The sequence below is a fragment of the Phyllobates terribilis genome, unplaced genomic scaffold (assembly GCF_046119375.1).
Source record: "Phyllobates terribilis strain yellow unplaced genomic scaffold, ASM4611937v1 Scaffold_5__5_contigs__length_657084704, whole genome shotgun sequence".
Classification (NCBI taxonomy): domain Eukaryota; kingdom Metazoa; phylum Chordata; class Amphibia; order Anura; family Dendrobatidae; genus Phyllobates; species Phyllobates terribilis.
The window spans coordinates 45,624,207-45,696,295 of NW_027362765.1; the positions used below are offsets into that span (position 1 = coordinate 45,624,207).

At 48.5% G+C, this 72,089-nt stretch overlaps 1 protein-coding gene and 1 long non-coding RNA gene across 2 annotated transcripts; both read right to left on the reverse strand.

The window, feature by feature from the left end:
• Nucleotides 1-544: 544 nt before the first annotated feature.
• LOC141271898 (uncharacterized) lies at nt 545-2,375 on the reverse strand. The gene is made up of 3 exons (XR_012321943.1): nt 1,864-2,375; nt 1,592-1,775; nt 545-1,305 (listed from the first exon to the last, which is right to left on the reverse strand). It is a non-coding gene; the product is annotated as an uncharacterized lncRNA (long non-coding RNA).
• An 8,577-nt stretch (nt 2,376-10,952) lies between these two features.
• On the reverse strand, nt 10,953-42,173 carry LOC141271894 (uncharacterized). The gene is made up of 6 exons (XM_073682112.1): nt 42,115-42,173; nt 30,770-30,919; nt 30,468-30,647; nt 30,261-30,384; nt 30,070-30,177; nt 10,953-11,277 (listed from the first exon to the last, which is right to left on the reverse strand). The coding sequence occupies exons 2-6, from the start codon at nt 30,863-30,865 to the stop codon at nt 11,150-11,152; spliced, it is 636 nt and encodes a 211-aa protein (XP_073538213.1). The 5' UTR covers nt 30,866-30,919; nt 42,115-42,173; the 3' UTR covers nt 10,953-11,149.
• Nucleotides 42,174-72,089: the final 29,916 nt, after the last annotated feature.

A 72,089-nucleotide genomic window follows, 5' to 3' on the forward strand; every position in this document is an offset into this window, starting at 1 on the left:
AAAGCCCGCACAGAGTTTGCTCAAAAACACATGAAGGACTCCCAGACTATGAGAAATAAGATTCTCTGGTCTGATGAGACAAAGAGAGAACTTTTTGGTGATAATTTTAAGTGGTAATAACAAAGGAGTGGCTTCAGAACAACTCTGTGACCATTCTTGACTGGCCCAGCCAGAGCCCTGACCTAAACCCAATTGAGCATCTCTGGAGAGACCAGAAAATGGCTGTCCACCAACGTTCACCATCCAACCTGACGGAACTGGAGAGGATCTGCAAGGAAGAATAGCAGAGGATCCCCAAATCCAGGTGTGAAAAACGTGTTGCATCATTCCCAAGAAGACTCATGGCTGTACTAGCTCAAAAGGGTGCTTCTACTCAATACTGAGAAAAGGGTCTGAATACTTATGACCATGTGATATTTCAGTTTTTCCTTTTTAATAAATTTGCAAAAATTTCTACATTTCTGATTTTTTTCAGTCAAGATGGGGTGCAGAGTGTACTTTAATGAGAAAAAAATGAATTTTTTAGAATTTACCAAATGGCTGCAATGATACAAAGAGTGAAAAAATTAAAGGGGTCTGAATACTTTCCGTACCCACTGTAGAGTACATGGATAGGCATACATAATACTGTTTCATATCATCGATAGTATCTTATAACAATGCTATCAAGCATGAGTAGAGAGAACTTGTTTTCACCGGATAACCCCCTTATCGCCCATCGTATCCGGCAGAATGCAGCACTTTTATCTCATGTAGAATTGAGCAGCAGTGCACATGCTCAGTCTGAGCTCCATTATCACCCTATGGGGGTCTCAAGCGATGCTGTTTTTTCCCGGCAGACACACAGATTGCGTAGAGCAATGGTCAGACAGCCAACCTACTGCTTAATTTTGTAACAGGGATAAAAATTCCCCATTTTCCCAGTACGTGTGGTGAAAACAAGTTAAGGCCCATAAACACCCAATCCCTACAATCCTATGGTTGACATCTCTCTCATGACTATATACAGGAGTGCTTAGCCAAACATTCTTGTGTTCTCTATTAGAGAGCAGGTGTCGAGCTCCACTGGTGGCAGCTTATCTTCAGCAAGAACAAGAGGATCAATTACTGAAATTCCAACACTTCGGATACTTCTCTCCTCTTACAACAATTATCGAGGAAGAGGCGGGAAGCCCCAATACACATTAGATCGCTGGCTGATCCGGATGACTTTAGGTTTATGTGTATGGAAGCCTTAGTATGATCCGTATAAGGGCTCATTTAGACGTTTCAGCCTCTCATACGGCCTTAATCATTATGTCGCTACTGTAAGGGAGAAAGGATACAAGATGTCAAAGAAGGTAACAAAGTTCATTACATACAACAGTAATAATCCAGGGTGTACCTAGGGAAAGCATGATTGAAGGAGGAGTAGGGGAAGGGGTCTATAGGGCAAGGGAATAGAGGAAGAGGGGCAGGGGGAGAGGGGAGGAGGGAAAGGGGTCACAGAGCGTTATATATATATATAAAGTATATGTACATATTTCATGTCCATTTATTTACATAGATATCATAGTACCAAAAAGCAGAATAGTACCAGGGATTGTCTTACTTGTTATGTGGTTCGAGGGCATGCTAGTGCTTAATATATGGATCAAGGAAAAGAAGTTCCAGGTACATGGCTGTGATTAAGTATGTTGTGCATGTTGTATCCGGGTATACTGGTGTTACCAGGAGTTTTATATATACGGCGGTTACTTTCAACAGGTTCCCAGTAGATGTGGGGTCACAGGAATCTACAAAATATAGTGCAGTTGGTTATGGTTACGGTTACATATTAAGACAAGCTGTTAGCATGGGGACACTGACCTGACACGACTATACCTTTCATTGGATGCCTGCATCAGGTGTGGTATCACTGTGGCGTTCCTTGGTGTAGTGGGCCAAACGGTGGTGGTCTTGAGGGATAAAGCAGCGCTCCCGCGCCTTGCTGTAGCCGTCAGTGGTGGGAGTGTGCAAGGGCTGTGTTTTAAATGTCAGCCGGCGGCGCCAGACCAGAAGTACATCACAGGTGGGGGGTGTCACCGAATGTAATGTTCCGCTGGCGCCGTACTGTGGGCAGCGCTGACTGGGGATGTGGGCAAACTGCAAAATAAAAACAAAAACTCAGAGGTCCAGAAAGAGAAATTTACATGTTGCCGGTTTTAAAAAACACAACGCAGATTATTGCACAGTGTATGGAAAAGCCCAGTGTGTATGAGTATTCTATAAATGTCATCCATTTTGCTGGAATTGTAAGACGATGCGTTTTTACAGTCGAGGATGTAAAGTTTTAACGTTGATTTCGACCACAGGACTCCAATAAAACCAGTGTGTACTCGCCTCTTACAGCAGCGCCATTCCAGCTAGGTCAGCACCACTGTCTCCAGAGAGTGACGTGACATTGCTGTGTAATGTGCTGCTGCCACCACTGAGCAGCCGCTATTTGCCTGCAGCTTATCAGTATTCCATAAGGGCAGACATCCGCTTGGGCTGGGAGAGAAAGATGAATATGCGCTGAGCATTATTTTGTATAACAGAAGTAAATGGGAAAGTCAGCTCACCATGTTTAGATGCACATTGCTTCACCTGACAAGCACCGCACAGAGCCGTCCCAATCTGTGATGTAGAAATCAGAAATGCAAGAAAAAAAGGCAGTTTCCTCCAGCGACAGATCCGTTAAAAAATAGAAAAATCATCTTTATTGATCCAATAGTAAAAGTAAAAAAATAGTAAATACACCGGTCACCATAAGATATCTATAGTACACACCGACGCGTTTCAGCTGAGCCTTTTAGAGATCATTTAATCTTCAACTTGCTTAACTGTTCACAAGAACAATCATTTTGACCAACAGTGCCCAAACTTTTACAAGCAACTGAATAAGCCAAAATCAAGAGTGGGTGAAGAATACAGAAGTGGAGCATGTGTTTCTATTATGCTTCTCCTCTGATTGTTCCTCTCTGATGTAAAATACTGGATGTGTTAATGTAACCAAAATCTGTCTCCAGTACAAACATATTTTCACATTATTAAGGGTGGAGATAACGCTGCTAATATATGACAGTCGAAAGAGGATGAAGATGGAGATGCTAGAGGCAGGTACAGTCAGGCTGCTGCAAGTTCATCTGAAAGTGGAGAAAGAGGCTCTGCTATAAGATGTCACCTCTGCTCTGGACTGTAAATCAAGAAGTGGAAGTCACTGCCAGTGGGGAGTAGGTAGGAATTGCAGAGGACTGTGCATTAATGCCTCCACCAGGGCCTTTGTGAGCCTAATTTGCATATGAATAAACTATGAATTTCTGAGCCACAGGGCACCAGATACGAGATTGGTTTGGAAAGCTTTCCAAGCTGGCAATGCACTGGCATAAGTAGGTCCTGTTACAAGGTTTTATTGGTGAGGTGGCTGAACCTAATAAAAATTTTACTAGTTCATCTTGAAATGTAACCTTCGCCTATGCATCTTACTCCCCCACCTTCTGTTTACTTTCCAGTGTTTATCCTTGGTTCTTAGTCTATAGCTCGACTGTTGTCAATTCCTAGGACTTACTTGGACAAGTTCCTCCACCTGTTGGACTATACACAATGCATTTGCTTATATCCTACGGAGTCCTTTTTGAAGGCAAAAAGGCAAAGTAACAATGTTTCTGTTTGTTTTCACTCTCTCCCCTATAGTTCTTAACTTTCTACTAACCTCACTAATCCCTACACCTAGCAAGGAACTCTTCATCTCTACTTCCATCCTCCCCATTCATCTCACCGCCTCCTCAGAACTATTCCTCAATATTCACTCTTGTGTCTCCAAACACAGACAGCCACCTAATGGCCTCTCCTTCTCCCACCTGCTCCTTCTGACTGCTGGCGATATCTCTCCAAATCCTGGCCCTCCTCAGCACATCCCCACAGTCACTTCCACCTCTTATCTACGATCTGTTACAAACTTTTGCAACCTTTCTAACCTTATACCCATCCATCCAGCCCCCACTTCCCCAGTCCCACTAACAGGAGCTCTATGGAACGCTTGCTCCGTCTGCAACAAACTTTCCTACATCCATGATCTTTTCATTACTAACAAATTATCCTCACCGAAACCCGGCTCACCCCCTCTGACACGGCCTCCCCAGCTGCACTTTTGTATGGTGGATTCCATCTTTCTCACACACCCCGCTCCAATGGCAAGCATGGTGGAGGAGTAGGTTTTCTCCTGTCAGGTAACTGCTCCTTCACCCATATCCCACTGCCACCCTCCATTACTCTCCCCTCTTTTGAGGTGCACTGTGTGCGCCTCTACTCCCCCTCCAACTGGCCATCATTTACCGCCCCCCAGGACCAGCCACCACCTTCTTTGACCACTTCACCACCTGGCTGCTTCATTTCCTTTCCGCTGACATCCCCACTATCATCATGGCTGACTTCAACATCCCCATTGACACTTCCCACTCATCTGTCTCCAAACTTCTATCTCTCACTTCCTCTTTCAGCCTTGCTCAATGGTCTTCTGCCCCCACTCACAAAGATGGTAACACACTGGACCTCATCTTCGCCCGCCTCTGTTCCCTATCTAACCTCTCTAGCTCACCTATCCCTCTTTCTGACCACAATCTACTTACATTCTCTTCCCTCTCCTCTCCAGGTGCACAAGCCCCACTCCAAAAACTCCTAGCAGAAATCTCAAACACCTTGACCTACACTCACTCTCTGAATCCCTTCTCCCTCTCACAGGCAAAAGTTCATTACACGATGCAGATGCTGCTGCCACTTTATATAACACCACAACAGCTGCAGCTCTCAATTCGGTCGCCCCCCCTCAGACATATCACAGCTCACCTACTCAATAGGTAACCTTGGCACACCAACCTGTCTAAAGAACTGAAAAGGGCCTCCAGGGTTGCTGAGTGGAAATGGAAAATGTCCCACTCCAACGAGCATTTCATCGCATTAAAACAGTCCCTCACTTCTTTCAAGTCCATACTTACTGCAGCAAAACAAACCTACTTCTCATCCCTCATATCCTCCCTGTCTCAACCCTAAACAGCTATTCAACACTTTCAATTCTCTCCTCCGTCCTCCAGCACCTCCTGCCTCTCATCTCAGCCGAAGTCTTTGCCTCATTCTTCAAGCTGAAGATTGACACCATCAGACAAAGCTTTTGCCTAAAGTCCCCACAGCCCCTCCTCATAACTACTCATCTGTCCTCCTCCAAAACCAGCTTCTCCCCCACTACGGACAATAAAGTTTCCTCTTTACTCTCCAAATCACACCTCACCACCTGCTAACTTGACCCAATCCCATCCCACCTCATCCCTAACCTCACCAGTCTTCATCCCAACCCTAACCCATCTTTTCAACCTGTTACTAACAACTGGTGTCTTGCCCTCATGCTTCAAACATGCCTCGATCACACCCATCCTCTCTGTCTAGATATCGCCCCATATCACTTCTCCCCTACGCCTCAAAACTACTGGAACAACACGTCCTACCTCTCCTTCTGTTCCCTCTTTGACCACTTACAATCTGGCTTCCGACCACACCACTCCACTGAAACTGCCCTGACTAAAGTCACCAATGACCTACTAACTACCGAATCCAAGCGACACTACTCTGTCCTCCTCCTCGTGGACCTGTCATCTGCCTTTGACACAGTGGACCATTCCCTCTTTCTACAGACACTCATCTCTTGGCATCAAAGACTTGGCACTATCTTGGATCTCCTCATATTTAACAGACAGGACATTCAGTGTCTCCCACTCACACATCACCTCCTCACCTCAACCCTATCTCTTGGTGTCCCCCAAGTTTCAGTCCTAGGACCCCTGTTGTTCTCCAGCTACACTTTCGGCCTGGGACAGCTCATAGAGTCCCATGGCTTTCAGTATAACCTCTATGCTGATGACACACAGATCTACCTCTCTGGATCCGATATCTCCTCCCTACTGACCAGAATCCCACAATGCCTGTCTGCTATTTCATCCTTCTCTGACAGATTTCTAAAACTTAACATGGATAAAACGGAATTCATCATCTTTCCACCATCTCACTCAACCCCACCAACTGAGCTATCCATCAAAGTCAATGGCTGCCCACTCTCCATAGTCCCGCAAGCTCGCTGCCTCGGGGGAACCCTGGGCTCTAATCTCTCCTTCAAACCAACTATCCAAGCCCTTTCCACTTCCTACCGACTCCAACTCAAAAATATCTCCCGGATCCGCACATTCCTCAACCACGAATCTGAAAAACACTGGTGCACACCCTCATCATCGCCAACCTCGACTACTGCAACCTCCTGCTCTGTGGCCTCCCTTCTACCACTCTAGCTCCCCTCCAATATATCCTAAACTCTGCTGCCAAACTAATCCACCTGTCCCTTCACTGGCTCCCCATTGCCCAGAGACTCCAGTTCAAACCCCTAACCATCACATACAAAGCCATCCACAACCTGTCTCTTCCATATATCTGTGACCTAGCCTCCTGGTACATACCTACATGCAACCTTCCATCCTCACAAGATCTCCTTCTCTACTCCTCTCTTATCTCCTCTTCCCACAATCGCATGCAAGATTTCTCCCGTGCATCTTCCCTACTCAGGAACTCTCTACCCCAACACATCAGACTCTCGTTTACCGTGGAAACCTTCAAAAGGAAATTGAAGACCCACCTCTTCTGACAAGCCTACAACCTGCAGTAACCCTTGCTCCACCATAGCTGCACGACCAGCTCTACCCCCACCTACTGTATCCTCACCCATCCCCTTTAGATTGTGAGCCCTCTGGGCAGGGTCCTCGCTCGTTCTGTACCAGTCGACAACTTGTATTGTTCAAAATTTATTGTAATTGTTTGTGCTATGTTTATCTCTTTCACATGTAAAGCGCCATGGAATAAATGACGCTATTATAATAAATAATAATAATGTACCTATTTGTTTACTTTGTTTTTATCGTGTTCAAATTCTCTAGCTTTTGCTGAATAAACTTTAAATTAAAAAAAAAAAAAATGTTACTAGTTAAGCAGTTGCTGAGCATACTAGATAATTTGACTTCCACTTAAAGGAGTTGTCCCGTCAAACCAATTAGTCTGCAGTCACTCTGTGTGACTGCAGACTTTTGAATCCTCCCAATGCACGCACTGGGTGCCACAGGGATTCGCTGGTTTCAGACAGGGGAACGGAGGGTATCTATAAGTTATACATATTCCTGGCCAGTGGGCGCGGCCTCGCTCTTTATAAACTTGTATGGAGTGAGGCCACGTCCCTTAGTCAGCCATGACCACTGGCCATCAGCGTCACTTGTCAGGGCAAGGCCTAGGCTCAATATAAGTGTATGGAGTGAGACCACGCCCACTGGCTGCGGGTATGTAAAACTAATACATACCCTCGGTTTCCCAGTCTGAAAGTCAACATTTAAAGGGGTATTCCAGGGAGATAAAGAACTCTCATGGACAAATCATCATAAACTATTGAGCGGACATCCATAGTGCTGTTTCTAATCCTGACAGTATCTCCTATCTCCTGTTACGTGACAGATCAAGGGCCATGGTCTGCTCCTGGCTTCTAGCAACGTAACACAAAGCATCACAGAAAAAGAAATAGCCTCACCAATACTAGGTCAGATTACCAATACACTAGCAGGATGCAACAGAACCCATAATAAAGGCAGGAGCGGCACAGGTGCAAAATACTGATGGGGCAACCACTCCCAAACCTACCAATTCATGGAGGCGGTGGTTGCCTAGTAATTACTACAGGACTGTACAAGAAAGTGATTTATTCTAAAAGAAATGCTAGAGCCAAAAATGAGAGAATTCAGTCATCATGGCTGGATATTCGGGCCTGGCTTCTAGGGTGTTTGTTCTAGACGGGGTCTTTGTCCCTGGAGCTTCTCTACCCAGTATAATGAGACTCACTGATCTTGTTGATATACAGAGCATTTGAGTAAAATAGAAACTGCTTAAATACGAGGACCTTGTCTAATCTATATGTAAGAATATGAAGAACAATGGAGATAGCGCTATTCTTCTATATAAAATATGTGATGTTGCAGTAGCCCTATAATTTCCATACATGAGATCTCTGAATAGCTAATCTTACCCCAGCATTACAAATTTAGATGAGAGGTGAGGAGAGGGAGACATTTTATTTTAATAGGAATGGATAACACCAGATGTTCCAACAAAGAAGGAATGGATCGTACATGTAAATAATAATTTGAACATATTTATTATTGTAGTATTCAAAAGTTATAGAATTTGTTCACACACGGAGATTGGAGATTGAAAGAGACTGATGAATGGCAGATTGCTGAGATTGAGAGTTAGGAAGTGTTACGCTCACGCCCGGACTGACTGGCGTGAGCGTGGTTAATGATCCCACTGGACCATGAACCGAGGAGTGCCTGGAGGGGCGTGACTAAGTATCAACCCGGTCCGTCCAAGGTCGCACGGCGGCTCAGTCGACTCCGTGAACTAGGGAGGAACCGAGCAGAGGGACCAGGTGCTACTCCAGGTCAGACCCCGGTCACAGCTGTTGACCCACACCGGGGAATGCAGGAACAGGCAGGTTAGACTGGCATATAAACAGGTGGGTACTGGCAGGCACGGCTGGTATGCAGACAGGTGGGTATTGGCAGGCACGGCTGGTATGCAGACAGGTGGGCACTGGCAGGCACGGCTGGCATGCAGACAGGTGAGCACTGGCAGGCACGGCTGGCATGCAGACAGGCGGGTACTGGCAGGTAGGAACGCAGGCAGGATAGGGAGCAGTACTGACTGGAATACAGGAACGGAGCCGCAGGTGCGGTAGACCAGCAGAGCAGAGCAAAACCCGCAGGTGAGGTAGACAAGCAGAGCAAAAGCAAAACCCGCAGGTGCGGTAGACAAGCAGAGCAGAGCAAAATCCGCAGGTGCGGTAGACAAGCAGAGCAAAGCAAAACCCGCAGGTGCGATAGACAAGCAGAGCAGAGCAAAATCCGCAGGTGCGGTAGACAAGCAGAGCAGAGAAAAACTGCAGGTGCGGTAGACAAGCAGAGCAGAGCAAAACCAGCAGGTGCGGTAAACAAGCAGAGCAGAGCAAAACCCGCAGGTGCGTTGAACAAGCATAGCAGAGCGAAACCGCAAGTGGGGTGAACAAGCAGAGCAGAGCGAAACCGCAGGTGCGGTGAACAAGCAGAGCAGAGCGAAACCGCAGGTGCGGTGAACAAGCAGAGCAGAGCGAAACCGCAGGTGCGGTGAACAAGCAGAGCAGAGCGAAACCGCAGGTGCGGTGAACAAGCAGAGCAGAGCGAAACCGCAGGTGCGGTGAACAAGCAGAGCGAAACCGCAGGTGCGGTGAACAAGCAGAGCAGAGCAAAAAGCCGGTGCGGTGAACAAGCAGGGCAGAGCAAAATCGACGGTGCGGTGAACAAGCAGAGCGAAACCGCCGATGCGGTGGACAAGCAGAGCAGAGCAAAACCGCAGGTGCGGTGAACAAGCAGAACCAGATACACACAAGGTACTTACAATGAAGTAGCGAGTGTACACAAAACTCACAAACAGAAGTTCAGAGACAACGAGTTGGAGTTAGGTGCAAGTTCAGACACTGCAGGAAAAGGGAAGGTTCGGACATAGAGACAAACAGGTAACGGGCTAGGACACAGTTCAGACAGGAACTGAACCAGGAACAAGATACAGGAACGAGCCTGGGAACTCAGCCCCCAGGGTGGCGGAGACAGACTAGAAGTCACAGATACAGGTAACAGGCCTGGGTATACAGCCCCCAGGGGCGAAACAGACAAGATACAGGACAGGACCTGGCATCTCAGTTGCAAGGAACACACTGAAGAAAAGTGTTGCTCAGGCCCCTCCTACTGGGTGGAGGGGGTTTAATTATCCAGTGACTCACAGCAATAGGCTGGGGACGCATTAGGACTGTGCGCACAGTAACTATAAGAATCAGGCAGTAACCGCGCCGCAGCCCTAAGCAATCAGACAAAAGACACAGCAGGTACTGGAGCAAAGTGTGCAGCCTGGACTGATAGGTAAGATAGCGGTCTTGCATGGTGGGAGGTGGTAAGCCATGCCAGCACACCGCCAGGGATGTTACAGGAAGAAGATGGAGGAGGAACTATTGGGTATTTTTTGGCGGTTCAAGGGGAGGTGTTGCAATACTCTTGTCCAATAGTGAATAGATGAAATATGTAAGTGTGAAATATTCAAAGGAATATTGCATTTAATTTGATTTTTAGATAACAGATGTATATTAATAACTTGATATGCTTTAATTAAAATATAGGTTCTAACTTACTTTCTCGGTTATTTCTTTGTCGTTACTTTAACTCTCTGGCATGTGTTTTCTGGCACGGTTTCTCAAAAATGTATGGTTTATACCTGTGTGAGTTTTACTTTGTGATCAATAAAATACGATTTTCAAGTAAAACATTTCCCACCTTCTAGGTATGATAATGGCTTTTCTCTTTGTGAGATATTTGATGTCTAGTAAGACTTTTTTTGTTGGTAAAATATTTCTCACATTCTAAACATGAATACGGCTTTTCTCCTGTGTGAGTTCTCTGATGTTTAACAAGATCTGTTTTCTGTGCAAAACATTTCTCACATTCTGAACATGAAAATAGCTTCTCCCCTGTGTGAGTTCTCTGATGTATAACAAAATTTGATTTATTTGCAAAACATTTCCCACATTCTGAACATGAAAACTGCTTTTCCCCTGTGTGTGCTCTCTGATGTGTAACACATTGTGATTTCTTTGCAAAACATTTCCCACATTCTGAAAATGAAAATGGCTTTTCCCCTGTATGAGTTCTCTGATGTATAACAAGCTGTGATTTATCTGCAAAACATTTCTCACATTCTGAACATGAAAATGGCTTCTCCCCTGTGTGAACTCTTTTTTGTCTAACAAGCTCTAATTTCGGTTTAAAATATTTCCCACACTGTGAAGAAGAAAATCTTTTCTCCTCTATGTGATTTTTTGGATGTGTAACAAAAGATGTTTTGAGGGAAAAACTTTTTTCACATTCTACAGTTGAAAATGGCTTGTTTGCTGTAAGAGCAGTTCGATTTTTAATGCCTCTTTTGTGAGTTTTTTTTTCTTCTTAATAGTCTGTGATGAATCAGAAGATGGGACCTATTTAAAAGTATCAGATTATAAATCTTTGCTGTGAAAAGATGACTGTATTTCTGAATTAGTGGCAAAGACGTCAGTAATATCTTGAGTGATATCAAGGTCATCTGATTTAACAATTGAAGCCTCTGATCTCTTGGTGCAGTCACCTGCCAAGAATAAACATTATGTTTGAATAAATTATGCTGAATTATATATTTATAACATTTTTAAAATATCTAAAGAAATTGCAAGTTATGTACCAAAATGAAATAATTTACTAAGACAAAAACAGTTAATTTAACAGTAGACTTTGAAAAGCACCACGGCTTCCATGAAACACTCCAGCAAAATCTGTGCTCCAAAGTCAAATATTCCTCTTGCTTCCCTCGCCTGGTGAAGAGAATCTGGATTTTTGGTCCAAGCAGCTATCCGTACTAGTCTGACAGGGTGACGTCACAAATGCTTTGACTCTCTGCGAGTCTCTGCCAGCTTTCATTCCGAGGAGGATCTACTTCAAGAGCGTGTGCCACCAGCTGGGGCACCACCCAAACACTTTGAAGCTACACGCTGAATTTACACATCCGGACCTCAGACTAGCAGCATGAAGCACATCTCTCATATTCACCGCTCTGCAAGCGAAATTAACTCTTTGTGAGGTACAATTAAACAAGTCTGTGCTAATTACCACTCTTGCATGTACCCACCTTTTATAACATCTACCTCGTGTCCTCTGAGGATCCATTACTGACTCACTAACTCTATGCACATTAAGGGAAACTGCTTCATATTTATTAATATTTATGCAAATTGGCACAACTAGATATAATTAGTGTTGAGCGAGCATGCTCGACACTGCTCGGTACTCGCCCGAGCATCTCACTACTCGGCATGTTCGGCAAGCACCGAGCATTTCCGGGTTACTCGGGCAGGAGCTTGGGTCTCCGCCCTGCACGTTTGGCGCTCTTTACAGAGCCAATGAACATGCAGGGATTGCCAGCCAGTCACTGTAATGCCGCAGCCATGTTGTTTGTGGGCATTACAGTGATTGGCTGGCCACACAGCGTCACCTCGAGTATTTAAAACCGGGTGCCGCCATCTTGGACACAGTCGCTCCGGATCAGACAGTGTAGGGAGAGTGCTGCTGAGTTAGGGAGAGATTTATACAGCAAAATAGGTAGTTTAGGGTCTCTAAAGCCTGCCAAATCAAACAAACAGTCCCTCTCAGGACTAATATCCATCCCAGATATCAGGCAGGCTGTATAGGAGACGCAGTGGTTATACCAACAAACACTGCATTACAGTCCTGTGTGCTCCTGCTGGTCAAAATGCTAGACTTATCCCCTGGTCTCAGGGGCCAAGAAAAATCCTTTTTTTTTCATCTAAATCCTGTATTTTTTTTCCCCCTCAGTCAGACTGTACAAATACGCGTCTTATTAACCTTTTGGTATTCCCCCCCCCCAAAAAAAAATAATTGAGTGTGTCTGTGACTGTTCAGACACCAATATATCTGTTTAAAATATTCTGGTGTAGGCCAGCTAACTAGAAGTTTGGTTTCGTAGTTCCACGGTTCAAATCTCTGTATTATGCAGCTTTTGGCCTTTTTTACATAAAAAACAGTAATAGTGTCTCCCTGACTGTTCAGACACAAATATATCTGTTTAAAATATTCTGGTGTAGGCCAGATAACTAGAAGTTTGGTTTTGCAGTTCCATGGTTCAAATCTCAGTATTATCCAGCTTTTGGCCTTTTTTACATAAAAAAACAGTAATAGTGTCTCACTGACTGTTCAGACACAAATATATCTGTTTAAAATATTCTGGTGTAGGCCATATAACTAGAAGTTTGGTTTTGCAGTTGCACAGTTCAAATCTCTGTATTATCCAGCTTTTGGCCTTTTTTACATAAAAAAAACAGTAATAGTGTCTCCCTGACTGTTCAGACACAAATATATCTGTTTAAAATATTCTGGTGTAGGCCAGATAACTAGAAGTTTGGTTTTGCAGTTCCATGGTTCAAATCTCAGTATTTTCCAGCTTTTGGCCTTTTTTACATAAAAAAAACAGTAATAGTGTCTCCCTGACTGTTCAGACACAAATATATCTGTTTAAAAGATTCTGGTGTAGGCCAGAGAAACCTAACTGTGGTTTTCCTCTTCCACGGTTCTAATCTCCTTTTTATTACCCTTTTTCCATTGATAGTGCGAGTGTAAGCTATTTTACTTCATTTACAATGGGCAAGGCGCGTGGCAAGGGACGTGGAACTGGACGTTCTGGTGATGGTGCGTGTAGAGGACAGGGCCGTGGCCAAGGTGAAAATGTGCCACAACCAACAGCCACATCTTCTCGCTCCCACTTCTTGACCGAATTACTAGGAAAGCACACTACAACACCAGTATTACGAACTGATCAGTGTGAACAGGTTATTAATTGGATAGCAGATAATACTTCCAGTTACCTGGGCACCACCACCTCCGGTCTGTCTTCCACACGGTCAAGTTTTAGTAGCCGTGAGTCTCGACCGCATACTCCTCCCCACCCTGATGCTCCTTCCTCCCACCATGCCAAGTGTCATCAGACAGCAAGTGATCCCACAGTTGGACACTCTGAAGAGCTGTTCACTGTTCCATTTCCATATTTGTGCCCCTCGCCTGCTCCGCTTGAAGTGGTGGAAGAGGAGATCCCATGTAGCGCTGCCCAAATATTTGAACAGCCACGGCCAGAGGAAGTAGACACTGGCAATTTGTCACAAGAGGAGGATGATGACGAGACACAATTGCCACGAAGTGAGGAGGAGGATCGTGGTGTGCAAGTGGAAGAGGAGGAGGTGGTGGATGATCTAGTAACTGACCCAATGTGGCAGGAGGACATACAGAGCGAGGCCAGCAGCACTCAGGGGGAGGGAGGCAGAGCACCCCAACAGGCAGGAAGAAGCAGTGTGGTGGCCGCACACAGAAGGCGGGCAACAGTTCCCCGTAACACCAACACGAGGGACGTTGCCAGTACAACCAGTAGGTCTTCCAGAGTCTGGAATTTTATTTAAAGACTCTGCTGATAACCCCAAAAAGGCCATTTGTACCACCTGCCATGCCAGCATCAGCAGGGGTGACAAAACTGCCAGCCTGACCACCACCAGCATGATCAGGCACATGTCAGCAAAGCACCCGACTTTGTGGTGCAAACCCCAGGGTCCAAGACCAGTGTCAGCGGGTGTCACCACTGCTTCTTCCGCTGTTGTGCTTGTAAGAGAACCCCCTGTTGTGCGTGCAAGGCAATCCCCTGTCCATACTGCATGCAAAGTTGCCCCCTCCTCTCAGTCTTCACTTGTTATGGCAGTTTCTCAAGAAACAGCATCAACGTCTACGTCCCACCGCAGTGTTCAATTATCCATATCCCAGAGCTTTGAACGAAAGCGCAAATTCACAGCCAATGCCCCACAGGCCACAGTCCTAAATTCGCACATTTCACGACTGCTTGCGTTGGAAATGCTGCCTTTTAGGCTAGTGGAGACGGAATCCTTCCGCAACCTTATGGCGGTGGCCGTCCCTCGGTACTCGGTCCCCAGCCGACACTATTTTGCCCAGTGTGCCATCCCCGCACTACACAAGCACGTGTCCCAAAACATCTGCCATGCCCTCAACAACGCAGTTACTGGGAGAGTCTACCTGACAACGGACACGTGCACAAGTGCTTGTGGCCAGGGACGGTACATCTCCCTGACGGCACACTGGGTAAACATAGTGGAAGCCGGGACCCAGTAGGACCTTGGGAAGGAATACATCCTCCCCACACCGAGGATTGCGGGCTCTATGTCAGTCAGAGTTGCCCACACAGTGTACAGCTCCTGCGCATCATCCTCCTCCTCCTCATGTTCAGCCTCCATCTCAGATATCACCACATCAGTTACAAGCTAGAAGCACTGCAGTACTGCCTCAGCCAAGCGACAACAGGCTGTGCTGAAACTCATAAGCTTAAGTGATAAACCTCACACTGCTTGTGAGTTGTGGACCGCTGTGAAAGAGCAGGCAGATCTGTGTCTGAGACCGCTGTAGATCCAGGCATGGTCGTGTGTGACAATGGCCGTAACCTGGTGGCGGCTCTGAGGCGAGGCGAGATCACACACGTACCATGCCTGGCTCATGTGCTTAACCTCGTGTTTCAGAGGTTTCTGAAATCGTACCCAGAGTTGCCAGATCTGCTCGTCAAAGTACGCCGCCTGTCAGCTCATTTTCGGAAGTTGGCTACAGCTTCCACCGCCCTTGCTGTGTTGCAGCAGCATTTGCAGCTTCTGGCACACTGACTGGTGTGTGATGTCCCCACACGTTGGAACTCTACCCTCCACATGTTGCAACTCTACCCTCCACATGTTGCAAAGGATTTGTGAGCAAAAGAGAGCAGTTGTGGAGTACCAGCTGCAACAAGGCCGTCGATATACAGGTCAGACTCCACACATAAGACCTCAGGAGTGGACCTGGATATCTGACATATGTACCATCCTGACAAACTTTGAGGAGTCCACCAAGATGGTGAGTGGCGATGACGCCATCATTAGCGTCAGCATCCCACTTGTCTGTCTTTTGCAACGCTCTCTGCAGAGAATTAAAGAGGAGGCATTGCAGCCATAGTATGATGAGATGGATCAAGAAGCCGTAATGGGCGATTACACACAGCCCAGCCTCATCTCATCCCAACGTGCAATGGGGGACAATGAGGCGCTGTAGACGGTAGTACCTGTACAACTATCATACCGTCGGTTCAGCGTGGGTGGCCTGAGGACAGCGGGGAGGAGGAGGAGGAGCAGAGCATGGTCAGTCGTCATCTTGGTGAGGACACAGAAGTCTTGCCCGTTACCAGTCTGGCACGCATGGCTGACTTTATGTTACGCTGCCTTAACCGTGAACCTCGCGTTGTCAAAATGTTGGGTGACAGTCATTACTGGTTGGTGACACTTTTAGACCCCCGCTACAAGGAGAACTTTCACTCTCTTATTCCTGAGGTGGAGAGGTCTACAAAAATGTGGCAGTACCAGAAGGCCCTTGCTGCAGAACTGTTAAAAAAATTCCCATCTGATCACGCTAGCGGCAGAGGTCACAGTTCGTTGACCAACCAAGGCGTACAGGCGAGAGAGACGCAACTCCAATCCAGCAGAGGCAGGGGAACACTGTCAACATTCTGGGACAGTTTTCTGAGACCAGCCCAGCTTACAGGCCCTGAGGCGCGGGGTACTCTCACAAGGAGTGAAAAGTTTCAAAAGATGGTGAGGGAGTACCTTGCCGACCGTACCAGCATCCTCCATGATTCCTCTGTGCCTTTTAATTATTGGGTATCCAAGCTGGACACTTGGAATGAACTCGCTCTGTACGCCTTGGAGGTCCTGGCCTGCCCTGCCGGTAGCGTGTTATCGGAGCGTGTTTTTAGTGCCGTTGGGGGAATTATAACTGATAAGCGCACTCGCCTGTCAACTGACAATGCTGACAAGGTGACCCTTATCAAAATGAAGAAGGGCCAGACTTCTCACCACCAAATGACAGCAGAGTAAAATAAAGTCAAATCCACTGCGTTATTTCGGGAGGTGTATTCCCAAGCACCGCTTCACACCCACACATGGGTATACGCTTCCTCATTTTGGCTGTATTTTGCTCTTCTCCTTATCCTCAGCCTCCACCACCACTATGCCACCAAGGAGACCGTGGTCCTTGTTGCCAGCATTGCAAGTTCCTCCGTCCTGCTTGGATGGCATAGGCAAAGACTATGGGAGACCCACTCCCCAATAATGGGAATAATGTTTTGAATATGCTGTACTGCATGGTTCTTGTTTGCCAGCATTGCAAGTTCCTACGTCCTAATTTTTGGCAGCTTTTGCTTGGAAGGCATAGGCAAAGACTATGGGAGACCCACTCCCCAATAATGGGAATAATGTTTTTAATATGCTGTACTGCATGGCTCTTGTAAGGGGCATGAAAACTGTCTTGTTAAGCTACTCTGAACTCCACCTCTCTTCCAAGGGGCATTAAAACCGTCTTGTTAAACCACTCTGACCTCCACGTCTCTGCCAAGGGGCATTAAAACCGTCTTAAGTTACTGTGACCTCCATGTCTCTTCCAAGGGGCATTAAAACAGTCTTGTTAAACCACTCTGACCTTCACGTCTCTTCCAAGGGGCATTAAAACCGTCTTTTTAAGTTACTGTGACCTCCTTGTCTCTTCCAAGGGGCATTAAAACAGTCTTGTTAAGTTACTGTGACCTCCACCGCTCTTCCTAGGGGCATTAGAACCGTCTTGTTAAGCTACTGTGACCTCCACCACTCTTCCAAGGTGCATTGATATTGTCTTTTTATTCCACTGTGACCTCCACCACTCTTCCAAGGGGCATTAAAACCGTCTTGTTAAACCACTCTGAACTCCACAGCTCTTCCAACGGGCATGAAATTTTGTTTTTAATTAACTCAAACCTCCACGACTCTTCCAACGGGCATTGCATTTCCTCCTAATTTTAGTCAGCTTTTGCTTTTCAATGCATAGGCGAACACTAAGGGAGACCCACTCCCCAATAAAGGGTAGAAGGTTTTTAGTACGCTGCAATCCACGTCTGTTTCAAGAGGCATTGCAGTTCCTCATAATTTTTGGAAAGCCTTCCATTCACTGCTTAGGCCAACAGTGTACAGGAGATCCAGTTGCTATAAATGGAAAAAACGGTTTAGTTAAGGCCCTCTGACCTCCATGTCACTTCCAAGGGGCATTGGAGTGCCTCGAAATTTTTGGTAGGCATTGCACTCACTGTATGCCCTATAACTGTGAAGCCGAACAGCTCCTTTTGGTACAGAAACATATCCTACAAGACATGTGTGGTTGACTGGCCTGATATTGATGTGAATGGTCCCTGTTCCTCCTGCTCTTTCTCCTTTGCCACCACCTCATCCATCATTCATCACCTGAAGCTTTGTTTTAACAGGAGTCATAGAACTGGGATAGTAGCCGGAAAACATCCAGCAATCCTCGGAGGAGGTAGGATATGCGCCAAAACGCTGACCACCTCAGGCCTAGCCGCTACTACATACATGCGCTTGCATTCCAAGGAACAAAAAGCTAAGGAGATGGATGGTCTCATGATCATGAATAATTTACTCGTTGTGTAGGAGGCCGACCACTGCTGCTGTCTACCTTCTGAACTTTGTGTTGAAGCCTGATTGTCCCAGGACCCGCAATCCTCTATGTCTGGAGCACGTGTTGCATCCCGGTGTCCAACTGTGTCCCAGCTTCCACAATATTAACCCAGTGTGAAGGCGTCAGTGAGATGGACCATCCCTGGTCACATTCACTTGTCCACGTGTTTGTGGTTAGTCTGTCCTTCAGATAGGGGCGGCTGGGGACCGTTTATCGACACCCGGCCGCCCCCTGGTGACTGGGGACCAAGCGGACACCCGGCCGCCGGGCGGCTGGGGACTGAGCATGGATACCAGGCCGCCGACGCAGCCATGACGTGGTGGCCAGATTCCGCCTCCATATGCCTAAAAGGCCCAATTTCAAGTGCAAGCAAGCAAGCAGTATGGTATTGCAGCCTGGGGGTGGGTGGGAGGCAGGCTGCATACTTGCACTTGCATTGCAAGGAATGGGGGAGGTACAATTGAACACTGCCCTGGGACAAAGACTTGCATGGGGATAGTTGCAAGTCTGCATCTTCTGATGCGACAAGGATCACTTCTAATGGGCACACTTTTAGGCAGTGACCTGGGTGTCAGAGATGCTTCCAGGGGTTTTCCCCATGCTATTCCCATGTCTTTTCAGCACTGTACGCATGTGTCACACAGCACATGGCCAGATAAGATTGTAAAATGTTAAAATGACATTTCCCGGTGAATGCATTTGTCACGGTTGAAAGCAATACAAAAGTGCAAAAACACATAAAAAATGCTACTTGTGAACATAGCCCAAGGTGTGGAGGAGTATTTTTGTTTTTGGTTATTTATTTTACCTTATACACAAGTCTTTACCCTGGAAAGGAAATTCCTTAACATATTTCACAGGAAAACCGTTTCAGTTTCGTTTTTGAACGTTTTCTTGTGAGCCCGTAAAAGTGGCTTAATACAGTACCTCTGACCACGTTGTTGACAGCAGTGACCTGGGGGTCATAAATGCTTCCTGGGGCGATCCCCATGCTGTTCCCTGTAATTTGAACCCTGTCACTATCGTTTTGGGCACTTTTTAGGCTTTCTACAGACTGCCGGGGGGTGCCGCCGAAAAATGCTCAGGTCTCCCATAGACTAACATTGGGCTCGTTGCTCGGGTCGAGCTCAGCCCGAGCTTTGAGCACCCGAGCATTTTAGTGCTCGCTCAACACTAGATTTAACAAATAAATGACTCCTTAATCGCCCGCAGCACTGCTGGTCCTTTTAAGCGCAAATCATATGTATTTATATTTGTTTTTCTTACTGTAGACAAAAAAACTGGGTCATCTCTGGAGTAATTAGAGCAGGCCCGCACAACATAAGGCATGTGGGTGCATCCAGCACACCAAAAGATGCTATGCAAGCCCCGGAGCTGACCGGGAGATGCCGCTCCCATCTTATATTCAAATGTATTTGTATCTTTTAGACGTGAATACATTTGAACTCTGTGGCACTGGGACAGGAGAAGCCCAGCGCTTGTCAGCCCACACCCCAGCATGCTACTGATCTTATCACACTGCTGCTGGAGCTAGGCCTCAGAGGTGATGAGGGTGCACATAGAATAGCACATATAGTAAACAGGATAATATGTAATTAATATATATTATGCTGTGGTACATCAGATATTATATACAGGATAATATGTGATGGTATATATTATACGATCGCTACACACATCAGTCACATATTATACTGAACATAACTTGATGTCTGTGCACATAGTATACCACATACAGTATACAGGAGAATATGTGACTGGCATATGATATACTGTGACTACAGACATCTGATAGTATACTGTATAATAAGATGTATTTTGTAAAACATCTGATGTATCAGAGTATATCATAGACCAATGATGGGCAATTCATTTCTCGAGGGGCCACATGAAAAACCATGACTGTTGTGGAGGGCCAAACCAATTAATTATGCTCAATATTAATATAACCCTTTCACCCCGAAGCCTGTTTTCACCTTCTTGACCAGGCCAATTTTGTTGAATGGTGACCAGTGACACTTTATGAGATAACTCTGGAACGCTTCAACGGATCCCACTGATTCTGTTTTTTCGTGACATATTGTAGTTCATGATAGCGGTAAAATTGATTCGATATGACTTGTGTTTATTTGTACAAAAATAGGAAATTTGGTGAAAATTGTGCAATTTTCAAACTTTTAATTTTTATGCCCTTAAATCAGAGAGATATGTCACACAAAATAGTTAAGAAATAACATTTCCCACATGTCTACTTTACATCAGCACAATTTTGGAGACAATTATTTTTTGTTAGGAAGCTATAAGGGTTAAAAGTTGACCAGAGATTTCTAATTTTGACAACAAAATTTACAAAACCATTGTTTTAGGGACCACATCACATTTGAAATGACTTCGAGGGGTCTATATGACAGGAAATACGCAAAAGTGACACCATTCTAAAAACTGCACCCCTCAAGGTGCTCAAAACCACATTCAAGAAGTTTATTAACCCTTCAGGTGCTTCACAGTAATTAATGGAATGTGTAAGGAAAAAATAAACATTTAACTTTTTTCCAATAAAATTTTACTTTACACCCATTTTGTTTTACTTTCATAAGGGTAACAGGAGAAAATGGACCCCAAAATTTGCTGTGCAATTTCTCCTGAGCACACCGATACCCAATATGTTGAGGAAAACCACTGTTTGGGCGCATGGTAGGGCTTGGAAGGGGAGGAGCGCCATTTGACTTTTTGAATGTAAAATTTGCTGAGATAATTAGTGGACGTCATGTCGCATTTGGAGAGCCCCTGATGTGCCTAAACAGTGGAAAACCCCCACAAGTGACACCATTCTGGAAACTAGACCACCAGGGAACTTATGTAGATGTGTAGTGAGTACTTTGAACCCCCAGGTGCTTCACAGAAGTTTATAATGTTGAGCCATGAAAATAAAAATAAAAAATCACATTTTTCCCACACAAATGTTTTTAGCCACATATTTTGCATTTTCACAAGGATAATAGGAGAAATTGCACCATGCAATTTGTTGTGCAATTTCTCCTGAGTACGCTGATACCTTATATGTGGAGGAAAACTAGTGTCTGGGCGGATGGCAGGGCTTGAAAGTGAAGCAGCATTTGACTTTTTGAATGCAAAATTTGCTGGAATAATTAGCGGACGCCATGTCGCGTGTGGAGAGCCTCTGATGTGCCTAAACAGTGGAAACCCCCTACAAGTGACATTTTGGAAACTAGGCCCCTCGGGCAACTTATCTAGTTGTGTGGTGAGCACCTTGAAACCACAGGTGCTTCACAGCAGTTTATAACGTTGAGCCGTGGAAAAAAAAAAAATTTTTTTCCTGTGAGAATATTTTTTAGCCCATATTTTGCATTTTCACAAGGGTAAAAGGTGAATATGGACCCCATAATTTGTTGTGCAATTTCTCCTGAGTACGCAGATACCCCATATGTGGTCAAAAACTACTTTGAGGCATCACCATCTCACTCAACTCCCCCATCTATCCTATCTATCAAAGTCAATGGCTGTCCACTCTCCCCAGTCACACAAGCTCGCTGCCTCTGGGTAACCCTTGACTCTGATCTCTCCTTTAAACTTCATATCCAAGCCCTTTCCACTTCCTGCCGACTCCAACTCAAAAATATTTCCCGTATCCGCACATTCCTCAACCATGAATCTGCAGAAACACTAGTGCACGCCCTTATCATCTCCCGCCTCAACTACTGCAACCTCCTGCTATGTGGCCTCACTTCTAACACTCTCGCATCCCTTTAATCTATCCTAAACTCTGCTGCCCGACTAATCCTATCACCCTGCTATTCCCCAGCCTTTCCCCTCTATCAATCCCTGAACTGGCTCCCCATTGCCAGGAAACTCAAATTCAAGACCCTAACTTGGCATACAAAGCCATCCACCAATTGTCTCCTCCATACAGTTGTGACCTAGTCTCCCGGTACTTACCTGCATGCAACCTCTGATCCTCATAAGATCTCCTTCTCTACTCCCCTCTTCACACAATCGCATACAAGATTTCTCCTGTGCATTCCCCCTACTCTGGAACTCTCTACCCCAACACATTAGACTCTTGCCTATCGTGGAAACCTTCAAAAGGAACCTGAAGACCTACCTCTTCTGACAAGCCTACAAATCGCAGTAACCCTCACTCCACCATATCACTGCACGACCAGCTGTACCTTCACCTTCTGTATCCCCACCCATCCCTTGTAGATTGTGAGCCCTCGCGAGCAGGGTCCTCTCTCCTGGGGAAGCTAACTGCAGTTTAGGCACACTGTGGGACTCAGAAGGGAGGGTGACATTTGGACTTGGGAGGGGGTCATTCCACGTCAAGTGATCCAAATCTGAATTGTTTTTTACCCGATGTCTTCAGATTTTTTTTGTAAGTGCTACTTTACTGAATCACAAAAAAAAGGTTTTTCATTTTTATCTTCATTGGTTAATTTTTTATAGATTTCTAGTTTTGAAAAAGTCTGAATTTTGAGCTTGTATTATGTTACATTTTTGATCATATCTCGGGTTGGATTTAAGATAAAAAGATGGGAGAGGAACAGGTACAAACTTTAATTTGATATGTCAAAAGATTATGTTTGTTGATATTTTGATTTTGAGGAGTCAAATTCAAAATTTTGATGTGCAATTTTGAAAAAAACAATATGTTGTAAAATTTTCAAGAAAGGCATATGTGTTAGTTGAGTCCTTGGTTACATTTGAACAAGGATTCAAGTTGGGCTCTCCTTGGGATCATATTTTTAAGTGTGATTTTATAAATACAGTTTCATCCTTTTCATATGTTTAATAGTAAAGTAAAAGAAGCAATATTCAATATTTAAATATATGTAAATCAATTTTTTTATTATTATTCCGACACTAGACATGTTCTTTTTCAAGTTTTTAAACAGTATAGTAGTTAAATCATCAAACTTCAAAATACAACCAAATGAACCAGTCTGAACAATTAATAGTAAGTCTTTACACTGAGCATTTATCATCAATGTGTCCCTTCTACTGGGTGAGATAAAGTCTTGTCCACAATCTCTTACTAACAATGGCCGTTTCCTTTTGTGTCAGTATGTATGGCCTGTTATGGGGTTTGGGGCCACCTGAGTTATATCTGATTTTTGGTTAGTTTTAATATGTCTGGTTTTCTTGGATACACAAAGGATGGTGATGGACCAGAGGGTGCAAAAAAGTCACTTCAACTTCTTGATTAGCATAATCTTTGGAGAGTCCATTAGCCATCAGCCATCAGTGCCGATCATATTCACAGGTCACATAACCAGTTATGCCATCCATTGCCAATCTTGTGCCATCCTCAATCACTTCACTGTCATTGATGAATGAAAAAAAATCTTGTTTTATTTCTGTTTCACTCAATGGAATGAAAGTGTGGTATTGCTTAGTCCCTTTAATAGGTTCTGCTTCTGTAGCACCCTGAGGATTCGGCTGCTACAGGGGTATTGCACCTCAACCCAGAGGTGTGGTATTCCACTCCCGGGTAAGGATGGAGTGTGGAACTGAGCTCGGTAGGCTGCATGCACTACATACATCCCATTTCCGAGGAACAGGCCGACGGTACTCCCACTTAGAAATGTGCAGGTACGACCGAGTCTGTTCCTGGCTGGAGTGGGAGGGGGGTGGTACATCCCAAGTAGTGTAGGGGCAGATAGGGGGAGCAGCCTGGGTAAAGATAGGAGCTCATTGGGTGCTGGTCACCTGAGCTCACACATAGAGGGTGTATATAAGGTGGGCACCATCAAAGAACAGGGTCAGTCAGTCTTTGCAGAGAAGTAAGAAGCAGAGGAGCAGAGCAGCCCCAGAGAGAGAGAGAGGAGAAAGCAAGAGAGACCCAGAGGGGGAAACAGAAAAGGAACTCTGAGAACCCAAAGTCCATCAGCGGGTGAAGAGTCGGCATCAGGGTACCGGAACCCAAGCTGGTGGGGGCAAAAACACACCCCAGCCAGAGACCGGAGGCCGTGGGCAGCGTCTGCCACGGCCACCCACCACATCCACCCCGAAGGCATACCACGTGGAGGGTCAGGGAACCCAAGGCCAAGGGTCTCCCAACAGAAGGCCCGAGGGAGCTGGACCTGGGTGGATCACTAGTGGGGACGGCCAGAGAAAGGACAGAAGGAGAGCTCAGGGTCACGCTCCGGACTCGCTTGGGGGTTGGCTGGATCCAGGACCTGGTGGATGCAGCACGGCTCGGGAGGTCACTTGAAGCTGGAGTGACCGGAACATCAGCAGTGAGTAAATACCCTAAACTGCATAACCCGACTCTGTCTTCATTTAACACCTATGCTGCACCACCACAACCCCCATCCTCTGCACCTGACCCCCTGAGGCTATACCCCACCCGTTGGGGGTTATACCACCAAAAGCTGCACCAACACCATCAGCCTCAGCGGACCCTGCTGCAGCGGCGGCCATAGTGACCGCAATACAACGGGTGGCGTAGTCGACATTAAGAACTTAATAACATCTGTAGGACTGCCACATACAACTGAGTTTGACACCCTGGGCACGGACCGGGTCACAGCCACTCGGAAGACTACAACTCCCATCTGATCCGGCTCCGGATATTCCCCCTAAAGAATATGGCCCAGGGGGCGCGTCAACTTTGGCGTAGTCGGCAGGATTACGTGCCCGCAACACCCGGGTACTGCGTGCCTGAAGAAAAGTGCAAGTTTACCTCAAAAAGAAGTCTCCTGCCGGTTCCGGAGGGTCCCCGCCATCGGACCCCATCACCAGTCGATTCCAGCCGGTTGTCCGCCATTAACAGCGTTTTCCCGCCATCTGCAGAGTTTCCCGCCACTGGGAAGCGATTCCCGCCATTTCCAAAGGTTTCCCGCCTTGGAAGAGCGGACGCCATTATGGGCGTGCCAGAGGGTGGCAAGAGGCCACCTCCCATCGTGGGCCAGGACCGAAAATGGCGCCAAAAGTGGAAACCGCCCCCACCAACAGAGACTGTGATGCTAGAGGTGTCTGTCAGCGTGAAAGAACTCCCCCTGGAGCTGACAGTCACCAAGTGGCCCCGGGACCGCCCTCGAGGTGGGAGGAGACGAAAGGAGAGAACAAAGATGGGTGTCGCTTGGAGCAGTCTAGAGCGAGCGCACCCGGAGGCAAGAAGCCTGGAGAAGAGTATCGGAGGAGCTTACCCGGAGATGGCGAGAAAGCAGAGCAGCACCGGCCCGTTGGCCAGGAGCCTGCTAGAAACCGAGGAGGGAGAGCAGAGCAGCACCGGCCCGCTGGCCAGGAGCCTGCTGGAGACGACTGTAGGAGAGCAGAGCAGCACCGACCCGTTGGTCAGGAGCCTGCTGGAAACAACGACCCCACTAGGACTAGTGGAGGTCCTAGCACAGCTCCCCCGAGACCGGGAGTGTGCACAGACCGCTCTGGAGGGCCTCGCAAGGAGGATGGCCCGGGTGCAGCGAGAGACGTTGGCGGAGTGGAGCCGTGAGATGGCCCAGCAGACCGAGACCTGTCAGCGGAGCACGCCACCCGAGACGAGGAGACAGACCGCCTCTGAGGATGGCGCGGGAGGATTGAAGGCCGGAGACGGCGCCGAGAAGGGAGCCGAACGAGTGGAGGCAGGTAAAGGGGACGTCTATACCCCAGACCGGGAAACCGCGTACCTGCCCCAGCTCCCCGTCGCAGAGCCCGAAGTCTATCCTGCCGTGCCCGTCGCTGCAACGTCACCGCCGCAGACTAGGCCTCAAACGGGAGCCGCGACCCCTGTGACGTCACACGCCTCGACCCCGAGCGTGACCAAGCAGGAAGTACCACCAGCCTGGTCGCAAGGCCTAGTACCCCCGGGCGCCGCAATACCAACAGCGCCCCCTACCTCCGCGGAGCCCCCGGCCTGGTCGCAGGGCCAAGTAGCCCAGGGCGCCGCCGTCCTTACGGTGCCCTTCACCTTCCAGATACCCCAGGCCTGGCCGCAAGGCCCGGGCAACCCGGGCGCTAACACCACCGCGCCCATAAGACCAAGAGTGCCGCATCTGGGAGAGGACCTGTACGCCCAGCATACGTGCCCGGATGGGCAGCCATTTATATGGCCACCGGAGTTCCACCATCCCCGACTCCGGAGAGAGAGACCCCTGGATGAACCCCTGATCCCGGCTCCAAAGCCCGTAAAGAGGATCTCGCCCCCGCTAGCGGAAGCACAGTTTGAGTGGGACCCCACCGGAGAAGATCTTATGGGATTCACTCAAGAGACTCGGGCAGCTGCAGCGGAGCGTGCTGAGTGCTGCCGCCAACAGCTCGAGGACTTCGAGAGGGAGCGGAGAGAGAGGCGGGTCCGGGAACAGCAAGCTCAAATAAGGAGCGCGGAGCAGAAGAGCCGGGCCAGGAGAGACCCCCGTGCAGCGCATAGTCCCCGCACCACCGGGACTGTGATAAAGTTTAACCTGCAGCATGGGTGGGGCTTCATCCAAGACCACCACACCCTAGGCGACGTCTTTGTGACCAGAAGAGACGTTGAGTCCCACCTGCCGGAGGGACACAGAGGTCGTGACCTTTACATCGGGGACGAGGTCACCTTCACCCGGCACAAGTGTGCCAAAGGTCCCTACGCCCTCCATGTGCATCGCCTGACGGAGGAAGAGCTGCGGTGTGAGGAGGAAGAACAAGAGGACCCGGACGGGTCTGAAACTAGAGCCAAAGGTAACCAAAAAGCAAGAGCAGGAGGACGCCGTCGCTAAGGACAGCGAAGCAGAAGCTGTATATAGTTGCCCGTCGGGGCACAGTAAACTGAAACCGTGAACTGAAACTGAAACTGTTGCTGTTGCTAATATAGTCCCCGTTGGGACCAGCATGTGTGAACTGTTACCCGTATTTCCCTAAATCCCACTGACCGAGGACTGAGAGCGGTCATTCCTCCCTAATACCTGGCCGAGGACTGAGAGCGGCCATATCCTTGTATATAGTTGCGCGTCCTAAAGCGCCCCCTACCGGTTTTATAGGAAAACCAGTTTTCTTGAGAGACTGTCGCACTTTACCCGGTCACACGTTGCACAGTGACCGGAGGAGGAGCCAGAGGCGACGAGAATGTTTTATATTGATATATATATATATAATGTTTTATATGTTTATGCAAAAATTTGTATGTTTTTGGTGTTATGTCTTACAGCCCGAGGACGTGCTGTGATTTACCAGGGGGGAATGTAGCACCCTGAGGATTCGGCTGCTACAGGGGTATTGCACCTCAACCCAGAGGTGTGGTATTCCACTCCCGGGTAAGGATGGAGTGTGGAACTGAGCTCGGTAGGCTGCATGCACTACATACATCCCATTTCCGAGGAACAGGCCGACGGTACTCCCACTTAGAAATGTGCAGGTACGACCGAGTCTGTTCCTGGCTGGAGTGGGAGGGGGGTGGTACATCCCAAGTAGTGTAGGGGCAGATAGGGGGAGCAGCCTGGGTAAAGATAGGAGCTCATTGGGTGCTGGTCACCTGAGCTCACACATAGAGGGTGTATATAAGGTGGGCACCATCAAAGAACAGGGTCAGTCAGTCTTTGCAGAGAAGTAAGAAGCAGAGGAGCAGAGCAGCCCCAGAGAGAGAGAGAGGAGAAAGCAAGAGAGACCCAGAGGGGGAAACAGAAAAGGAACTCTGAGAACCCAAAGTCCATCAGCGGGTGAAGAGTCGGCATCAGGGTACCGGAACCCAAGCTGGTGGGGGCAAAAACACACCCCAGCCAGAGACCGGAGGCCGTGGGCAGCGTCTGCCACGGCCACCCACCACATCCACCCCGAAGGCATACCACGTGGAGGGTCAGGGAACCCAAGGCCAAGGGTCTCCCAACAGAAGGCCCGAGGGAGCTGGACCTGGGTGGATCACTAGTGGGGACGGCCAGAGAAAGGACAGAAGGAGAGCTCAGGGTCACGCTCCGGACTCGCTTGGGGGTTGGCTGGATCCAGGACCTGGTGGATGCAGCACGGCTCGGGAGGTCACTTGAAGCTGGAGTGACCGGAACATCAGCAGTGAGTAAATACCCTAAACTGCATAACCCGACTCTGTCTTCATTTAACACCTATGCTGCACCACCACAACCCCCATCCTCTGCACCTGACCCCCTGAGGCTATACCCCACCCGTTGGGGGTTATACCACCAAAAGCTGCACCAACACCATCAGCCTCAGCGGACCCTGCTGCAGCGGCGGCCATAGTGACCGCAATACAACGGGTGGCGTAGTCGACATTAAGAACTTAATAACATCTGTAGGACTGCCACATACAACTGAGTTTGACACCCTGGGCACGGACCGGGTCACAGCCACTCGGAAGACTACAACTCCCATCTGATCCGGCTCCGGATATTCCCCCTAAAGAATATGGCCCAGGGGGTGCGTCACTTCCAGAAACCGATGTTTTAACAAACTCTCCTCTTCTTCGTAATCCTAGTTTTTACAGTACATTATTTGGAAAACATAGACCCTGCTCTTTTAGACCACAGGCTGAACAAATCTGAATTCAAGGTTTTCGAATTGACACTGTTTATATAGGGGTTTCCTTTTATTACTTTTTTTTATATTTTTTTTTACACAGATAAATGTATTTCTCGGATTAATATTTTTTAATTTTTTTTCTTTATTTTGTGATTATTTTTATATTTTTATTAACTTTTTTTTACTTTTTTACATTGATGATGGGACATCATCTTCAAACTGTCAAATCGTTCATCTGATGCTCTGCAATGCATCTACACTGCAGAGCATCAGAGCAGCGTCTGACAGGCAGGAGGTAGGCGTCTCAGCTCTTGCTCTCTGAGCAGGCGCTGATTTGCCACAATCCTGAAACCCCTGAAGGACCCCCGGGCCATCTTGGGACCAAGGGGTCACCATGGAAACCATCAGCGCAACGCAATTGCATCACGTGTGCCGATGGAAGAAGAGAGTCCGCTCCCTCTGCCATGCCCTGCGATGTCGCTGTCACTTTTGACAGCGGCATCACTGGGGTTAAACATCTATGATTGGTGCTAGCAGCGTAGTGTATCAACCACAATCAAAGGGACAGTGCTGGTCCCCTGGCGGCCCTAAACAGTTGCTTGGAGACCGGCCCCAAGGGCATATTTCCCCCTGACCACCCCTCCCCTGCATAGGTGTAATGTGTGTTACTGTAGTTTATTGTGAACTTCTTTGAAGTTAGACAGATCTTTTCTCACAGAAACTGAAAAGTCAGGATAAAGGGAAACTCTGCTGTTATTGTACAGAAATTCACATTTGGCCAAGATTAAAAATTATTACATTTTATTTCCTCTACTAATAAGAGGAATTTTTATATTCTGGCCTTGCAGATTCAACAATGGATGGCACCAGTACAAATTATTATATAAATGCTCAAACTAATAGGGACAGTTTTGGGTGGAGGAGAATGCAGTGGGATAGAGGCAGAATGGTGACATTAAATTGTGATATGGTCAGGCTACACCGCCGATAAAGAAGTGACCGGCAGTGACTGAGGAGAATCTGTGACTTCTCTGCATTCAGTAGACTTCTCTGCATTCACCTGGGTAGTCATATGTAGGAATCTCCTCTTTACATCGCTCATTAACCCTCACATAAGTCTGTGGAGTATTAATATGGGTCAGATCTTTACCCTGAAACAAATATTGTAAAAGTCACAGACAGATGGAGAAGTCACATCTATGATCAGCTCTAATCCTGCCATCTCCACCGTTCTCATTAAACAAGTATAAAACATATAATACTGGTGGATAAAACAAGACTGAGCACAAGACCTTCACAGCCATCTACACATCATAGGGGAGATCTCATGACACCTTACCTCCATCTACCTGATGATCCTGAGGAACATTGGGATCTTCTTGTTTACAGTCCTGTGGAAGAAGAGGACGGGGACATCTATCTGGTGTTGTCCTCTTACTGGATAGAACTGGAGGAAACACATACAAGGACTGAATTCATTCTTCCCATACAGATAATTATAGGCCGTCTGTATTTAGTACTGTCTATTACCTGGTAATGTGAGGGACTGGGGAACCTCCATCATGACGTCCTTGTACAGATCTTTGTGTCCTTCTAAATACTCCCACTCCTCCATGGAGAAATAGACGGTGACATCCTGACACCTTACAGGAACCTGACACACACAATGATACCGTCATCCCCCCGATCCCTTCACAGCGTTACTGTATAATTTCCCAGCATTCCCAGCAGTGTCACCTCTCCAGTCAGCAGCTCAATCATCTTGTAGGTGAGTTCTAGGATCTTCTGGTCATTGATGTCCTCATGTATCAGGGGGTGAGGTGGAAGCCCCGTGACTGGGCTCAGGGATCTTCCCCATCCCTCAGACACAGGGGTCTGACAGCGCTCACTAGAGGTCTTCTTCACTACTATGTAATCCTGGTTATGGAGAGACACATTAGTAAATCTCACTACAGACATTTCCAGAGTCCTCATCTCTCCACTTCTGTCCATCTGTTATTCCCATAGAGAAGAATGATGACGTCATCAGAATCTCTCACCTCTCCATTAAGCTGGAAGAGGATCTCTAGGGTGAGGTGTAATATTTTCTCTGCCATCTTATCCTTGTCCATATCCATCCTCGACGGATCAATCATGAAAATTCTCTTACATAGAAGATCTCCACTGAGAGGATTCACTATTGTAGGGACCTGAATGGGGAGAATATGACGATGTAACATCATACAGATGTCATGTAATAACACAATTACAGGAGATAATAAGAAGAACATATGAGGAGATAGAACGTGTAAATGTTGCATTCTCAGGTCGTATAAACTGGAATGTCAAACATCACACACAAGCTGCACTTGTGACTTGGTTGTGACTGTAAAGGGGGACTCTGCTTCTCTGGGCCCTTCACAGGAATCCCCTGCCCCGGGCGCCTGCAGCAACAGCTTGCTCCTGGGCCCCCTACAGGAACCTCCTTTCCCCACACCCGCATGGGTGTACGGGCGCCCTGCATGGGACTGGTCAGCAAAGTTTGAGGACCAACAGAGAGCCACTCTTCTACCCATGCCCGCGTCCCCGGTTGCCTGCCAAGGAGGATAAGTGTACCGGTGGGACAACCCAGAGGGTAACCTCATGGGGTTTCCGAGGGAGACAGAGACCGAGGCCCTCAGGAGGGAGGAACAGGAGCTCCGGAAGCTGATCGCAGAGCGCCGGGAGCGGCAAGAAAGGTGGGAAAGGATGGAGGCCCGCAACATGGCAGCCAAAATCCGGGCCAGCAAGATCAAGCTGGCCACACCCAGTCCCCGGGCAGAAGGGACTGTCGTGAAGTTCGACCTGGAAGCCAGGTGGGGCTTCATCAGAGAACTACAATTGGCGAAGGATCTCTTTGCTAACAGGAGGGACGTGGAGTCCCACCTCCAGCAGAGGGACATCCCAGCCGAGACCTATACCCTGGTGACCGGCATAAGGGGGAGCGCGGATGGTATGCCCTCCATGTGAAAAGGGTAGTGGAGGAGGAAGAGGACATGCCCCTGCAGTCCGAGGCTGACGACCCGGCTGGGCCAGCCTATGCCGGTCAGGTGTTTCCCAGGTGGGAGCACCTGTTACAGCTCTCCTGTTAGGTTTTTTCTATTTTGCTGGTCACATGACCTTTTCGCCTATTTAATCCTGCTCCGCCCTTCTGGCCATGCTGGACTTCATTGTATTTTCTACTCTTAAGCTAGCCAGGTGCTTTGTAACCTTTCTCAGTAAGTTTAGCTAGGTCTTTTGACCTTTATGCTCTATGTTGTGTGTTTGTCTTTTTACTGCTACAATTTCTGCTAGGAGGTGTCCATCTTTCTCCCAGTCCCTAGTTCTTGTAGGGATCCCTCCCTCACATCTTTAGGTCTTCGTTCAGACTAGCTGAGGACTTTAGCGGGTCTGATCACAGGATCAGGTTCCCCGTTACATCTTAGGGATCTAGCTTAGTTCTATTGTAGGGACAGATCTCCTGTCTTTCCTTAGTGCTTGTAGCCTATCATAACAGTCCAGCCCAAAAATATCTCTAAGGAAAGACCTCCAGTTTCCATCATGGTGTCAGTTCAGGATTTGGCTCAACGCCTGCAGGGACTCACTCTGGAGGTGGCCAAGCTCCAACAACATGTGAGTAGCTGTTCTGGAGCGCATTTTGTGGAGCCAAAGGTACGATTGCCTGATTTATTTTTTGGTGAACAACAAGATTTTTTTTCCTTTAAAAATGCTTGTTTATTGTATTTTCGTTTGAGACCCAGATCCTCTGGGGATGAATCACAGCGCATAGGGTTCATAATGTCACTTTTGCGCAAAGAACCTCAGGGATGGGCCTTTTCTCTCCAACCTAGTGATCCGTGCTTTAGATCAGTGGATAGTTTTTTTTCTGCTTTGGGGTTGTTGTATGATGATCCTGATCGTGTCTCATCAGCTGAGATGGAATTGAGACTTTTGAGACAGGGATCAGGTAATGTGGAAAATTATTGTACTCACTTCCGTCGGTGGTCTGCTCAGGTGGGGTGGAACGATTCAGCTCTGAAAAGTTTGTTTCTTGCTGGGCTAGGTGAAAGGGTTAAAGATCTGCTTATTGCTTATCCTACACCTGGGAACTTGCAGACTGCGTGCAAGGGTTAATGAGAGTAAATCCTTTGCCATGTCAGCTCCTAGTCTTGAGAGGGTCTGTACTGACATTGGAGAGCCGATGGAGATTGGGGCGATGTCACCCCGCTCTCAGGAAAAAGACCGCAGGTTTTCTGAAGGTTTGTGCTTTTATTGCGGAAAATCTGACCACTTTATTAAGAACTGTGAGCTTCGTTTGAACAAAGAAAAAAAAAGGTCAGTTACGCCTGTATTGCCTGTTTAAATTCTAAGGGGGTATTTCTTTCTGGAAGCACCTCAGTCCAGGAGGAATTGATTGAATTTCGGGTATTTGTGGATTGTGGTTCTACACTCAATGTGATTGACAAGGGATTTTAGGAAAAACTTAAATTAAAACCCAAACCTTTGTCATCCCCTATTGCCGTGGTTTCTGTCGATGGCTATCCCTTGAAATGTGTTACTCACAAGGTTTATGAATTTCCCCTCATTATTAATGGTATTCACCAAGAAAATTTGGATTTGGTAATATTAAATAATTTGCCTTCTCCAGTAATTTTGGGGTTACCCTGGTTAAAATTGCACAATCCTGTACTGGATTGGTCTACTAATGAAATTAAGTCCAGGAGCTCTAAGTGTTATGACAAGTGTTGTAACGGGCGCATTGCTGCTGTGGATAAAGGGGAATTACCTGTACCTAGTCAGGATTTTTGGAAAGTTTTTTCTGAGGAGGAGTCGCAAATTTTTTCCTCCCCATTGAATTTGTCCCTGGAGCGACTCTTCCTAAAAGTCATTTATTTACTCTTACTATTCCTGAGAGAAAGGCTTTGGAGGAATACATACAGACGAGTTTGGCCGCCGGTCATATCAGACCCTCTAAGTCACCTGTGGCTGTTGGATTTTTTTTTGTTAAAAAAAAGGACGGAGGTTTACGTCCTTGTCTGGACTTTCGCGAGATTAATAAAATTACTGTACGTAATCCCTAGCCACTGCCATTGATTCCTGATTTGTTTAACCAGTTAGTGGGGGCCAAGTGGTTCTCTAAAATTGATCTCCGGGGGGCATACAATTTGTTGCGCATGAAGGAGGGTGATGAAAGGAAGACTGCTTTTAACACTCCTGTGGGTCATTTTGAGAATCTGGTTATGCCTTTTGGTCTTACCAATGCACCAGCATTTTTTTCAGAATCTTATTAATGACATCCTTAGACCTTTGATTGGCAAAAATGTGGTTGTGTATTTGGATGACATTTTGATTTATTCGCCTGATCTGGAGCCTCATTGGCGGAGCGTACGTGAGGTATTACAGTTATTAATTGACAATTCGCTTTTTGCTAAGCTAGAGAAATGTGAGTTCGCTGTAGAGAGAATTAGTTTTTTGGGCTACATTATCTCCAGTGAGGGCTTTGAGATGGACCCGGTGAAGGTTCAAGCTGTGCAGGAATGGCCTAGGCCTATTGGTTTGAAATCGATACAGAGGTTTTTGGGTTTCGCCAATTATTACAGAAAATTCATTAAAAATTTTTCTATTATTGTTAAACCACTGACCGATCTCACCAGGAAAGGTGCTAATATGGTTCAGTGGACTACTGAGGCCATTGAGGCGTTTGTGTTTCTAAAGGAGAGGTTCAGCTCTGCCCCCATCCTTATGCAGCCTGATGTGACTAAGCCGTTTTTGGTTGAGGTTGATGCTTCTTCTGTGGGGGTCGGTGCGGTGTTGTCTCAGGAAAACAAGGATGGAGTACATCCCTGTGCCTTTTTTTCAAAAAAAATTTCTGAGACTGAACTTAATTACGATGTTGGTAATCGGGAGTTGCTGACTATTAACCTCGCATTTGAACACTGGCGTCATCTCTTGGAAGGTGCTGAATTTCCCATTCAGGTTTTCACTGATCATAAAAATCTGATCTATCTTGATGCTGCCAAGCGCTTGAATGCCCGTCAGGCTAGGTGGGCACTTTTTTTTTTGCGGTTTAATTTTTCCGTTACTTACATCCCGGGTACCAAGAATGTTAAAGCTGATGCGTTGTCTCGCAGCTTTTCTCCCATGGTCGGTGCTGAGGAGGAGGAAAGCATTTTACAAGAAGGTGTTGTGATTGCTGCAATGGACTCCGTTTTGGAAGATGAGATTCTTAAAGCACAGGAGAATGCCCCATCTAACACTCCACAAGGGAGGTTGTTTGTGCCTAGGACCTTTAGGAGAGATTTGTTTGTTGAGTGTCATGAGTCTCGGTTGGCAGGTCATCCAGGAATTTTTGAGACCAAGAGACTTGTGGGTCGCAGTTTTTGGTGGCCTGGATGGCAGAAGGAAGTCATTAAGTGGGTGCGTCAATGTACTGTGTGTGCTAGATCTAAGTCTTCTCATACTCCTGCTGCGGGGTTGCTTTGCCCTCTGGAGGTTCCTAGTGCACCTTGGACACATCTGGCTATGGACTTTATTACTGACCTTCCCTCCTCTGAGGGTTTCACGGTCATCTGGGTGGTAGTGGACCGTTTTAGCAAGATGTGTCACTTGGTTCCCTTCATCAAACTGCCCTGCGCTAAGACACTCGCTAAGGCCTTTGTCAAGGAAATTGTCAGACTCCATGGTGTTCCTACTGACATTGTTTCTGATAGGGGACCTCAGTTCGTGGCTCGTTTTTGGCGTGCCTTTTGTGACAGGTTGGGAGTTCATTTGTCGCTTTCATCTGGATATCATCCTGAGTCTAATGGCCAGACAGAAAGGAAGAATCAGGATGTTGAGCAGTTCTTGCGTTGTTTTGTGGCAGACAATCAAGAGGGGTGGTCTGAGTTTCTGCCGCTTGCTGAATTTGCTCTTAACAACCATACATCCTCTTCTGCTGGGTGTTCGCCTTTTTTTTGTTGTTCTGGGAGACATCCGTCTTTTGGGTCATTCTCCAAATTGGTATCGGCTGTGCCTTAGGAGGAGAGCTTTTCCGGTGATTTGGAGAGAGTTTGGACGGATGTGCGTGATAATCTTCAGGAGGCTAACAAAAAATCTAAGAGGTACTTTGACAGGAAACGTCAAGAGGTTTTGTTTACGGTTGGTGACATGGTTTGGTTGTCCTCTAAGAATCTGCGGTTGAGGATTCCTTCTAAAAAATTGGGCCCCAAGTTTGTAGGGCCCTTTAAGGTGCTTCAGGTAGTTAACCAATCTGCTGTTAGGTTGGAGGTTCCTACCTCCTGGAAGATTAATCCGGTGTTTCATGTTTCTCTATTGAAAAAAGCTGATGTATCAGAAAGAGACGCCACTGCCACTGTTCCTCCGGTGGTGGAGGACGGGGAATATGAAATTTCCCGCATCCTTAATTCTAGACGGTATAGGGGGAGTTTGCAGTATCTCGTCGCTTGGAAGGGTTTCGGTCCCGAGGATAACTCATGGGTGAGGGCGGATGATGTTTCTGCTTCCAGACTTGTCAGAGCGTTTCACGGGAGGTTTCCTGATAGGCCTGGTCCTAGGGGATCCGGAGGATCCTCTTAGAAGAGGGGGTACTGTTAGAACTCTCCTGCTAGTTTTTTTTCTATTTTGCTGGTCACATGACCTTTTTGCCTGTTTAATCCTGCTCCGCCCTTCTGGCCATGCTTGACTTCATTGTATTTTCTACTCTTAAGCTAGCCAGATGCTTTGTAACCTTTCTCAGTAAGTTTAGCTAGGTCTTTTGACCTTTATGTTCTATGTTGTGTGTTTGTCTTTTTACTGCTACAATTTCTGCTAGGAGGTGTCCATCTTTCTCCCAGTCCCTAGTTCTTGTAGGGATCCCTCCCTCAGATCTATAGGTCTTCGTTCAGACTAGCTGAGGACTTTAGCGGGTCTGATCGCAGGATCAGGTTCCCCGTTACATCGTAGGGATCTAGCTTAGTTCTATTGTAGGGACAGATCTCCTGTCTTTCCTTAGTGCTTGTAGCCTATCATAACAGCACCACTATTGAACTCCCTGTTTAAAAATGTGTATATAGTTACCCAGAAGGGTACAGCAAAAATGTAAAGTTAAAAGTGTGTGTTTGAAAAGTTTTATAGTGTACCCGGTAAAGGTACAAGGACACTTAGCCTGTGGACGGTGAGCAGCTAAAAACTTTCCGTTGTAAATAGTTTGCACTTCTTAAGGTGCTTCTTATTGGTTTTATATGAAAAGACCATTGAACAAAAACCTGTTTGGCGTGGCCGAAGACGTGGTCCAACCACTGGATCACCTATGTTCTGCAGTCATGCCCAGGGACTACGCTGAGGGTTTTCGGACAGGTCCCTCATGTTGCACCTTATCCAGTGAGATGGACACCCGGTTACAGATCTCACTACAGTTTGCTGAACTTACTTGAAAGGTGATAAAAATGTTTTATATGTGAAGACAATGTTATTAAAAGTGCTTTTATAATGTTTTGATAAGAAACCTGTAACGTTTAAGAAAATGTGCCTCCCATAAAGGGAAGAAAAGTTATGATTGTTCTTCTAAGTGAATGCATTCTAAAAATGTTTGTATGTCTAAAACACCTGTGTTTTTACTCTGTTCCAACCCGCGGACGTGCTGTGTTTTACCAGGGGGGTATGTGGTGCCCCTGAGGGTTCTGTCACAACAGAGGTACTGCATCTCACCCAGAGGTGTGGTATCCCACTCTCAGGTAAGGATGGAGTACTGCCCGGGAACCATCCACCTGCATCCAACATTACACCATTCCAGACCAGCAGTCGGGGCAAGATGCACTGGCTTTTGCTGAGCCCTGTCCCTGGTTGGAATTGGGGGGAACCGAGAGAGGGGGAACCATGTAGTGGGTGTCGGTGGAGGAAGCTGCTCAGGGGAACACTTTGAGTAGGAGTACAAAAAGGGAACCATCTTGTAGGACACAAGTCAGTCTGAGAGGAGAAAGAGTGGGAGTAGGAGCTCTGCTCAGAAAGAGAGGTGAGAGGAGTGGGCCTTGACTGAGAGGCCCAGGAGGACAGGCTGGAAGAGGACGGGAGCAGAGGGAAGGCTCCAGGAACAGAGGGGATCCCAGGGGCACGGTGAGTGCGGAAGCCACCCGTGCGCCCGAATCTACAAGGTCGTGGAGGGATCAGGCCGCAAAGGGGACCGGCCCCTAACTAGTGGAGAACAACCAGGCTCAGCTAGGAACCGGAGGCTACTGTACTTTCAGGGTGCAGCTGCTCACTACCGCAACTATATCGCCAAAAAGGTGGCCGCATAGGATTCAGGAGACTGCACGTTGCCCGCCAAAATCTGAGACTACCGGCTTGGGACACTGGTTGCGAGGCGCAGGGCAGGAGGGTGAGAGCCAGTGCAGGAAGACGACCGAGGAAGGCACACAGAATGGGGTCCCGTTAAGTATTCCTGAGATACCTGGGAGATTGCTGAACCCCTCCCTTGGTGAACACAGGACAACGTGGGAGGTTACCCTGGCGCTGGTAACCTTGAGTCTGACAACTGTGAGTAAATCTGAAGACTGCACCCCCACTGTGTCTTAGAATAATTATCTGCGCCATCACCTGCATTACACCGCACCAACCACAGCTACCTCTTAGTAATAATAATAATAATTTTTATTTTTATAGCGCCAACATATTCCACAGCACTTTACAGTTTTAGGGGGGACTTATACAATTAATACAGAATAAGTATATCTCATATCAAAAGGAGTGAGGGCCCTGCTCGCAAGCTTACAGTCTATTACTACATCCTGCCCTGGAGCTAAGCTCTACCTGTGGAGAGCTGAACCAACTCTGCTGCGTCACCACCAGCTCCAGAGGATCTGAACCGCAGCGGCAGCTCCATATAGCCGCATACCACAGGTGGCGTCACGAACAATATATATATATAAAAACATTATTCCTTTTATTTTATTCCCCTTTTATTGACCGCCCTGGGTCACGGACCGGGTCACTGCCATCGTGACACCCCCCAGCACCGACCGGCCCGGCTACTGAGTACCCCACGGCCCAGGGGGCGTGTCATTTACACACAAGGAAAAACAGCACAAAAAAAATCTGGTTAAATACAGAAACGTCTTATGGATTGAACCTTCTGGCGGAGGAGATGACTGCAGAAATTAGGACAGATCTACAATTCACGTTGTCTCTCCTGGATCTGACAATGAGTTTTTCTAGAGGAGATATTGTAAAGGGTCTCAGGTGAGAGAAGGATGGATAATTTTATGCACAGAAAGATGGTAGAAACACTTGATATCATATTCCTGTTTCCCGAGGCTGAAAATTCTGGCTGCTTTAACCCACAGAAGCAATTATGTCTCCTGATTACAGATATATCCGGGGATGCTGTTGATACCAGATTTCTGATAATATGGCATTGAAATATTGCATTTCCATTGCGCCATGTGATGCTAGAGACGTCCAGTCTGCCTCAGGGACAATTATCTTCACCATTGATGGAGCACCTATTTGTTATATGGAGGACTATGGGGAGTGTATTACACTACATGGAGGACTATGGGGAGTGTATTACACTACATGGAGGACTATGGGGAGTGTATTACACTACATGGAGGACTATGGGGAGTGTATTACACTACATGGAGGACTATGGGGAGTGTATTAAACTACATGGAGGACTATGGAGAGTGTATTACACTACATGGAGGACTATGGGGAGTGTATTATACTACATGGAGGACTATGGGAAGTGTATTATACTACATGGAGGACTATGGGGAGTGTATTATACTACATGGAGGACTATGGGGAGTGTATTATACTACATGGAGGACTATGGGGAGTGTATTATACTACATGGAGGACTATGGGGAGTGTATTATACTACATGGAGGACTATTGGGAGTGTATTATACTACATGGAGGACTATGGGGGTGTATTATACTACATGGAGGACTATGGGGAGTGTATTAAACTACATGGAGGACTATGGGAAGTGTATTATACTACATGGAGGACTATGGGAAGTGTATTATACTACATGGATGACTATGGGGAGTGTATTATACTACATGGAGGACTATGGGGAGTGTATTATACTACATGGAGGACTATGGGAAGTGTATTATACTACATGGAGGACTATGGGGAGTGTATTATACTACATGGATAAATATAGGGAGTGTATTATACTACATGGAGGACTATGGGAAGTGTATTATACTACATGGAGGAGTATTGGGAGTGTATTATACTACATGGAGGACTATTGGGAGTGTATTATACTACATGGAGGACTATGGGGTGTATTATACTACATGGAGGACTATGGGGAGTGTATTATACTACATGGAGGACTATGGGAAGTGTATTATACTACATGGAGGAGTATTGGGAGTGTATTATACTACATGGAGGACTATTGGGAGTGTATTATACTACATGGAGGACTATGGGGTGTATTATACTACATGGAGGACTATGGGGAGTGTATTAAACTACATGGAGGACTATGGGAAGTGTATTATACTACATGGAGGACTATGGGAAGTGTATTATACTACATGGATGACTATGGGGAGTGTATTATACTACATGGAGGACTATGGGGAGTGTATTATACTACATGGAGCACTATGGGGAGTGTATTATACTACATGGAGGACTATGGGGAGTGTATTATACTACATGGAGAACTATGGGGAGTGTATTATACTACATGGAGGACTATGGGGAGTGTATTATACTACATGGAGGACTATGGGGAGTGTATTATACTACATGGAGCACTATGGGGAGTGTATTATACTACATGGAGGACTATGGGGAGTGTATTATACTACATGGAGAACTATGGGGAGTGCATTATACTACATGGAGGACTATGGGGAGTGTATTATACTACATGGAGGACTATGGGGAGTGTATTACACTACATGGAGGACTATGGGGAGTGTATTACACTACATGGAGGAATATGGGGAGTGTATTACACTACATGGAGGACTATGGGGAGTGTATTACACTACATGGAGGACTATGGAGAGTGTATTACACTACATGGAGGACTATGGGGAGTGTATTATACTACATGGAGGACTATGGGAAGTGTATTATACTACATGGAGGACTATGGGGAGTGTATTATACTACATGGAGGACTATGGGGAGTGTATTATACTACATGGAGGACTATGGGGAGTGTATTATACTACATGGAGGACTATGGGGAGTGTATTATACTACATGGAGGACTATTGGGAGTGTATTATACTACATGGAGGACTATGGGGGTGTATTATACTACATGGAGGACTATGGGGAGTGTATTAAACTACATGGAGGACTATGGGAAGTGTATTATACTACATGGAGGACTATGGGAAGTGTATTATACTACATGGATGACTATGGGGAGTGTATTATACTACATGGATGACTATGGGGAGTGTATTATACTACATGGAGGACTATGGGAAGTGTATTATACTACATGGAGGACTATGGAGAGTGTATTATACTACATGGAGAAATATAGGGAGTGTATTATACTACATGGAGGACTATGGGAAGTGTATTATACTACATGGAGGACTATTGGGAGTGTATTATACTACATGGAGGACTATTGGGAGTGTATTATACTACATGGAGGACTATGGGGAGTGTATTATACTACATGGAGGACTATGGGGAGTGTATTATACTACATGGAGAACTATGGGGAGTGTATTATACTACATGGAGGACTATGGGGAGTGTATTATACTACATGAAGGACTATGGGGAGTGTATTATACTACATGGAGAACTATGGGGAGTGTTTTATACTACATGGAGGACTATGGGGAGTGTATTATACTACATGGAGGACTATGGGGAGTGTATTATACTACATGGAGCACTATTGGGAGTGTATTATACTACATGGAGGACTATGGGGAGTGTATTATACTACATGGAGAACTATGGGGAGTGTATTATACTACATGGAGGACTATGGGGAGTGTATTATACTACATGAAGGACTATGGGGAGTGTATTATACTACATGGAGAACTATGGGGAGTGTTTTATACTACATGGAGGACTATGGGGAGTGTATTATACTACATGAAGGACTATGGGGAGTGTATTATACTACATGGAGGACTATGGGGAGTGTATTATACTACATGGAGGATTATGGGGAGTGCATTATACTACATGGGAGACTATGGGGAGTGTATTATACTACATGGGGGACTAAGGGGAGTGTATTATACTTTATGGAGGATTATGGGGAGTGTAGACAGGGGGCGCTGTACTATAGGAGCAATATGTGTGTTCCGGTGTTTCATAGTTGGGTCGTATGCATCTATCAGAGGAGAGGGAGGAAAGCGTTATAATTCTTAGTACTGGGGAATCTCCACATACCTCCACCTGCAGAGCCGCCACCACATATATGGCTGTTCTGTGCGCACAGGACCTGTGATGAGGTCACAGGAGGGGAGGAGTCAGGGGTCACATGATCAGGGGCCTCAGTGGATGCAGGACTCTGCTGTGCTGGTTGTCATGGTGCTGGATGAGGTGAAGTTTATGTGTGGGGTCAGGAGGAGAGAGGGCACAGGCAAGATATGTAATAACCCTGTATTATAAATCCCAACTGATGACAAACTACCACAATGCATAATACACCCTGTTATAACCAGACATGTACGGCCACAGCCAGTGTATTAAATAAGCAGATCACTAACAATGAAAGAGATGCTGCAGGTAGACAGACCATACAAGCCCAGAGGAAATACACATCGTCTTACAATTCCAGCCAAGTGGATGGGATTTATAGAATACTCATGCACACTGGGCTTTTCTGTACACTGTGTAATAACCTGCGCTGTGGGTTTTTGAAACCGGCAACATGTACATTTCTCTTTCTGGAACTCTGAGTTTTTGTTTTTGACGCGCCCCTGGGCCTGTGTCGCGCTGCGTTGCGCACGCGGGAGCTTACCCGGAGCCGGATCTCTTGAGGGTTGTAGTCTCGTGGCGGTGATCCGGTCCGTGCCCAGGGAGTCAGACTAAGTGGCGCTGTATTAGCGGTAGATGTTGGACGACTACGCCACCCGTTGAGTACAGCTAAGGAGCTGCCGCTGCAGGGCAGACCGCTGAGGCCGGTGGTAGGATTGTGCAGCGTGATAGTATAACCCCCAACGGGAGGGGTATGGCCTCAGGGCAGCCGACGTGGATGATGGGGGTAGCAGGAACCACTCGGAGACGGTACGGTGTAGTTCAGGGTCTTTACTGGTGACAAAGATAGACCCTCCCGGAGTACTGGCTAGCGATTGGGGCCTGGTCAGTCCTTGAGCAGATGGGATCTCCCCTGGCCAGGCGGAGTTGTAGGCCTCCCAAACTAACGATACTCTTCCGGCTACCTTGCTAGAGGCGGGTATAAGTAGCCCACGTCCCTGAGTGTACCGTGTGGTGCTCACCCGTATGGCCGGTGACTCGGGGCCTTCTAGTAGCTTCCGCTCCACGACGGCGGTGCTGGTCCCACGCGTGTGACCGTGCCTTCGGGTTTCTGGGCCAGAGGACCTGCAATCCCCTGCCGGTCGGTTTCTGCTGCTGGATAGGAGTTAGTCCCCACAGCCTCGGACTCCGGGTCCGGTGATAACTTTCCAGTCAGGGCGAGCTCTGCAGCTGCCAGCCCCTGACTCCTTGTAGTACTGCTCCCACAGAGCTCCTGATGTTCTTTTCCTATATCTGCTTCTCTGTCTCTACTTCTTCTCTACTCACTCACCCTGCCTCAGCCCTAGGTTTATATAGGGGAAGTTCTTCCCCTCCCAGGACTGGGCAGGAGGTGTGGCATGCACAGGATCCCTGACCAAGAGACCTCCCACCTGCCCTCAGACATAACATTGCTTGTTACTGTGGAAACCAGACCCCTGGGGTGCCACATTCCCCCCTAGTGAAATTTAGTACTCCGGGACTAAACATATTTTTAGAAAAACATAACAAGGTATAAACAATAATAATACAATAAGAAAAACACATAAAGATGGTTACGGCGTGTCCGCAACCGGGTGCAGTCTTTGAAGAAAACAAAGGTGTCCATTTCACCAAAACAGGGAGACGTAACCAGGTAGGGGTCTGTCCTGCCCCGAGTCCTTAACAGTCTTTTAGTCCATTCCTGGGTTACGCTCCAACCAATTGTACAAGGATTCCCGGTAAATCCACCAAGGACTCCTAAAAATAACTAGAAACACATAATTATTTACAAGTAACAGACAGGTGACCACAAATAAAACAATTTAAACACTTCAAATCCTCCAACGTGCGGGTAACTGGCCTCTAGTGGCCCTAGTGGACCTACGGAGCTGACTGTCTGGCCCTGAACTACAGGGTGTAGGAGCTATCAAGGATAAACTGGGCAGCTGTCTACGGGCTCTTTGGCTCACTAGGGGTATGGCAGGCTCACTATGAGCAGAGGGTTGATCCTCCTGTTCTGCTTGTGTGGAGTCTGCTGCCTCCTGGACCGGCTGCTCTTCCAGCTCTACCTGTTGCTCCGTAGGCACTTGGGATGCTGGTTGGAGGAACGTGAGGACGGGTACCACAACTGCACCATTGACTTGAGTCCAGGATCGAGGGAAGTCTCCGAGCACAGTACTAACCATATCTTCCCTTTCCTCTACGGGTCGAGGGTCTTCTTGCTCTCCTTCTGGGTTCCGTAGCTGTTCGGGACACTTCTTCAGTTGATCCCGGGATACAATGGCTGTGGTTTCCCCTCCGTCTTTACTGATGGTACAAACCTTTGGGTTGTCGTGGCTTGAGGGCAGTACTGTGTACGGGTCCTTCTCCCACTGGTCGTCCAACTTGTGGAGCCGTCTCTTCCTCTTCAAGACCTGCTCTCCGGGTACCAGGGGAACAGCGGGAGCATACTGGTTGTAATTTTTCTCTTGTCTTTCCCTAGCGAGACAGAGACTTCGCTCCACGCTCTCTTGTACTTTCCGGTACTGCTGCTGCCTCTCTGTGTCCCAGTCTGTTTCCGGTGAAGTGTCCTCGGGTGTCAGGACTCCCATTTCCAGGTCAACAGGTAACTTACCAGGTCTCGCCCTCATTAGGTAAGCCGGGGTACAGTTGGTGGAACCTACCGGGATGTGGTTGTATAGGTCCACCAGATCGGGCAGCTTCTCAGGCCACAGACTGCGTTCTTCCAGGGGCAACGTTTTCAGGAGATCCATTACCACCTGGTTCATTTTCTCACAAAGTCCATTAGTTTGCGGATGATAGGGTGTCGTCCTTATCTTCCGGCAGCCATACAGATTGCAGAATTCTTGGAAGATCTCCGCTTCAAAGGCAGGTCCCTGGTCCGTCAGCACTTGGTCCGGGTATCCGTGTGGACGGCAGAAGTGCTGCTGGAAGGCTCTAGCTGCTGTTTGAGCCGTTAAGTCCTTAACGGGGACGACAACCAAGAACCGGGAGTAATGATCCACAATGGTTAACGCGTAGACGTAGCCACTTCTGCTTGGGGTCAGTTTTACATGATCCAAGGCTACCAGTTCCAACGGCTGCCGGGTGACGATGGACTGCAGGGGAGTCTTCTGGCTGGCACGGTCCTTCCTTCTTAGGTTGCACGGGCCACAGTCTCTGCACCACCTCTCGATGGTTCCCCTCATGCCTACCCAGTGGAACCGCCCACGCAGCAGGAACTCCAGCTTCTTCCATCCGAAGTGTCCAGCCCCGTCGTGGTATGCTTCCATCACCATGGCTGCGTCTCTCCGTGGCACCACTACTTTCCAGATTAGTTCATGCGTCCGGGAGTTAACCATTCTGCGGCACAACTTCCCCTTGTAAAGGAACAGTCGACTCTTCTCAGCCCACAGTTGCTTGGCTTCCTCCGGAGCGTCTGGGTCAAGGCGAGCCTCTGGCCGAGTCAGCATCTCCTTCACCAGCCGGACGGCAGGGTCACTGTCTTGCGTTTCCTCCCAGTTGTAGTGAGGCAAGGGGTTAAACGTAGCGGCTTGCTTACTCCTTACCCGATGGGAATACTGGATAGTCCCATGACGGTGGAACGCGGGGAGTTCGACTTCTTCCAGTCCCTCTGGATCTTCTCCTTCGTCCGGTAGGTTTGGCATCCTGGACAGGGCGTCCGCGTTGGTATTGGAGCGTCCTGCCCGGTATTTGATTGTGAACTCGTAGTTGGACAGACGGGCCATCCATCTCTGCTCTAGGGCACCGAGTCTTGCCGTGTCCAGGTGTGTCAACGGGTTGTTATCCGTGTACACGGTGAACCGGGAAGAAGCGAGGTAGTGCTTATAGCGTTCGGTGACTGCCCACACCACTGCCAGGAACTCTAGCTTAAATGAGCTGTAATTCTCAGGGTTTCTTTCGGTGGGTCGCAGTTTTCGGCTAGCGTAAGCGATTACTCGTTCTTTCCCCTGCTGGATCTGGGACAGTACGGCTCCTAGCCCGATGTTACTTGCGTCGGTGTAGAGGATAAAGGGCTGGCTGTAATCAGGGTACGCCAGGATTTCATCCCCCGTGAGGGCCATCTTCAGCTGGCGGAAGGACTCTTCTTCTAACTTCTCCCATTTGAAGGGCGGCTTCTGGTTCTTGGCCTTCCGGGACTAGCCTATCAGGAGGTCCTGCATAGGAGCTGCCTTTTTGGTGAAACCGGGGATGAATCTGCGGTAATAGCCTACCAACCCGAGGAACTGCCGCACTTCCTTTACACTGGAGGGACTTGGCCATTCCTTAATTGCGGTGATCTTATCAGGGTCGGGAGCCACTCCATCAGCGCTCACCACGTGTCCCAGGTACTGCACCTTTGGTTTCAGGAGGTGACACTTGGAGGGTTTCACCTTTAGGCCGTAGCTTGCCAGAGCTTCGAACACTTCCGCCAGGTGTTTCAGGTGGTCCTCATACGTCTTGGAATATACGATGACATCGTCCAGGTACAGCAGGACCGTCTCGAAGTTTCTGTGGCCCAGACAGCACTCCATTAATCGTTGGAAGGTTCCTGGTGCGTTGCAGAGTCCGAACGGCATGCAGGTAAACTCGCTAAGTCCCATCGGGGTGGTGAATGCGGTCTTCTCCCGGTCCGCCTCTGCTACAGGAACCTGCCAGTACCCACTAGTGAGATCCAAGGTAGAGAAGAAGTTAGCAGATCTTAAAGCAGCCAAAGACTCCTCTATCCTTGGTAAGGGGTACGCATCCTTGTGTGTGATACGGTTGATTCTCCGGTAATCTACACACATCCTCATGGTGTTGTCTTTCTTTTTGACTAAGACTAGTGGAGCTGCCCAGGGGCTACAGCTATCCCTGATCACCCCAGCCTCCTTCATGTCTCTAAGCATCCCCTTGGCGTGTTGGTAGTGTGCAGGGGGTACGGGTCGATACCTCTCTTTTATGGGAGGATGGTCTCCCGTGGGGATGTGGTGTTCTACCCCCTTGACTCGCCCGAAGTCTAACGGGTGTTTACTAAACACTCTCTCGTACTCTTGAACCACCCGATAGACTCCCTGTTTCTGGTGTGAGGGAGTGGAGTCAGTACCCAAATGTAGTTGCTGACACCAGTCCTCCATTGTTTTCTGAGAGCCGTTACCTTCCTCCGGGGAAGATGGAGGCAAGGGTTCTACGGACTGTATGGAATCTTGATTGATGGTATACAATTTGGCTAGCGTGGCATACCGGGGCAGGTACACTTCCCTCTTCCCGATATTTATTATGAGAATGGGCACCCTCCCATGGCGTACATTGACCACCCCCCGTGCTGTCAAAATGGTGGGCCTACTGTCTGAGTAAACTGGTTCTACCATTGCCTGGTAATCTCTACCTCTCAGACCAATAGCTGCCCGGCACCAAATCATCATTTCACTTTTCGGGGGCATGGCAATAGGGAAAGGGTCACACATTCGCACGCTACCAATCTCACCACCGGAGAGTTCTAGCTGTTGCCGTCGCATCAGTGCCCGGATCTCTTTCTGGAGCACTCGCTGCTGGCCGGAGCTGGCGTTCTTGGCAACCTGCTGTAAAAGGAAAATCACCTCTGCAAGACAATTTTCAATTACATTAGTTCCTAGAGTTATCTTTGGGTGACTCTCGTGTTTGTCAATGTCTACAATGATCAGTCCCTGTGCTGCCAGTTCGACTCTACCGATTTTAATGGTCACCTCTTTAAATCCAATCTGTGGCACGGGCTGACCATTGCTGGCGATGATACTCAAGTCGTCGTCAGGGTAGCGGGTGATATCCGAGTCATTCCAGTACTGCTTGAAGAGCACGTACGGGATGGTGGTGACCTGTGACCCGGTGTCCAGTAGGGCACTCATAGGAATGCCATCCAGTACCACGGGTAAGACTGGACGTCCTCCCACATATTTGTCGCGCCAGTTCGATGGGCCTGGTGATCTTTTTCCTGGGGGTTGGCCCTCTACCCCAGGTTGTGCCAGTTTAAAGGACAGTACCTTGCCATATGTCCGGGTTGATTGCAGCGGCGGCAGATGGGTCGTCCGTCCTCGTTGTATCGGTCGCTGGGTCTTCCTCTGGCCGGTGGGGTCCTCCTTGGTCGACGCCACGGGATGTCCTCCGGTCCGGATGCCAGCTGGATCTTCCCTGGAGTGGAAACCAGTAAAGACTGCACAGTTCGGGTTAGCGCAGCAACGCTTTTAGCTAGCTCTTGGACCTGATGGTGCAGGTCTGGAGCCGGGTCATTGTTCAAAGCCTGCGCATCAGCCCCCACAGGCCCTGCCGACAAGGGCGCCGCCTCCTGGTGGTAAGTGGCAGTGGGGCGTCTGGGGGTCACAACGCCACCTGGTGCCGGTTCTCGAAGCACCCGGATGGCTCTGTCCTTGAACTGTGCAAATCCCAGATGAGGGTCCTGTAAGGCCATTGCCCGCAACTGGGTTCGGTGGGCATTGCAATATAAACCCTCTATAAATTGTTCAGTCAACAGCCTGTCCTCGTCTCCCACGCCGTCAGGGTCGGTCTGCTTAATGGCTCTCAGGGCCTCTTGTAGGTTCAGGGCATAGTCCCTTATACTCTCATGTGCCCGCTGTTTGCACCCGTAGAATCTAAGCTTGATCTCGGCTGAGGTGCGGGTATCAAAGGTGTCCCTCAGCCGGGTTAGTATCCCTGCGACAGTCCTCCCCCCAGGTGGCCAGGACTTTACCTCCCTTTGGGCTGCCCCGGTTAATTGGGCCACCAGGATGCTCACTTTTTGCTCCTCTGTGAGGGGGTACACCTGGAAGAGGCTATCCAGCTTTTCTCTAAAGTCATGCAGGGTATGTGACTCCCCTGAGTACTGGGGTAGCCAGGCTGCCCCCGGGATATAGGGCATGGTGAAAGGCATGACCGCAACAGCGGTGGCGCTGGCGGGGGTTGAAGCGGTGAAGCTCTCCTCCATATCCGACATCCTTCTCCCCCCTAGTGGACCGTGGCCTACCTTGCGATGATCCTCTTCCGTAGGCCGCGGCTCCGCAGTGGATCGTCAGGGTTGAGGACCTTCCGTCGCGCTCCTGTGACGTCGGCGTCTGCTGGGCTCCTTCCAGGACCTTACGCAACGTCCGGACGTGAGGCGGGGATTCAGTTCTCGCGCGCTTTCGGAGTCCACGCCCCTCTTCTTCCCGCGCGGCGTCTTCAAGATGGCATCCAACGGCGGGAAAACTCCACGGAAGGCGGGAAGAAGGCTGAAAATGGCGCCGGATGGCGGGAATCTTCACCGATGGCGGGAAGAAGGCTGAAGATGGCGCCGGATGGCGGGAATCTTCACCGATGGTAAGTTTAAAAGTCTCTTTTTTTTTTTTTTTCCAGGCACGCAGTACCCGGTGGTTGCGGGCACGGAATCCTGCCGACTACGCCAAAAGTTGACGCGCCCCTGGGCCTGTGTCGCGCTGCGTTGCGCACGCGGGAGCTCACCCGGAGCCGGATCTCTTGAGGGTTGTAGTCTCGTGGCGGTGATCCGGTCCGTGCCCAGGGAGTCAGACTAAGTGGCGCTGTATTAGCGGTAGATGTTGGACGACTACGCCACCCGTTGAGTACAGCTAAGGAGCTGCTGCTGCAGGGCAGACCGCTGAGGCCGGTGGTAGGATTGTGCAGCGTGATAGTATAACCCCCAACGGGAGGGGTATGGCCTCAGGGCAGCTGACGTGGATGATGGGGGTAGCAGGAACCACTCGGAGACGGTACGGTGTAGTTCAGGGTCTTTACTGGTGACAAAGATAGACCCTCCCGGAGTACTGGCTAGCGATTGGGGCCTGGTCAGTCCTTGAGCAGATGGGATCTCCCCTGGCCAGGCGGAGTTGTAGGCCTCCCAAACTAACGATACTCTTCCGGCTACCTTGCTAGAGGCGGGTATAAGTAGCCCACGTCCCTGAGTGTATCGTGTGGTGCTCACCCGTATGGCCGGTGACTCGGGGCCTTCTAGTAGCTTCCGCTCCACGACGGCGGTGCTGGTCCCACGCGTGTGACCGTGCCTTCGGGTTTCTGGGCCAGAGGACCTGCAATCCCCTGCCGGTCGGTTTCTGCTGCTGGATAGGAGTTAGTCCCCACAGCCTCGGACTCCGAGTCCGGTGATAACTTTCCAGTCAGGGCGAGCTCTGCAGCTGCCAGCCCCTGACTCCTTGTAGTACTGCTCCCACAGAGCTCCTGATGTTCTTTTCCTATATCTGCTTCTCTGTCTCTACTTCTTCTCTACTCACTCACCCTGCCTCAGCCCTAGGTTTATATAGGGGAAGTTCTTCCCCTCCCAGGACTGGGCAGGAGGTGTGGCATGCACAGGATCCCTGACCAAGAGACCTCCCACCTGCCCTCAGACATAACATTGCTTGTTACTGTGGAAACCAGACCCCTGGGGTGCCACATTTTTCTTTGCAGTTTTTCTCCAAAAAATTGCAATAGATGCAGAAAATGCACAGGGTAAAAAATGCACATGTATTTTCAGTGACGAAGCTGCCCTCAGCAGCGACGCGCGTTGGGTCCTGGTACCTGCAGGTAATACTGTCTCTTAGGGCCCTATATTATGCCTATGTTTAAAGGGGTTGTCCACTACTATTGAAAATAGCCCAATGTATTTTTATGATGAATAGAAGCTGCTTTATAAATACCTTCCTCTGCTGTTTCTGCCTGTGAGTGGCGCTATCACTGGCCGCTCACAGGCATCACGTGACCCCCTGCTGCAGCCGGCTCTGACATCTGCTGATGTCACGTCATGGTTTCCGGATGCAGCCAGGGGTCTCTCTCTTCTGCGTTCCACGGTGGATGCTGGGTTGTGGGCGGGGTTACACCCGGCATCCAACGCGCGCTCTCCCTCTCCCCATTCATTGGGAAAGTGCGTGGTGGATGCGGGGTGTGACATGCGGGGTAACCCCACCCACAACCCAGCAGCCACCGCGGGGACCCCAGTGCTGAGTCACGCCTCACTTGACTTGGGGGTCACGTGCTGCCTGTGAGCAGCCAGTGATAGCGCCGTTCACAGGCAGAAACAGCAGAGGAAGGTATTTACAAAGAAGCTTCTTTTCATTGGGCTATTTTCAATAGTAGTGGACAACCCCTTTAATGTCTACTTGCCATAACTTGGTTACAGCTACAGGCGCATCTCACTAAATTAGAATATTATCAAAAAGTTTATTTATTTCAGTTCTTCAATACAAAAAGTGAAAACTCATATTATATAGAGTCATTACAAACAGAGTGATCTATTTCAAGTGTTTATTTCTGTTAATGTTGATGATTATGGCTTACAGCCAATGAAATCACAAAAGTCATTATCTCAGTAAATTTAAATAATTAACAAAAACACATGCAAAGGCTTCCTAAGCATTTAAAAAGGTCCCTTAGTCTGTTTCAGTAGACTCCACAATCATGGGGAAGACTGCTGACTTGACAGATGTCCAGAAGGCAGTCAGTGACACACGCCACAAGGTCCCAGAATTCCAATTTTCATGTGGAAATCAACGTCCCAGAGTCATGAGGAAGAGTGGAGAGACACACAATCCAAGCTGCTTGAGGTCTAGTGTGAAGTTTCCACAATCAGTGATGGTTTGGGGAGCCATGTCATCTGCTGGTGTAGGTCCACTGTGTTTTATCAAGACCAAAGTCAGTGCAGCCGTCTACCAGGAAATTTTAGAGCACTAAGTATCAGTAAGAATATAAAGTGAAGAAAAAGCTAAAATCCAGCGACATGTAAAAATTAACAAGTTCTATTTCTGGGATAATCTGTCCCCAGAATGTCTCCATTAGAATGTACAGCTCCTGCCGCAGATAACAGCCCCTCATACATCTATAGCACCTTTATCTCTGTAATCGTGCCCTTCCGTGAAGCCATACACGCCACCGTTCTGGCCGGCAAGCGTCCGGCCAGGCCTGTTGTATATTTCAAACTCGGCCGGAAGTGGCAGCGACTAATCATAGGTGGGCTATCGTGAAGTTGGCAGCGACCGTACGGGGCATATACACATATTCCACGCGTTGGAATCCGGAGGTGTGTATGTCATATGCTCACTGTGCGCTTGCCGAAAGCTATGTAGTGAGTAATCAGGATCGTGTGCTCGCAAATCCCTGCTCAATCCTGTGAACGAGTGACGTCAACGGTGAGATATTGTGTGATCTCCCCGGTGTCGTCCCTGTAGAACCCTGACAGTGGAGAATGAGGGAATGAGGCTGCGTGCTGGGGGTCTGTGTGGGGAAGGAGAGGGTGCTGTTACTTGAGTGAGGCTGTGTGCTGGAGGGGTTTGTGTGTGTGGAAGGGGGTGATGTTACATGGTGCTGTGCAGGATGTGTGATGTCCCTTGTGTTGGGCTGCATGTGGAGGGGTTCGCACACTGCGTAGGGAAGTGTAGTTTTATCTGTGGGGGTGGGGCTGAACAGGGAAGGGGGTGATGTTGAGGAATCTGAAGGGAAGGATTCATATTATTTACATGAGACTCTTCCTGATGGGCTGCACGCTGAGCACTGAGTCCTGTTTTGTACATAAATCTATTTTTCTCATTAATAGTATTGGGCGACACAGGACTGCAGGTTTACGCCTGGCCACCAGGAGGCTCCAAACTGCGTAAAAATAAAAAAAATAAAAATGTCTCCACATAACGGGCTATATAGTCTCCTCAGACAAGTGGAGTGTCGGTGTCCCCACAATCCGTGCGAGGCCACTGAAGGGGTGACATTGCAGACATCTGAAGTCAGATGAGTATAACTCCTCCAAAACCCTCCCCCTCTCCATTTCTGTTGGCTTGCTAGCTACTGTCCCCACCTTTTTTATTCTCCCCACCACGCCTCCTTTCTGTACTTTCTTGATGTTTCTCTATGGCCTTTTTACTGTGCATAATCTGGTATGGGGCCCACCCAGGTCTCCTTCCTTCTGACCGGTGGCCTCTTCTTTCTTTTCTTTTCCAGGCTCTGGTCAACCTCCACTGGCTTCTGCTCCAAGGATGCCGAGCTGCCAGATAGTCTCGCAAAATAAGGCTTTTATCGCAACTAGATTGCAAATTTAGTTCTGCCTATAGGGTGCCATGATGCCACTCCAACCTCCCCCACCCAGGTACAAAAGGTCTTTGTTTTCATTGGCCTTAATGTCCAATATGGCTTAATCCTACTTATTGGTTTGTAAAGTTCATTGTTCTACATTTGTATGTATAAATATATTTATATCTGTCTCCTTTTTGTTACATAAATAATTCTGTGTTTTAATAAAACTGTTTGAGAACTATGGGCTGAATTTTCATTTCTGTATTGATAAGGGCTCTTTCACATGACAGTTTTGACGCGTACCGGAGACACTGACACACGCCGACCCATTAAAATCAGTGGGTCTTTGCACATGTCAGTGTTTTCATGGACCATGTGTCCGTGTGCTCCACATGCTGACATGTCCGTTTTTTTACGGATACACGGTCTGCAAAATGTACAAACATGGATGACATCGTGTGACACGTACCGGCGCCTGGGAATGTTGCTGTTCCCAAGTGCCGGTGCTTAACGCTGCCCTCATCATGGTTCCTAGCCGGTGCTGTGATTAGCAGTGTCAATGATGAGGGTAGTAATTGTCTGATCCCGCAGTGTCCCTGTGTAAAAATAAGAATAAAATCCATATACTCACCTGTCCAAAGTGTCCCCCGCTGTATCCATGAGACCGATCAACAGAGGAGCCGGGGAGAATGAGCAACTCCGGAGCTGCGTTCAGTGAGTGACAGGACACTGCTCCGGAGCCGCTCATTCTCCCCTGCTCTTCTGTGTCAACGGATTGCAGTGGGGGACATTTAGATCAGGTGAGTATATGGATTTTATTTTTTTATTCTCATTTTACACAGGGACAATGCGGGATCACACTACTACTACCCTCATCATTGTCCCTGCTGGTGCTGATCACAGCGCCGGCAGGGAACCAGGAGTAGGTCAGCGTTCAGCACTGGCGCTTGGGAACAGCGCTACCTGTAGCGCTGATTCCCAGGCGCCAGTCCGTGTAATCCTGATGCGGCACACGGTTGCCACACAGGATCAGAGATATATGGACGTGTGAAACCGGCCTAAATCATGGTGTGACATTAGTGAAGAGAAACTGCAGGTGAATCTGTATCAGGGTGTGTTTACATATTGCGATTTGTTGGGGAAATGATCTGCTGCAACGTCCTCACATGTAGACCCGCACTAAATCCTTCCGATCTCACCGACAATTTCTTTTATCTTCAGCAGCAGCCTTTTAAAAAAAAAAAAAAAACATACTCGCTTATATGACTTGGCTTTTTGTGTGGCCCATACAGCCTGATTAGTCGTCCATGTCATATATGGGGCAAAGCATTTTTTTAAATTTATTTATTTATTTATTTTTTTTTTGTAAAGAGGCATAAGTTGCTTTTCGCTGGGTCTGACTGTTGGTGCTGCCGTTATTCCCTAGGACAGAATCTGACAGAGGTCACATTACATATTTTATAGAGGGGTAACTCCTTTTACAATTTTTTTAGGAGTATTTTTAGCCAAGGAGTACATGGATAGGTATACATAATACTGTTTCATCTCATCAATAGTATCTTATAACAATGCTATCAAGCAGGTGAAGAGAGAACTAGTTTTCAGCGGATAACCCCCTTATCACCTATCCAGCACAATGCAGAACTTTTATCTCTTGTAGAATTGAGCAGCAGTGCACATTCTCAGTCTGACCTCCATTACCACCCTATGGAGCTCTCAAGTGATGCTGTTTTTTTCCGGCAGCCACACAGATTGCGTGGAGCAATGGTCAGACATCCAACCTACTGTTTAAGGCCACAGCCCCACTATCAGTTTTTGATCAGTATTCGGTCAGTATTTTTTCTCAGGAGTGGGAGCCAAAACCAGGTGAGAAACAATCATAGAAAAGGTATAATAGAAACAAGTCACCAATTCTGCATTTATCACCCACTCCTGGTTTTGGCTCCCACTCTTGAGAAAAAAAAAAGACCAAATACTGATAGTGGGGCCGTAGCCTAATTCTGTAACAGGGAAAAAAATTCCCCATGTTCCCAGTCCGTGTTGGTTGGACACTCACTGATCAGCAAGTTATCATCTATCTCATGGATCTGTGATAACTTGTTTTCAATACACAAAAGGCCCATAAACACCCATCCCTACAATTCTTTGGTTGACAGCCCCCTTATGAATATCACATACAGGCGTACTTAGCCAAACGTTCTTGTGCTCTCTACTAAAGAGAAGGTGTTGAGCTCCCCTGGTTGTGGCTTATCATCACAGAGAACAAGAAGATCAATTACTGAAATTCCAACACGCCGGATCTTTCTCTCCCCTGACAGCAATTATCGAGGAAGAGACGGGAAGCCCCAATACACGTCAGATTGTTGGCTGATCCTGATGACTTTAGCTTTATGTGTGTGAAAGCCTTAGTGTAATCTATATAAGGGCTCATTCAGTCATCCATGCACATCGGTCTGATATCAGAATGCAATGCATGGACTAGCCAAGGCTCTGCCAACCAGAGTGTGATAGCCTCATAGAAATATATGCAGCTTCATGCTCAGGTCAGGAGACCCGCGGCCAGTATATGCATTGCATTCCGAGATGTGAATGAATGTCTGAATGAGCCATGATAAACATTACTGGCGATGCAGACATCATGAACCTCAGTGCAGCAACTCCGATCTAGTCATCTCTGTAGTGAGACAGCTAGAATGGAGTTGCTCAATGGTAGATGTCCTTATAGACTGTACTGTGCGCCCAAAAAGAATGAGCCTCCGTGCAGCAACTCCGAATTAGTCATGTCTGTAGTGAGGCGGCTAGTCTACAGTTGCTATACAGTGGACATCCTTAGACTACAGCCCCACTATCAGTATTTGGTCAATATTTTTTCTCAGATATAGGAGCCAAAACCAGGTGAGGAACAATCAGAGAAAAGTTATAATAGAAACAAGTCAGCAATTCTGCATTTATCACCCACTCCTGATTTTGGCTCCCACTCCTGAGAAAAAATACTGACCAAATACGGATAGTGGGGCCGTGGTCTTATAGACAGTACTGTGTGAACAGAAATCATGAACCTCGGTGCAGCAACTCAGATCTAGTCATCTCAGTAGTGAGACAAAACCCAAGAAAAAAAACAAATTGGGCATGTACCCTACACTGTGTGCAGAATTATTAGGCAAGTTGTATTTTAGAGGATTATTTTTATTATTGATCAACAACTATGTTCTCAATCAACCCAAAAGACTCATAAACATCCAAGCTTAATATTTTTGGAAGTTGGAGTGTTTTTTTTTTTAGATTTGGCTATCTTAGGAGGATATCTGTTTGAGCAGGTAACTATTACTGTGCAGAATTATTAGGTAACTTAATAAAAACCAAATATAATCCCCTCTCACTTGTTTATTTTCACCAGTTAAACCAATATCAGTGCACAAAATTTAGAAATAAACATTTCTGACATGCAAAATCAAAGACCAAAAAAATTAGTGATCAATATAGCCACCTTTCTTTATGATGACACTCAACAGCCTTCCGTCCATAGATTCTGCAGTTGCTTGATCTGTTTTCGATCAACATTGCGTGCAGCAGCCACCACAGCCTCCCAGACACTGTTCCGAGAGGTGTACTGTTTTCCCTCCCTGTAGATCTCACATTTTATGATGGACCACAGGTTCTCTATGGGGTTCAGATCAGGTGAACAAGGAGGCCATGTCATTATTTTTTCTTCTTTCAGAACTTTACTGGCCAGCCACGCTGTGGAGTAGTTGGATGCATGTGATGGAGCATTGTGCTGCATGAAAATCATGTTTTTCTTGAACGATACCGACTTCTTCCTGTACCACTGCTTGAAGAAGTTGTCTTCCAGAAACTGGCAGTAGGTCTGGGAGTTGAGCTTCACTCCATCCTCAACCCGAAAAGGTCCAACAAGTTCATCTTTGATGATACCAGCCCATACCAGTACCCCACCTCCACCTTGCTGGCGTCTGAGTCGGAGTGGAGCTCTCTGCCCTTTACTGATCCAGCCTCTGGTCCATCCATCTGGCCCATCAAGAGTCACTCTCATTTCATCAGTCCATAAAACCTTTGAAAAATCAGTCTTAAGATATTTCTTGGCCCATTCTTGCCGTTTTAGCTTATGTTTCTTGTTCCAATGTGGTGGTTTTTCAGCCTTCCTTACCTTGGCCATGTCCCTGAGTATCGCACACCTTGTGCATTTTGATACTCCAGTAATGTTGCAGCTCTGATATATGGCAAAACTGGTGGCGAATCGCATCTTGGCAGCTTCATACTTTATTTTCCTCAATTCATGGGCAGTTATTTTGCGCCTTTTTTGGCCAACACGCTTCCTGCGACCCTGTTGGCTATTTGCCATGAAACGCTTGATTGTTAGGTGATCACGCTTCAAAAGTTTGGAAATTTCAAGACTGCTGCATCCCTCTGCAAGACATCTCACAATTTTGGACTTTTCAGAGCTCGTCAAATCTCTCTTCTGACCCATTTTGCCAAAGGAAAGGAAGTTGCCTAATAATTAAGCACACCTTATATAGGGTGTTGATGTCATTAGTCAACACCCCTCCTCATTACAGAGATGCACATCACCAGATTTACTTAATTGGTAGTTGGCTCTCAAGCCTATGCAGCTTGGAGTAGGACAACATGTATAAAAAGTATCAAAGTGATCAAAATACGCATTTGCCTAATAATTCTGCACACAGTGTATAATAAGTAAATAAATAATTAGTAATGGCACACTATTTAGTTACAGAAGATGAAAAAAGACCTAGGTCCATCTAGTCCAACGTTTCTCCACCAATTATTCATTTTTTGTCACTAAATAGGGTACACAAGTAAAAAAGAAAAGAACCACATGCACGGAGCAGCACACTTCTATATATACAGTTAGGTCCATATATATTTGGACAGAGACAACATTTTTCTAATTTTGGTTCTAGACATTACCACAATGAATTGTAAACAAAACAATTCTGATGCAATTGAAGTTCAGACTTTCAGCTTTCATTTGAGGGTATCCACATTAAAATTGGATGAAGGGTTTAGGAGTTTCATCTCCTTAACATGAGCCACCGTGTTTTTAAAGGGACCAAAAGTAATTGGAAAATTGACTCCAAGGCTATTTCATAGACAGGTGTGGGCAATCCCTTAGTTATGTCAATCTCAATTAAGCAGATAAAAGGCCTGGAGTTGATTTGAGGTGTGGTGCTTGCATTTGGAAGGTTTTGCTGTGAAGTAAATATGCGGTCAAAGGAGCTCTCCATGCAGGTGAAACAAGCCATCTTTAAGCTGCAAAAACAGAAAAACCCATCCGAGAAATTGCTACAATATTAGGAGTGGCAAAATCTACAGTTTGGTACATCCTGAGAAAGAAAGAAAGCACTGGTGAACTCATCAATGCAAAAAGACCTGGGCGCCCACGGAAGACAACAGTGGTGGATAATCGTAGAATAATCTCCATGGTGAAAAGAAACCCCTTCACAACAGCCAACCAAGTGAACAACACTCTCCAGGAGGTAGGTGTATCAATATTTAAATCTACCATAAAGAGAAGACTGCATGAAAGTAAATACAGAGGGTTCACGGCACGGTGCAAGCCACTCATAAGCATCAAGAATAAAAAGCTAGACTGGACTTTGCTAAAAAACATCTAAAAAACCAGCACAGTTCTGGAAGAACATTCTTTGGACAGATGAAACCAAGATCAACCTCTACCAGAATGATGAAAAGAGAAAAGTATGGCGAAGGCGTGGTACAGATCATGATCCAAAGCATACCACATCATCTGTAAAACACGGCGGAGACCGTGTGATGGCTTGGGCATACATGGCTGCCAGTGGCACTGGGTCACTAGTGTTTATTGATGATGTGACACAGGACAGAAGCAGCCGAATGAATTCTGATGTATTCAGGGCCATACTGTGTGCTCAGATCCAGCCAAATGCAGCCAAACTGATTGGTCGTCGTTTCATACTACAGATGGACAATGTCCCAAAATATAAAGCCAAAGCAACCCAGGAGTTTATTAAAGCAAAGAAGTGGAATATTCTTGAATGGCCAAGTCAGTCACCTGATCTCAACCCAATTGAGCATGCATTTCACTTGTTAAAGACTAAACTTCAGACAGAAAGGCCCACAAACAAACAGCAACTGAAAACCACTGCAGTGAAGGCCTGGCAGAGCATCAAAAAGGAGGAAACACAGCGTCTGGTGATGTCCATGAGTTCAAGACTTCAGGCAGTCATTGCCAACAAAGGGTTTTCAACCAAGTACTAGAAATGAACATTTTATGTACAAGTATTTAATCGGTCCCATTACTTTTGGTCCCTTTAAAAACAGAGTGGCACATGTTAAGGAGCTGAAACTCCTAAACCCTTCATCCAATTTTAATGTGGATACCCTCAAATGAAAGTTGAAAGTCTGAACTTCAACTGAATCTGAATTGTTTTGTTTAAAATTCATTGTGGTAATGTCTAGAATCAAAATTAGAAAAATGTTGTCTCTGTCCAAATATATATGGACCTAACTGTAAAAGGTATAATTTTATTCCAGAAACCTCATAGACAAAACATTTAAAACGTATATAGACAAAAAGGGGTCTGGCCCTCATGACTGCTCAAGTTAATAGATGGTCATCAATACAGATAGTGCAATAAATAGACAATGCTCTGTATATCATGCAATAAATGCATGCGTATATAACATATCAAAATACACATAGAATTTACAGAAGAGAGACCATGAACACAGTAAAGGATAAACCAAAAAAGCAATAGCCACAACGTGATTTTTTTTGACACCTAATCATCAAGGTTTGTGCAATATAAGAGCCTAATGTCTAATATAAATAAACGGGTAATATCAAATCCTTAATGCTCCTGCAAAATGGCACAATAGTCTTACAAGGTATTCTTATATAAAATCTCAATAATGCAAAAGGTCTCTTATTATCAATATACAGGGATAAATGTCCGATATAAATTGTTATGCACACGCCCGGGCTGAGCGGCGTGTGCGTGTGATTGTAGTGATTCCACTGGACCATGAACCGGAGAGTGCCTGGAGGGGCGTGACTAAGTATCTGGCCGATCCGACCAAGATGGCACGACGGCATACGACGCCAGTGCACCAGGGAGAAACCGGGCAGAGGGACCAGGTGCTACTCCAGGTCAAACTCCGGACACGGGGGTTGACCCACACAGGGATTACTGGATCAGGCTGGTTAGGCTGGCGTACAGACTGGAGGGTATAGGCAGGCACGACTGGTATGCAGGCAGGCGGGTAAAGGCAAGCGCAGCTAGAGTGCAGACAGGGAGGCACTAGCAGGTAGGAACACAGGCGGGATAGGACCCAGTACACACTGGGGCTCAGGAACAATACAGGTAGAGGGGTACAGGCAAGCACAGCTAGAGTGCAGACAGGGAGGCACTAGCAGGTAGGAACACAGGCGGGATAGGACCCAGTACACACTGGGACTCAGGAACAGGCAGGTTAGGCTGGCACAGACTGGTGGATATGAGCAAACACGGCAGGTATGCAGATGGGTGGATACAGGCGAGTATGCAGGCAGGGAGGTACTGGCCGAAAGGACGGGCTGGAGCACAGAAAGGTTAAGACCCAGTACAGACTGGGTCACAGAACCGCAGATGCGGTAGACAACCACAGCAGAGAGGGAACGCCCGAAGCGGTGGGCAAGAACAGAGCAGGACGGGGCTGCAGGAGCAGCGAGCACAAGCAGGGCAGGACAGGACTGCCGGAACAGCGGGCAGAAGCAGGGCAGGACAGGACTGCCGGAACAGCGGGCAGAAGCAGGGCAGGACAGGACTGCCGGAGCAGCGGGCAGAAGCAGGGCAGGACAGGACTGCCGGAGCAGCGGGCAGAAACGGGGCAGGACAGGACTGCCGGAGCAGCGGGCAGAAGCAGGGCAGGACAGGACTGCCGGAGCAGCGGGCAGAAGCAGGGCAGGACAGGACTGCCGGAGCAGCGGGCAGAAGCAGGGCAGGACAGGACTGCCGGAGCAGCGGGCAGAAGCAGGGCAGGACAGGACTGCCGGAGCAGTGGGCAGAAGCAGGGCAGGACAGGACTGCCGGAGCAGTGAGCAAGGAGTCAGAGCAGGCTAGAACCGCCGGAGCGGTAAGCAAAGGAGTCAGAGCAGACTAGAACCGCCGGAGCGGTGAGCAAAGGAGTCAGAGCAGGCTAGGCAGAGTAGGGGGGACAGGGCTCTGTTCACACGGAACAGACAGGAAGGGAAAGGCAGAGCCAGACACCCACAGGGTACTTGCAGTGAAGTAGCGAGTGGACCACAAACTCACAAACGGGAGTACAGAGACAACAAGCAGGAGTTAGGTACGAGTTCAGACTCTGCAGAAAAAGGAAGGGAACGGACATAGAGGCAAAACAGGTAAAGGATAGGAGAGAGTTCAGACTGGAACTGAGTGTACGGAGGAGACCGACACTGCAGCGGGATACAGGAGCGGGTCTGGGAATACGGCCCCCAGAGAGGCAGGACGAACAGGCAAGGAGCGTGTTCAGACAGGACAGACAAGATACAGGAGCGGGTCTAGGTAATCAGCCCCTAGAAGGCGAGAGGAACAGGCTAGGAGCGTGTTCAGACAGGTCAGACAAGATACAGGAACAGGTCTAGGTAATCGGCCCCTAGAAGGCAGGAGGAACAGGCTAGAAGCGTGTTCAGACAGGCCTGGAAATACAGCCTCCAGGATAGGCAGACAAGAGAACACAGAACGGGACCTGGCACCTTCAGAGTGCAAGCACACACTGAATGAAACACTATGCTCAGGCAGGGATAGATGGGCGCAGCTGAGCTATATACCAGGTGACAGACAGCAATAGGCTGAGGACGCACAAGAGGTGTGACCCACAGCAGGTACAAAAAGCAGGAAGTGATCGGGCGCCGCCCTTAAGCAGCAGAAAGACACAAACAGACAGCATGGAGGGAAGCCAGAGAGACATTCTGGACAGGAGATCAAGTGCGCGCTCTTGCACAGTGGGAGATGGACCACTATGCAAGGACGCCGCCAGGTATGTTACAGTACCCCCCCCCTTACGCCCCCTCTTCTTCAGGCCTGCCAGAATCTTCCGCAGGGAATTCGAGGGCCAATTCTTCACTTCGAAGAGATCACTTCCACTGTCCACCGGAAAAACTGGTCTCCTCTGGGTAGCTAGGATGCTACCTCCCATCCAGCCACCCTTAGCAACAGACGAAACGGGTGGAGTACCAGGAACAGCACACAAGGAAGTCTCTCTCCACATATTTTCAGGTGGCACCCCAGAGGGTACAGGAGACAACTGGAAGTCATCCACCGGGTTGGAGGGGGACAGAGACTTGGGGGTAATCTCTGCTTCGAGGTACATCTTGTCAAGCTCACAGGAAGAAATAGACGGGTTATCAGGTACATAATGAGGAAAAGTCACTGTCTCTTTGTTTTCTGGTGGTACCCCGGAGGATTCAGGAAACAACTGGAGGTCCTCCGCCGGGTCAGAAGAGTGCAGAGGCTCAGAGAAAACATCTGCTTCAGAGTACACTAGGTCGGACTCACTGGACGAAGCAGGCGAGGTATCGGGTACCGAGTATAGGAAAGTCTCTGTCCATTCTCCACCAGGTGGCACCCCGAAGGGTTCTGGAGACAACTGGCGGTCCTCCGCCTGGTCAGAGGGGTGTAGAGACTCACGGGTAACCTCTGCTTCAGAGTACACTAGGTCGGACTCACTGGACGAAGCAAGCGAGGTATCAGATCCAGGATATAGGAAAGTCTCTGTCCATTTACCACCAGGTGGCACCCCGAAGGGTTCTGGAGACAACTGGAGGTCCTCCGCCTGGTCAGAGGAGTGTAGAGACTCGGGAGTAACCACTGCTTCAGAGTACACTAGGTTGGACTCACTGGACGAAGCGAGCGAGGTATCAGGTACAGAGTATAGGAGAGTCTCTGTCCTTTCGCTACCAGGTAGCACCCCGAAGGGTTCAGGAGACAACTGGAGGTCCTCCGCCTGGTCGGAGGGGTGTAGAGACTCGGGGGTAACTACCACTTTGGGGTACCCATTGTTAGGCTCACAGGACGAAGCGGACAAAGTATTGAGTACCGGGTGTAGAGAAGTCTCTCTCCATTTGTCATCGAGTGGTATCCCGGAGGATTCAGGAGGCAACAGGGGGTCCTCCACCAGGTAGTAGAGGTGCACAGACTCTGAGGTAACCACAGCTTTGGAGCATCCTTGGACATGCACACCGGTTAAAGTGGGTGAAGCATCTGATGCCGGGTGCAGGAAGTTCTCCTGTGTGGAGTCTGGATGGGCAGAAGTCTCTTCGGGCAGGAGAACTGGTGCACTACCCACGCACATTACCCATTGGGACTTCTCCGGGATACAGGGAGATGAAGCTTCAGTAGGGACTTCAAGGTTGGGGTCAGGAGGTCTCAGGGAGGACAGACCCTGGCGTGACGGCTTGCCTCTACGTCTAGCACGTCTGGACTGCCTCTTGAGGTTGGGAGAAGTATTCCGGAAAGCGTAGTCACCCTGTGAGGATTCTGGGTGGGCAGTAGTCTCATTGGGCTGGAGGACTATTGCGCTACCCACACACATTACCCATCGGGGCTGCTCCGGGATATTGGGAAGTGAAGCTTCAGCAGGGGCTTCAGGGTTAGGGTCCTCGAAGACCATACGAAAGGCCACCAGGAAGGCCTGCAGGTCAAGGACGACAGGATCCCATGCTTCCCATAGGGGGGTGACCCATTTCAAGGCATCACCCGCTAGGTAGTCAATCATAAAGGCCACTTTAGCCCAATCGGAAGGAAAATAGAGAGGGTAGGCCTTAAAGTGTAGCATGCATTGCTCCACAAATGCACGACACTGTCTTGGATCCCCATAGTAACGTGGCGGATCCGCAGGAACGAGAGCTGATAGATCCATCTGGACGGTGCGTAATTCGCCTGGAACTCAGCTAAGGAAAAAAAAAATTTATTTATTTATTTTAATGCATGTATTCGCTGGAAAACTTCTCAGAGAGCGAAGGCCGTGGGGCTCAACGGGAACCATGGCCTGAGCATGCTGTTATGCACACGCCCGGGCTGAGCGGCGTGTGCGTGTGATTGTAGTGATTCCACTGGACCATGAACCGGAGAGTGCCTGGAGGGGCGTGACTAAGTATCTGGCCGATCCGACCAAGATGGCACGACGGCATACGACGCCAGTGCACCAGGGAGAAACCGGGCAGAGGGACCAGGTGCTACTCCAGGTCAAACTCCGGACACGGGGGTTGACCCACACAGGGATTACTGGATCAGGCTGGTTAGGCTGGCGTACAGACTGGAGGGTATAGGCAGGCACGACTGGTATGCAGGCAGGCGGGTAAAGGCAAGCGCAGCTAGAGTGCAGACAGGGAGGCACTAGCAGGTAGGAACACAGGCGGGATAGGACCCAGTACACACTGGGGCTCAGGAACAATACAGGTAGAGGGGTACAGGCAAGCACAGCTAGAGTGCAGACAGGGAGGCACTAGCAGGTAGGAACACAGGCGGGATAGGACCCAGTACACACTGGGACTCAGGAACAGGCAGGTTAGGCTGGCACAGACTGGTGGATATGAGCAAACACGGCAGGTATGCAGATGGGTGGATACAGGCGAGTATGCAGGCAGGGAGGTACTGGCCGAAAGGACGGGCTGGAGCACAGAAAGGTTAAGACCCAGTACAGACTGGGTCACAGAACCGCAGATGCGGTAGACAACCACAGCAGAGAGGGAACGCCCGAAGCGGTGGGCAAGAACAGAGCAGGACGGGGCTGCAGGAGCAGCGAGCACAAGCAGGGCAGGACAGGACTGCCGGAACAGCGGGCAGAAGCAGGGCAGGACAGGACTGCCGGAACAGCGGGCAGAAGCAGGGCAGGACAGGACTGCCGGAGCAGCGGGCAGAAGCAGGGCAGGACAGGACTGCCGGAGCAGCGGGCAGAAACGGGGCAGGACAGGACTGCCGGAGCAGCGGGCAGAAGCAGGGCAGGACAGGACTGCCGGAGCAGCGGGCAGAAGCAGGGCAGGACAGGACTGCCGGAGCAGCGGGCAGAAGCAGGGCAGGACAGGACTGCCGGAGCAGCGGGCAGAAGCAGGGCAGGACAGGACTGCCGGAGCAGTGGGCAGAAGCAGGGCAGGACAGGACTGCCAGAGCAGTGAGCAAGGAGTCAGAGCAGGCTAGAACCGCCGGAGCGGTAAGCAAAGGAGTCAGAGCAGACTAGAACCGCCGGAGCGGTGAGCAAAGGAGTCAGAGCAGGCTAGGCAGAGTAGGGGGGACAGGGCTCTGTTCACACGGAACAGACAGGAAGGGAAAGGCAGAGCCAGACACCCACAGGGTACTTGCAGTGAAGTAGCGAGTGGACCACAAACTCACAAACGGGAGTACAGAGACAACAAGCAGGAGTTAGGTACGAGTTCAGACTCTGCAGAAAAAGGAAGGGAACGGACATAGAGGCAAAACAGGTAAAGGATAGGAGAGAGTTCAGACTGGAACTGAGTGTACGGAGGAGACCGACACTGCAGCGGGATACAGGAGCGGGTCTGGGAATACGGCCCCCAGAGAGGCAGGACGAACAGGCAAGGAGCGTGTTCAGACAGGACAGACAAGATACAGGAGCGGGTCTAGGTAATCAGCCCCTAGAAGGCGAGAGGAACAGGCTAGGAGCGTGTTCAGACAGGTCAGACAAGATACAGGAACAGGTCTAGGTAATCGGCCCCTAGAAGGCAGGAGGAACAGGCTAGGAGCGTGTTCAGACAGGCCTGGAAATACAGCCTCCAGGATAGGCAGACAAGAGAACACAGAACGGGACCTGGTACCTTCAGAGTGCAAGCACACACTGAATGAAACACTATGCTCAGGCAGGGATAGATGGGCGCAGCTGAGCTATATACCAGGTGACAGACAGCAATAGGCTGAGGACGCACAAGAGGTGTGACCCACAGCAGGTACAAAAAGCAGGAAGTGATCGGGCGCCGCCCTTAAGCAGCAGAAACAGACACAAACAGACAGCATGGAGGGAAGCCAGAGAGACATTCTGGACAGGAGATCAAGTGCGCGCTCTTGCACAGTGGGAGATGGACCACTATGCAAGGACGCCGCCAGGTATGTTACATAAATATTATCTATAGCCTATATTCAGCGTAAGGTAAGTATATCACTTGATCCGACCCATCTGCATATATCTAGATATAACACATCTGCATATACAGGATATAATTCCCGGGCAGAAAGAGATGTAGATGGGTGTGCCCCGTCAGTGTGGCTAGTGCTAAAGTATAGCAGTCATGTGGAAAGGATGAAGGACCAGAACCCCTCGCCCCACGCGTATCGCCGCGTCTCCGCGCAGCTTCGTCAGGGGAATATTGTATATTGATAATAAGAGACCTTTTGCATTATTGGGATTTTATAGAAGAATACCTTGCAAGACTATTGTGCCATTTTGCAGGAGCATTAAGGATTTGATATTACCCGTTTATTTATATTAGACATTGGGCTGCAGACATTATTAGACATTATCCTGCAGTGCCCATTATTAGACATTATCCTGCAGCGCCCACAAGGTCCCCCTGCTCAAGAAGGCACATCTGCAGGCCCATCTGAAGTTTGCCAATGAGCACATGGATGATTCTGTAAGTTATTAGGAGAAAGTGCGATGGTCAAATGAGACAAAAATTTAGCTCTTTGACATTAACTCAAGTCGCCATATTTGGAGGAAGAAGAAGGATGAGTACAACCCTAAGAACATCGACCCAACTGTGAAGCATGGTGGGGGAAACATTATACTTTGAGGGTGCTTTTCTGCAAAGGGGACATGACTACACCGTACTGAAGGGAAGATGGATAGGGTCATGTCACTCGTCCCCTGGGCCGTGGGGCACTCGGATCCGGGCAATAGGGAACGATGGGGGTAGTAGTGGCAACCCGGTTCCGTGGCTCAGGGTGGTCAGGCCAGTGGTAGTCCGTTATATTGATTATGTCCGACTACGCCACCCGTGGATTGCGGTTATTAGGAACCGCCGCTGCATGCAGACCGCTGGGGCTGATGAGGTGTGCAGCTATGGTAGTGTGACTCCCCACGGGAAGAGTGCGGCCCCAGGGCAGTATAGTGGATGGTGGGAGTGATGGTAGTGCTGGAGGAGCAAGGAGCACACAGACAACAGGTTGCAGTCCAGGGTCTTTACTAACAGGTAAACTGACCCACAAACAGTCCCAGCTAGGAGGGGACCTGGATGTCTGAGAGCAACGGGGAAATTGGCCCTGGTCAGGGTGAGGGTGTAGGCCTACCGTGCTTTCTGCGCTCCTTCTGACTATCTCCTCCTGATAGGATAACAGCCCACGTTTCCGAGCTTCCGTGCTTTCTCGCCTGTATGGCCTGCGACGTGGGTTCCTTTCTGCTCCCAGCCTGGTACGGCTTTACTGGTCCCTTCGGTTGTGGCAGGGCCTCCAGGCTTCTTAGGCCAAGGAAAGTACAGTCCCTTGCGAACTGGTTCTCTGCTGGGGGATGTGGAATCCTTCCAGCCTCAGACACCAAAGTCTGGTAAAGTTAAGTCTTTTCTCTGCCAAGACAGGCTCTCTTCGCCTCTTGTCTCTGGCTTGTGGCTCTCCTCCTGCTGCCACACTTCCTCTTAGGTGCAATCAACTTTCTGTCCCTGCTCCACTCTGGGACACGTCTCAGAGCTGAGACAGGCAATCCAGTTCTCTCTAACCCTGCCCTCAGTACCAGCTTTTATAGGGGCAACCAGCTCCCCCGACTGGCCTGAGACAGGAGGCATTGCATGCTAATGTTCCCCTGACCAGAGAACCTCCCCCTTGCTCTCAGACACAGCTTTAATTGCACTTGTGGCATCCAGGTCAGGGTGACACATTCCCCCCTAGTGAAATTTAGTACTCCGGGACTAAACAATAAACAAAGACAATATGCACAACAATAAAACATTAACAGACAGACGACGCACAGTTTGAGTTCTTAAGGTCACAGTGTGGTCTGTGACCGGGTGTCCATATCACCAAAAACAAAGGGGAGCCTTAACCAGGTGGGGGTCTGTCCTACCCCAAGTCCTTCACAGTCTTAGTTCATTCCTTGGTTAGGCTCAGAATGCAGTCCACACAAGGTCCCGGTTATAAAAAGTCCATAACCTGTGAGTCCTTACGGTTGCTGCAAGAGACTGAAACACACTATCAATAAACATGCAGGTAACTTTGGCAAACAATTCAACATTTGGCAGCAAGGTCATTTACAATTTTTAGTACATCCTATATTCTCCAGCGAGCGGGTATCTGTCCCTTTGTGCTCCTGGTTGACCTACGTAGCCCACTGTCTGGTGGTGGACCAACCTGGCTTTCCCCGCTAGCGTTAGGGGTACAGCTACCAGCTGGGTGTACAGGTAGGGCAGGCAGCCGTCTGCGGGTTCTTTGGCTTACCGCAGGCATGGCAGGCTCACTGTCAGCAGAGGGTTGACTCTCCTGGGCTGCTGGTACAGGCTCTTCTGCCTCTGGAACCGCTTGCTCCTCTTCACATTCCGGCTCTGGCGTTGGTTGTTGCTGTGCCGGTTGCAGGAAATGCAGGACAGGTACCACTATGGCATCATTTATGCGAGTCCAGGCCTGAGGGAACTCTCCCGAGAACGGTGCTGATCATTTCTTCCTTGTCCTCTGCGGGTTCAAGGTCACTCTGATCCTCTTCTGCACTACGGAGTTGCTCGGGGCACCTTTTGAGGTGGTCTCTGGAGACGACACTAGTGGTTTCTCCTCCGTCCTTGGTGATCACGCACACCTTTGGGTTGTCGTGGTCAGACTGCAGTACGGTGTAGGGTTCCCTTTCCCACTGGTCGTCCAACTTATGTAACCTTCTTTTTCGCTTTAGGACTTGCTCACCAGGTTCTAGGGGACTAGCAGGGGCGTGTTGATTGAAGAGTCTTTCTTGCTTCTCTCTCACCTGGGTCAGGCTCTTCTCCACACTCTCCTGTACCTTCTTGTACTGCAGTTGCCTTTCCGTATCCCAGTCCGCATCTGGGGAGGTGTCCTCAGGTATTAGGACTCCCATCTCCAGGTCTACGGGCAGCTTACCCGGTCTGGCTCGCATCAGGTAAGCCGGGGTGCAGTTTGTAGCGTTCACCGGGATATTGTTGTACATGTCTACCAGGTCCGGCAACTTTTCTGGCCACAGGCTGCGTTCCTCCAGGGGCAACGTCTTCAGGAGATCAATGACTATATTGTTCATCTTCTCACACATCCCGTTGGTTTGGGGGTGGTAAGGCGTTGTCCGAATCTTCTTACAGCCATAGAGGTTGCAGAACTCCTGGAAGATTTCAGCCTCGAACGCTGGACCCTGGTCTGTCAGGACCTGTTCCGGATACCCGTGTGGAAGGCAGAAGTATTGCTGGAAGGCTCTGGCCGCTGTTTGGGCTCTCAAGTCCTTTACCGGGACCACCACTAGAAAACGGGAATAGTGGTCCACGATTGTCAGGGCGTAGATGTATCCGGACCGGCTTGGAGCCAATTTGACGTGGTCCAGAGCTACCAGCTCAAGAGGCTGCGTGGTGACGATGGGCCTCAAGGGTGTCTTCTGGCTGGTGCGGTCCTTCCTCCTCAGGTGACAAGGGCCACAGTCTCTGCACCACTTTTCTACAGCTCCTCTCACGCCAACCCAAAAGAATCTTCCTCTTAGCAGGAACTCCAGTTTCTTCCAACCAAAGTGTCCCGCTCTGTCATGGTAAGCCCCCAGGACCATAGCTGCATCCCGCCTTGGGACCACGACTTGCCAGGTCAGCTCGTGCGTCCGGTGGTTGACAATCCTTCTGCACAACTTGCCTTCGTAGAGGAACAGCTTGCTCTTCTCCTTCCATAGCTGCTTGGCTTCCTCTGGGGCATCTGGATCTAGGCGGGCGTCTTCCCGGGTCAGCAGTTCTTTCACCAGGCGGACAGCAGGGTCACTATCTTGGGTTTCGGCCCAGCTGTGGTGAGGTAGGGGATTCATCATCACAGTTGTTAGATCCTCCTCCTTCACGCGGTGAGAGTGTTGAGCGGCTCCATACCGGTGAAACGCGGGGAGTTCTACCTCTTCCAGCTCTTCTGGGTCTTCGTCACCTTCAGGTAAGTGAGGCATCCTTGATAGGGCGTCTGCATTGGCGTTGTTTTTGCCTGCCCGGTACTTGATCACGAAGTCATAGTTGGAGAGACGGGCCATCCACCGCTGTTCCAGGGCACCCAGTCTTGCATTGTCCAGGTGTGTCAACGGGTTGTTGTCCGTGTACACGGTGAACTTTGCGGAGGCCAGGTAATGCTTGAAGCGTTCCGTCACGGCCCACACCACTGCCAAGAATTCTAGCTTGAAGGAGCTGTAATTCTCCGGGTTCCTCTCGGTGGGCCTCAGCTTCCGGCTGGCGTATGCGATCACCCGTTCTCTGCCCTGTTGGTTTTGGGACAGTACGGCTCCCAGTCCCACATTACTGGCATCTGTGTGGAGAATGAAAGGCTGGCCATAATCAGGGTAGGCCAGGATCTAATCCCCAGTGAGGGCCAACTTTAGCTGGCGGAGGGACTCCTCTTCCGGTTTATCCCACTTGAAGGGTGGCTTTTGACTTCTGGACTTGGACTGTCCGATCAGGAGGTCCTGCATAGGAGCTGCCATCTTAGTGAACCCGGGGATGAACCTTCGGTAGTAGCCTACCAACCCGAGAAACTGTCTCACCTCTTTGATGTTCGAGGGGCTTGGCCAGCTCTTGATTGCCGTGACCTTGTCAGGGTCGGGGGCCACTCCTTCCGCGCTTACCACGTGCCCTAGGTACTGGACCTTTGGTTTCAGCAGGTGACACTTCGATGGTTTTACCTTCAGGCCATAGCCTGCCAGGGCTTCGAACACCTCGGCCAGGTGCTTTAGGTGGTCCTCGTAGGTTTTCGAATAGACGATCACGTCGTCCAGGTAAAGGAGGACCGTCTCGAAGTTTCGGTGCCCTAGACAGCATTCCATCAGCCGCTGGAAGGTCCCTGGTGCGTTGCAGAGCCCGAAAGGCATACAGTTGAACTCACTCAGTCCCATCGGGGTGGTGAAGGCGGTCTTCTCCTTGTGAGCCTCTGCCACAGGAACCTGCCAGTACCCGCTAGTAAGGTCCAAAGTAGAAAAGAAGTTAGCAGATTTTAGTGCGGCTAAAGACTCTTCTATTCTAGGCAGCGGATATGCGTCTTTGTGAGTGATACGGTTGATTTGTCTATAGTCCACGCACATTCTCATGGTGCCGTCTTTCTTTTTGACCAGAACCAAGGGGGCTGCCCAGGGGCTACAGCTATCTCTAATAACCCCAGCTTCTTTCATCTCCCTTAGCATACCCTTGGCGTTCTGATAATGTGCAGGGGGTACAGGTCTGTGCCTCTCTTTTATTGTTGGGTGGCTCCCTGTGGGGATGTAGTGCTCTATCTCTTTTACTCTGCCGAAGTCTAGCGGGTGCTTACTAAAGACTCTCTCGTACTCCTGTACCACCCGGTAGACTCCTTGTTTTTGGTGCAGGGGAGTGGAGTCAGCACCCACGTGGAGTTTCTGGCACCAGTCCTCCTTTTGTTTCTGGGAGCCATTACCCTCCGCCTGTGGAGATGGATGCAAGGGTTCCACGGCCCTGATAGCTTGGTGTTCGACAACAAACAGTTTGGCGAGTGTAGCGTACCTGGGTAAGTGTACTTCCCTCTCCCCAATGTTGAGGATGCGGACGGGCACCCTCCCATGACGGACATCAACCACCCCCCGGGCTGTCAAAATGGTGGGCCTGCTGTCTGAGTACACGGGTTCTACCATGGCTTGGTAGTCTCTACCTCTCAACCCGATTGCAGTCCGACACCAGATCATCATTTCACTTTTGGGAGGCATGGAAATGGGGAATGGATCACTGAGTCTTACGCTACCGATCTCACCACCAGACAGTTCTACCTGCTGCCGTCTCATCAGGGCTT

Bases quoted from the DNA above. Each gene is read 5' to 3' on its own strand.
- LOC141271894 (XM_073682112.1), bottom strand. From the start codon at position 30,865: ATGATTGATCCGTCGAGGATGGATATGGACAAGGATAAGATGGCAGAG. The intron at 30,648-30,769 runs GTGAGAGATTCT...CTCCATAACCAG, and splicing joins TCTTCCAGCTTAATGGAGAG to GATTACATAGTAGTGAAGAA. The intron at 30,178-30,260 runs GTAATAGACAGT...TGTTTCCTCCAG, and splicing joins CCAGTCCCTCACATTACCAG to TTCTATCCAGTAAGAGGACA.